This window comes from Helianthus annuus, chromosome 4 (genome assembly GCF_002127325.2).
Source record: "Helianthus annuus cultivar XRQ/B chromosome 4, HanXRQr2.0-SUNRISE, whole genome shotgun sequence".
NCBI classification, from domain to species: domain Eukaryota; kingdom Viridiplantae; phylum Streptophyta; class Magnoliopsida; order Asterales; family Asteraceae; genus Helianthus; species Helianthus annuus.
Genome location: NC_035436.2, coordinates 94759694 through 94831782, shown reverse-complemented (window position 1 = coordinate 94831782; position 72089 = coordinate 94759694). Strand labels below are relative to the sequence as shown.

General features: G+C 41.3%; 1 protein-coding gene across 1 annotated transcript; it reads left to right on the top strand.

The window, feature by feature from the left end:
* The first annotated feature begins 32693 nt into the window (after nt 1-32693).
* On the top strand, nt 32694-63726 carry LOC110876811 (calphotin-like). Its single transcript, XM_035989378.1, has 3 exons — nt 32694-33372; nt 62574-63267; nt 63720-63726. Exons 1-3 carry the CDS (start codon nt 32694-32696, stop codon nt 63724-63726), a joined length of 1380 nt encoding a protein of 459 aa, XP_035845271.1.
* The last annotated feature ends 8363 nt before the right edge of the window (nt 63727-72089 follow it).

Sequence of the window (72089 nt, the reverse complement as noted above, 5' to 3'; positions counted from 1 at the left end):
ATGCTAATGGTGTGGGAATGGTTGGTCAGTTTTACGAAATGAATGAAATTCCATTGCTAATCAAAGAGGTTTTAAGGGTGATTAAATGCGAAAATTAAATGAATTAATTATAGCGTTACATCGAACGATTAGGTGTTTCATACCTTAAATCTCCACAAAAACGAGTCGTTTGGGGTCAAGCAAAAGCCATGAGGTCTTGTTGTTCCAGTTCGGGTGTCGGGTCGGATCTCAAGTGGGCTAGAACGTGGCTAAGTAAAGATGTGAAGGAAGGAGATGAACTTCGGTTTTAGATAGAATATATATACAAGGTAACACGATTTCATTCACATAAAACATTTAGACCAGTTGGTTTGGTGGGTGGTTTGCAGTCACCAGTGGCTGCGTTCGAGTCCCGTTGTCACCCGTTTTTTTTAGTCATTATTCACCTTTTTCATATAGTATTCCAAAATTACACCTTGGCCCCTCATGTTTAACTAATCGCAAAATCTGATCTTCTTATAGAAGGTAGATAAGTTAATTCATTTCTTTCATAACACTAGGTAACCAACCTAGTTAGCCCACGTTATATAATTAGCGCTAACCCACTTAACCATGTTAACTAACCTAGTTAGTTAACTTTTTTCTATTTTATAGTTTTCATTAATAACAAAAACAACCCTATAACTCGCAGATTTATTTAACTAACCAACCTAACTTCGTTAAGACTTCCCTTATAAGAATCCAACCAAACTAACAGAGTTGTTTTATAAAATTAGCGTTATAGTTCGGTTTTAATCTAACGTGATACATTACCTTTAATTGAAAAGTAAAATATTAAAATTATATAATCATTAAAATTTCGTTTTTTTATTTGATAAAAAAGTCAAATTTTACAATCCGGGTCGGATTTCGGAGATCCGTTTTTTACGGATGTTACATTGCATCTGTGCTATTTGATACTAGTGCCGACTATAGCTTCGTATCTCTAGAGTTTAAGAACAAACTTGGTTTAGTTGCAAGTCAGTTAGATATCCCTTACTCGATAGAACTAGCTAATGGGAAGCTAGTAGAAGCTAATGAGGTGATTAGAGGCTGTGTGATCGAGCTTGGAGAGCGTGAGTTTACGCTTGATCTGCTGCCAGTTGAGTTGGGAAGCTTCGACGTAGTGGTTGGAATGGATTGGTTGTCGAACAATCGAGCTGAGATAGTATGCCATGAGAAGATTATCCGCATCCCGTTGGTGAATGAAGAGACGATCGTGATTCATGGAGACAAGCAGGATACGCCTCTTTGGATCATCAGTTGTTTGAAGGCACGGAAGTCTATGCAAAAAGGATGTGTTGCCTTCTTAGCTCACGTTTTTGATAAAGAAGCCGAAGAACCAAAGATCGAAGATATCCCGGTGGTAAGAGAATAACCTGAAGTCTTCCCCAAAGACTTGCCAGGATTACCGCCCCAACAACAAGTTGAATTCCATATTGACTTGGTTCCAGGCGCCGCGCCTGTAGCCAAAGCACCTTATCGACTTGCGCCCTCAGAGATGCAAGAGTTGTCGACGCAGCTTCAGGAGTTGTTAGACAAGGGATTCATAAGACCAAGCTTCTCGCCTTGAGGAGCTCCGGTACTATTCGTCAAGAAGAAGGACGGTAGTTTTCGTATGTGCATCGACTACCGAGAGCTGAACAAGTTAACCATCAAGAATCGGTATCCTTTACCGGGGATTGATGATTTATTTGATAAACTTCAGGGTTCAAGTTACTACTCCAAGATCGATCTTCAATCAGGTTATCACCAGCTGCGGATTCAAGAAGAGAGTATACCGAAGACTGCCTTCAGAACTCGTTATGGACATTACGAGTTTTTAGTGATGCCGTTTGGTTTGACAAACGCGCTGGAAGTATTTATGGACTTGATGAACCGAGTTTGCAAGCCATATCTCGATAAATTTGTGATTGTATTTATCGATGATATTTTGATCTATTCACGGACAAAGGAAGAGCATGAACAACACCTTAGAGCCATCTTAGAGCTTCTAAAGAAGGAGAAACTTTACGCTAAGTTCTTGAAGTGCGAATTTTGGTTACAAGAAGTATAGTTCCTTGGTCACGTAGTAAACAAGGATGGAATTCATGTGGATCCCACCAAGATCGAGGCGATTAAGAATCGGGAAACTCCGAAGACGCCAACCGAGATTCGACAGTTTTTGGGCTTGGCAGGGTATTATCGCAGATTCATTGAGGATTTTTCAAAAATCGCTCAACCACTGACCTCCCTTACTCAAAAGGATAAGAAGTACGAATGGGGAGACAAACAAGAAGAAGCTTTTCAGCTGCTTAAGAATAAGCTTTGCGATGCACCTATCTTATCCCTACCCGAAGGCACCGACGACTTCGTGGTATACTGTGACGCCTCGCGTCAGGGATTGAGCTGTGTGCTAATGAAGCGACAAAAAGTTATCACTTATGCTTCGCGCCAATTAAAGGTTCATGAGAAAAATTACACCACACATGATCTGGAGTTAGGCGCAGTGGTGTTTGCTTTGAAGATTTTGCGGCATTATCTGTATGGTACTCGCTGTACAATATTTACAGATCACAAGAGCCTTCAGCAAATATTCGATCAGAAAGAGCTTAATATGAGACAGAGGCGATGGGTAGAGTTGTTAAATGATTATATTGCGAAATCAAATATCATCCAGGAAAGGCGAATGTGGTGACAGACGCCTTGAGTCGCAAAGAGAGGATTAAGCCCATAAGGGTTAAGGCTTTAGAGATGATTATCCAGACAGATCTCTCGCTGCGTATTCGTGCTGCACAGAGAGAAGCTCTTAAGAAAGAAAATTTAAAGGCTGAATATCTCCGTGGGATGGAGAAAAAGTTGGTACCCAACGAGTGAAGGAACATTGTATTTTATGGGACGAATTTGGGTTCCGCTTTTTGGTGGTCTTAGAGATGTTATTTTTGATGAAGCTCATAAATCGAGGTACTCGATCCATCCAGGATCGGACAAGATGTACCAAGATATGAAGGATTATTATTGGTGGCCAAGACTTAAGAGCGATGTGGCTACCTATGTTGGGAAGTGTTTGACCTGCGCCAAAGTGAATGCCGAGTATTAGAAGCCTTCAGGACTTCTGCAGCAACCTGAGATACCCATGTGGAAATGGGAGCAGATCTCAATGGATTTCAAAACGAAGTTGCCAAAGACTCCCAGAGATCATGACACGATTTGGGTAATCGTGGACCGTTTGACAAAGTCTGCGCACTTTATGCCGATTAGTGAGAAGGATAACACAGGTAAGCTAGCTGAGCTGTACCTAAGAGAGATAGTTGCACGTCATGGAGTGCCTATCTCGATTATATTAGACAGAGATGGAAGACTTGTGTCAAGGATTTGGCAATCCTTTCAAGAAGCATTTGGTTCTCAGTTGAATCTGAGTACAGCTTTTCATCCACAGATGGACGGTCAAAGTGAGAGAACGATTCAGACTCTAGAAGACATGCTACGTGCTTGCGTAATGGACATGGGTGGCAGTTGGGACACTCACCTACCTTTGGTTGAGTTCTCCTATAACAACAGCTACCATACAAGTATCCAAGCTGCACCGTCCGAGGCCCTCTACGGACACAAGTGTCGATCACCGTTATGCTGGGCAGATGCAGGTGATAGACAGCTGGTTGGTCCCGAACTGGTCCAAGAGACGACTGATAAAATCATGCAGATCCGAGAGCGCATCAAGGCGGCTCGTGATCGTCAGAAGAGCTATACGGACCAAAGACAAAAACCCTTGGAATTCGAAGTGGGTGATATGGTCTTGTTGAAAGTTTCAACTTGGAAAGGTGTGGCATGCTTTGGGAAGCGTGGTAAGTTGAACCCACGATTTATCGGACCGTTCAAATTTTGTAAAGGGTTGGTTCTGTAGCATACAAGTTGGAGCTACCAGCAGAACTAAATGGTGTTCATGATACATTCCATGTATCTAATCTAAAGAAAAGTGCAACTCAAGAAACAGTGGTTATCCCTGCTGATGAAGTTCACATTGACGACACACTCCACTTTACCGAAGAACTCGTTGAGGTTACTGATTGGAAGGTTAACAAGACTCAGAAGAGTAGTGTTAAACTCGTCAAGGTTCAATGGAACGCGCGTCACGGCCCAAAGTTTACTTGGGAGCGTGAAGATCGCAAGAAAACTAAATACCCGCACCTTTTCCCCAACACCCCTGTAGCTAGTAGTAAAGCTTAAAATTTCAGGACAAAATTTTCTTAACAGGGGGAGAATGTGACAACTGTCAAAATTTCAGGTATCCGTACAACTATTAAACCATGATTAATGCTTAATAACTGTGCTGAATTACAATTAATGACCTGAATTGCCTTCTGATTATTGCTATGATACATACATGTGCATCACATATTGCTTAATGTCATATCATTATTGCATGAGAACTTTATTGATTCAAAAAATGCACGAAACACAGTTAGCACAGTTATCAGATAAATTAGAAATATGCTGATGGAGTTCAACACATAGAAAGATGTTGTATTGAGACATAGAATAAGCTAGAAACCAGGTATTACACTAGTATAGTGTTTAGGAAAGTAAGGATCACAAAACTGCCTTCCTAGAGATAGTTTAAGTGCCGGAAAGTGCCTAAAACTCACATAAACTGCAGAATTCTGCAGAAAATCAGCAAAATTAACATTTGAACACTCTAAAATCATGCAGAAATATGGTTAAATGGTCCTAAATGCTTTCCTAAGTGTCGGGAATCAAAACTGTCACAAAAGGTGACATAAAGCACACTAAACTGCATAGTTTATCACCTTAACGAACCGGTAACCGACCAAACAACCGGACACTACCCGAACCACCAAATTTTCACTAGAAGCATTGTTTTAACATTACCAAGCTAGTTATGGTTTCCGAACATCATAACACATCACATAACAACTAGTAACTAAATACCTAACTAGAATACTTGAATTCTAACCTTAATCTAACTAACTTGTTATAACCTAAACTTATACCCCCCACCTAGTTCACGGCTCCAAGTGGCCCCCACTTGTGATTTTATCAGAATTTTATAATAGATCTTGTTTGTTCTTTAAGTACATAAAATCTAATGGAAAATGGTGTGTTAGGAAGTTTATAAGATTAACTTTGAGACATAACCTATCATTCTCTAAACAACACTTCAACACACTCTTCTTCTTCCTCTCTTTCTTGTTCACGGCCGAGAATAACAACCACAACACCACCATCATTCAATCATCTTCATCCAATTCTACATACATACAAGGGTGTTAGAAGGTGCACAAGGAAGCTTGGAGCTTTTAGAAGCTAAAGGACCTTCACCATTTGCTTTTATTGTTAGGATCTGAGTTTGGATTGATTGTGTTTTATGTTTGATTTAAGATGAAAGATGAACAAATAAAAGCAGCGGAATTAAGATGGAAATAAACTTTGCACACAATCAAACACGAGAATTGCTTTTCACACACATTTTCACATAGAACCGAATAATTGAATTTATTTCAACTACAATTACAATACATGCATGTAACAAACTCCCCCTCAGCCTGAGCTCACAATGTTTGTTCGTACAGGAAGAAAAGTGATGGAGAGCTAATAGAATAGTATAGGGTACTGTTCTATTTATAGGCACTCCCAAACCACTGTGGCATCTTTGCTGATGTCACCATGAAAATGACATCTAACCTCCTAACAAACTCTAGCAACTGATCTAATACAAACACTGCTATGCTATCTACTGTTTACAATACATTACATAAGAAAAGACTAAACTACTGCTTTATCCTTCCACTGTTGTGACTCCAACAGTACTTGATAACTTCAGCAGTGCTTGACTCATAGCAGTAGATTGATCAACAGGGCTTTAGTCTTCATCAGCCTTTAACTTGGTCAGCAGTTGTAAATCAGCAGTTGTTGTAAAGGATCAGTGGATGGAGGTCATCAGATGCTGAAACCACTTTCAAGGGGAGAGAATGTAAACATAACTTCTACTTATTTTGGATCCACTGCTCTGATCCAGTTTTGGCTTTAATTATCTGTTCCTCTGATAGGGTTCAATCCCAACAATCTCCCCCTGGAACAGATAATGCCAAAACCCTTCATTATTGTTGAACTTTATTGCCTCATCAACAGTTCCCTTATTTGCCCTTTGAGTTGTAACTCAAAGTCTAAGGCATCTGTGTCATCTTCATCCCTGCACAGTGGAAGATCAAGGAGATCCTGCAGATCTTCAACACTCAGGCCAATTGCTTGTTCCCTTGATATTTTCTTCACTTCTCCACTAGACTTGATCACAGTCAGTACATGGGTCTGTTTATCAGTTTTCCACTTTAGTACTTTTGAGTCTGGTGGGTTTCTGTCACACCCTGACTTTTTAGAAGTGTGATTATGGTGTGACTTTCTTAATATCATTACATTCAATCATAACAACCACTATATGATAAAAACCATAGATTTGTCATCCATTAAATAAGTTTGAAAACTTCACAACATCATTGTTTAAACATAAAAGTCAAATTTAAGTTACAACCCATACGAATTGTTTAGGAGTTCACTACGGACTCATCAAAAGATATTAAATAAAACCAAGGTTTGAAAGACGTGTCTCATCCAGGAATAAGACACCCAACCCAAACCTCAAAACCATGGATGCCATCTTTATTCACAACGCAGCATGAAAACTTCCAACGCCCGCCAGATCCACTAACTAATTCCCTGAAATACATGTATTTTGAAAACATCAACAAAAGTTGAGCGAGTTCGTGTGTTTGTTTGTGTGTATATATAAACCTTTGAAACCACTGTAAGTATGTATGTATGTTTATAAATCCAGGTATGAAAGCAACAAGGAAAAACAGATCACCAATGGTTTGCAAGGCCATTGATATGTGTGACGTGATGTAGGGAGCTCAAACCTAGCTGATTTGCACTGGGCTTCCGGCTGTAAGACATAGTCTACCCATGGGCCAAACCCTGGTCCAACATGGGCGGGGCTCGCTACACCCAAATAGATCTATCACTCATGTCCCTCGGTCCTACTACGAGGATTGATGGCCTTAAGTGTTATGCCCACCACTCACATGATCTAAGTGTACCCTTCCTTAGCTAACCATACCAAATAATAATGTTTGTAAACAATTGTAACATGTACTTCACCCCTGAAGTTATAAAACTGAAAACAGTTAAAGAAAAGGGGGAACACGAAACTCACAGTCTTGCGTCTTCAACAATCGTAACTCAAACTTCTCCGGTGAACACGACTACCTACAACGTACTAATGTCTATTAGACGAACGGGCCATGCCTTGACTTGGTGTTAACGTTTCTGAGTTACGTTTCTTTTACGCTTCTGATATTATTCCAAGTTATATAATTATTGTCAAAATAATTAATATTTTAACTTAAATTATATTTATTAAATTTTGGAATAATTGTTAAGCAATAAATATTAACATAATACTTCCCAAGTATTAATACTTGTATTTCCTTCCCAAGGATGGGGGTATCTTATACATGTGTATTTTTGGCCATATTTTGAGGTCGTATTCCGGTGAGTATTTATACGTGTGAGAATACGTATTTTATTGTATTCATTAAGTATTCATATACTTAAATTTATATTATACTTTCCGGAATATTATTTCTAATAAAAGTCCACCAATATATGTATTTCCAAAATATATATGTATTTAAGAAATATTACTTAGAAAAATTATTTATAATTTTTATTTTGGCAAAAATATTTGTGGTTCCAAAATAATATATTTTCAAGTCTAACTTAGAAAATATATGTAAACTTATTTTTATCCAAAACCAATGTATTTTAAGTTTACTCAAGAAAATATATATTTTTCCCAAAAATAGTATATCTTCTAATAATTCCAAGGAAAAAATATATATATTTTTATTCACCAAAAATTATATATTTCCTTCTTGTCAAAATATGATATACTCTTGTGATAATCATAAAAATCATACTTTCGTTTCCTTGTGTCTAACATATTATTTACCAAAATATACTTGCTAATTAAGTTCCGGAATATTTTGTAAGTTACATTTCTTGTTCGGTTTCGCCAATATTTTGTGTGTAACTTATATATTTATTCCTTGAAAATTTGGTAATATTTTGGATTGTATTTCTTGGTGTTTTGATGTGTTACATTATTTCATGCCCTAAAATAATATAACTATTACACAAAGTATACAAATAATCACACATATTTTGTCTTTCTTGTATATATATATATATATATTCTAAATATATATTTAGCCACTTTTATTTATAAAAACCAACCTCCAATACTTATATTTTTGTAACAAAAATTATGGCAAGATTTATATGGAAAACTCATGGTTAAAAAATACACTTATAAATATTTGTTTAAAAATATTTTTCTAAGTGTTAATATTTTCAAAAAATTTTGCCATGGTTTCCCCTAAAAATGGAGGTTTCTATGCTTTCAAGCATATCATTTTCTTTTGTAAAATCATTACAATCAATTTACAATCAACTCTAAATAACTTATACTTACCAATTTTGCCAAAATCATGCTTAATCTACCACTTCATGATCTTGAAAGTTTATGAAAATTTGTTGTAACTTGGTAGTGTGTTTAGTGAGTTTAGTTACCCTTTAAAGTGGGGTTGTTTATTTAAAAACATCATTCTTGAAAGACTTAGATGTTTACAACTTGTCATCATGTTTTACAAAATGTTTCTTTATGAAATTTTCTTGTTACACAAGTGTTTATCCACCAAAAATAGTGTTTGTTTATGTAAGAACCATGTTTATCTGAAACTCATGTTTTTAACATGGTTTCTTTGATATATCATTTACAAATATTTAGATCCATATGATCAACAACTCACTTTAATCATGGTTTTTCAAGAAAACGTAACTTCTTTCAAGTTCATGCTTTAAGTGTGGATGATCCATCATCCTACAATCATTTATACTTTCACATCTTGCTAAACTATGTTTTTAATCATGATTTAGCAAGACCTTATGATGATTAACATCACTTCTACAAACAATCAAAGATCAACAAGCATAACAACTTATATTCATGAAGATATCTTTACTAAACAAGCTTATATTCATGTTTACTTCATATGATTCTTTTGTGTTCTTGATAATTTTGATCATGATTCATCATTAACCACAAAAATGTAAGCAAAGTAACAAGATTAAGATTCTTACCACTAGCACAAGGCTAGGGATGATCAAGAGTAGAAATCAAGAGGATAAATGCAAATAGAGAAGGTCCTTCAAGATCCAAAGCCACCAAGCTTCCTTATATGGACTCTAACACACTTGTATGATCTTGGAATGGATGAAGAAAGTTGGATGATGATGGTGGTGGTTGTGCTAGTGTTCGACCGAGAGTGGGAGCAAGAGAGGGAGAGAGATCAAGTGTGAAGTGTGTGAAGTAATATGATCATGAACCTTTCATGTCTTTAAATAAACCATGTTCTCCATTTATCTTATGTGTAATATGTTCTAAAAAGCACAACAAGATCTAGTATAATATAGAAATAAAATCTTGAAGGCATGGGGCCAAGCATGGCCATCCATAGGTGGGGGGGGGGGTGTCTAGGTGTAGGTTTAACCCTTTAGTTGCAAATTAGTTCAAATCCAACTGTTCGTTACGTGTTTCGGTTATTAGATATTTTTAGGAGGTGTTATGATGTTCGGGGATCATAACTAGCTTAGAAACATTAAAACAGTGCTTCTAGTATAAATTTGGTGTTTCGGGTAGTGTCCGGTTGTTCGGTTGGATACTGATTCGTTAAAGTGCTAAATTTACAGTTTAGTGTTCTTTATGTACCCTTTTGTGACACTTTTAATTCCCGACACTTAGGAAAGCATTCAGGACTATTTTATCATGTTTTTGCATAATATTAATGTGTTAAAATGCTGATTTATGCTGAATTTTGCTGAATTCAGCACTTTGGGTGAGTTTTAGGCACTTTCCGGCACTTAAACTATCACCTAGAAAAGCAGTTTTGTGGTCCTTACGTCCCTACACTCTATACTAGTGTAGTACTTGGTTTCTGGCTCATTCTGTGTCTCAACACACTGTCTGTCTATGTACTGAACTCTGTCAGCATATTCCTGATTTATCAGATACGTGTGCTAACTGTGCTTTGTGCATCATTCAAAGCAGTATAGCTTTCATGTAATATTGATATGACATTAAATACTGTATGATGCACATATATGTGTATGGCAGTAATCAGAAAGCAGTTAATTTGTAATTCAGAACAGTCATTAATCATTAATCAAGATTAATTAATTGTACGGATACCTGGATTTTTGACAGTTGTCACATTCTCCCCTTGTTAAGAAAATTTCGTCCCGAAATTTTAAGCTCTACTACTAGCTGCAGGGGTGTTAGGGAATAAGTGCGGGTATTTAGCTTTCATGCGGTCCTCACGCTCCCAAGTAAACTCTGGGCCCTGACGTGCGTTCCATCGAACCTTAACAAGTTTAACACTACTCCTCCGAGTTTTGTTAACTTTCCAATCCGTAACCTCAACGGGTTCTTCTGTGAAGTGGAGTGTGTCGTCAATGTGAACTTCGTCAGCAGGAATAACCACCGTTTCCTGTGTTGGACTCTTCTTCATATTAGACACATGGAATGTATCATGAACACCATTCAGTTCCGCAGGTAGGTCCAACTTATAAGCTACAAGCCCAATCCTTTTCAGGATTTTGAACGGTCCAATGAATCGTGGGTTTAACTTTCCACGCTTTCCAAAGCGTGCCACACCCTTCCACGGTGAGACTTTCAACAAAACCATATCTCCCACTTCAAATTCCAAAGGTTTTCTTCTTTGGTCCGCATAGCTCTTTTGTCGATCACGAGCCGCCTTAATGCGCTCTCGGATGTGTATGATCTTATCTGTTGTTTCTTGAACCAACTCGGGACCAACTAGCTGTCTATCGCCCGCATCTGCCCAGCATATCGGCGATCGATACTTACGTCCGTAAAGAGCTTCAAATGGTGCAGCTTGAATGCTTGTATGGTAGCTATTGTTATAGGATAACTCAACCAAAGGTAGGTGAGTGTCCCAACTGCCACCCAAGTCTATTACGCAAGCTCGTAACATATCTTCAAGCGTTTGAATCATTCTCTTGCTTTGACCATCCGTCTTGCAGATGAAAGGCAGTGCTCAAATTCAATTGAGAACCAAACGCTTCCTGGAAAGATTGCCAAATCCTTGACACAAATCTTCCGTCTCTGTCAGAAATAATCGAGATAGGCTCTCCATGACGTGCTACTATCTCCCTTAGCAACAGCTCAGCTAGCTTATCAGTGTTATCCTTTTCCCTGATCGGTAGAAAGTGCGCAGATTTTGTCAGACGGTCTACGATTACCCAAATCGTGTCATGACCTCTGGGTGTCTTTGGTAACTTCGTTATAAAATCCATTGAGATTTGCTCCCACTTCCACATGGGTATCTCGGGTTGCTGCAGAAGACCTGAAGGCTTCTGATATTCGACCTTTACTTTGGCACATGTTAAGCACTTTCCAACATAAGTTGTAACATCACCTTTCTATCTCGGCCACCAGTAGAAATCCTTCAAATCTTGGTACATCTTATCCGATCCTGGGTGGATCGAGTACCTTGATTTATGTGCTTCATCAAAAAGTCATGTCTCTAAGTCCACCAAAGAGGGGAACCCAAATTCGTCCCATAAAACACAATGTTCCTTCCTCATTGGGCACCAATGGTTTCTCCATTCCACGGAGATATTCATCCACAAGATTCTCCTTCTTAAGAGCTTCTCTCTGCGCAGCACGAATGCGCAACGAGAGGTCTGTCTGTATAATCATCTCCAAAGCCCTAACCTTTATGGGCTTAATCCTCTCTTTCCGACTCAAGGCGTCTGCTACGACATTCGCCTTTCCTGGATGATATTTGATTTCGCAACCATAATCGTTTAACAGCTCCACCCATCGGTGCTGTCTCATATTAAGCTCTTTCTGATCAAATATGTGCTGTAAGCTCTTGTGATCTGTAAAGATCGTACAACGCGTACCATACAGATAATGTCGCCAAATCTTCAAGGCAAACACCACAACGCCTAATTCCAAGTCGTGCGTGGTGTAGTTCTTCTCGTGAACTTTCAACTGGCGCAAAGCATAAGTGATAACCTTCTGTCGCTGCATTAGCACACATCCCAATCCCTGACGCAAGGCGTCACAATATACCACAAAGTCATCAATGCCTTCGGGTAGGGATAAGATAGGTGCATCGCAAAGCTTGTTCTTCAGCAACTGAAACGCTTCTTCTTGTTTATCTCCCCATTCGTACTTCTTATCCTTTTGAGTGAGGTAGGTGACATGGTATTGTTGAAGGTATCACCCTGGAAGGGTGTGGCACGCTTCGGGAAACGTGGAAAGTTGAATCCGCGATATATTGGTCCATTCAAGATTCTGGAAAGAATTGGTTTAGTAGCATACAAGTTGGACTTACCTGCCGAACTGTATGGTGTTCACGATACATTTCATGTATCAAATATGAAAAAGAGTCCAACGCAAGATACTGTTGTCATTCCCACAGACGAGATTCATATTGACGACACGCTCCATTTTGTCGAAGAACCGGTTGAGGTTACAGATTGGAAGATCAACAAAACCCGCAGGAGCAGTGTCAAACTCGTCAAAGTTCGTTGGAATGCAAGACATGGTCCAGAATACACCTGGGAACGTGAGGACCGAATGAAAGAGAAATACCCCCACTTATTTCCTAAGACCCCTGCAACTAGAAGCAGAACCTAAAATTTCGGGACGAAATTTTCTTAACGGGGGGAGAATGTGACAACACTCACCAAATCAGGTATCCGTACGAATTAATTAATATTTAATTTTATGCTTAATTATTGTGCTTGCTTACAATTGTGGTTAAACTGCTACATGATTTCTGATACATACATATACATGCATCATATTTTATTACTATCACTCCATTTACTACACACAAAACTATAGTGACAAACTTGATGCACAAAAGCACAGTTAGCACAATGAACGGATAACCCAGCAAACATGCTGACATAGCCAGCACTAGACAGCCGCTGTCTCTAAGGCCAGTATGAGCCGGGAATAGATTACTACACTAGTAGGGAGTGTAGGGAGGTGAGGATTGTCAAACTGCGTCACTAGGAGATAGTTATAGTGACCGAATGTGCCTAAAACATGCTCTAAATACAAAATTCTGCACTCTATTACAAAATTCAGCATTTAACTTAACTAGTAAAGTGCAAAAACATAGGAAAATAATACTAGACACTTTCCAAAGTGTCGGGAACTTCTTGTGTCACAAAAAACATTATAAAAAGCCCTTTAAAGCTTTACTTGACACTTTAACGGATCAATATTCAACCGAACAACCGGACTTTACCCGAAACATAAAAATATTGTCAATGACATTGTTTACACTTTTCTGAGCTAGTTAGGGTCCCCGAACACCCTAACACCCTTTGTATTACACTACACACATAATACTCTAATTAACACCATTGGAACTTAACTAGTTACTAACCATTCGATTGAAATCCAACTATAACCCCCCCCTTCAACCGATCGGTTCCCCAAGGGGACACACTCTACAAGTTATGATTATTTTATTTGAGGTTGTCTAATATCTTGATGACACTTTATATATTGGTTAATAGAGTTGAATGGTTTATAAATATAACCATAAGATCACCCTTTCATTCACATAAACACTTCAACAAAATTTTGCTCTCTCTCTCCCTCTCCTTTGTAATCGGCTGAAACCATAACCCACCATCTCACCATCTTCAAGTTTTGATCAAGACATTCCACATACATCCCAAGGTGCAAGGTGTCATACAGGAGACCCGGTGCTTTCGGAATCTCAAGAACCTCTCTACATTGCTTTTATCCACCTTGTTTACGCTTTGATTCTTCCCTAGCTACGGGCTAGTAGTAAGTGCTTCTAAACACCCTCTTGTTCTTGTTTAAAGTGGTTAATAAGAGATTTGACGGTTAAAACTCAAGAACATACAAGATCAAAACTAAAAGTCTTGAAAGAATGATGAACTAGATGGATAAAGAGTAACTAATGGTGTAAATCTTGTAAATCTTTACTAATTGTGATTATTTTATGTTCTTAGTGGCTAGTAGTGGAACGGATCGTCATCTAACCATACTAGATCATGTTCATGGAACATGAACTAGTGATATGTTAAGTATAAAAGTTGTAAGATGATGAAATCTTCCACACATAAACATGAACTTGTGTAAAGGTAATTTTTCTTGTAAAATAGAGTTCTAAACTAGTAGGTCTAAAGATCTACAAGTGGTTTTTCGGAAGAACCAAGTGAAAGATACAAGACTTGTTTTAAACCCGGATCTTACATAAACTACAAGCTTTTTAGTGAAAAAGCAAGTATGTAAGCACTTGTGTAACAAAAGATTTTACAAAGAAATATTTTCGTAAATACTGACTAGAAGTTGTGAGATTACATATTCTTTAAAAATAAGGTTCTCAAGAAACTGATTTTATTTTTAAAGGAAACAAGATCTACTAAATATGTTAGGAGGTTACTACATATTTTTACACAACTTACAAGTTCATGAGTTTGCGATTTATATCTATTTTGACTAGTTTGATGCATATATGTTGTATATTGATGGTTGGAAAATTGTTTGATTGAATTTTTAAAAGAAAATGATATGCTAGTAAGTGTGGCCACCTCCAGTTACAGAGGAAACTTTGGCGAAATTTTTCTAGAAAAATAACAGTTAGAAATATTTTTTGACAAGTGTTATAAATATATTTTTAACTTGTTTTTCCAAACAAAAATTCGCCATGATTTTTATTACAAAATTTCCAAGTGTCGGAGGTGGATTTTCGTAAATAAAACTTGTTAAATATATATTTAGAATATATATTTCATAGTAAAACGCTTGTGTGATTTTATGATTATTTTGTTAACTATATATATATTATTTTTAGAGCAAAAATAATATAACTTGAAAAATATCATGAAGTTACGACCTCCAAAATAATACCAACGCCTTAAAAATAAACATTTAAGTTACACCGGTGTTATTATTACCACACGAACTTTAAAATGTAACTTACGTATATTTTCGGAAAATACCCTTAAATGCGTATTTTGATGAAGTACTATTATTTTGGAAATTGTATGGAATAAAATATAATATTTTTGGGAAAAATATATATATTTTGGAAATGGTATGAAGTAAAATATAATATTTTTGGGAAAAATATGTATATTTTGGAGATAGAATATTTTAGACAAATGAATTAAAATATATTTTATTAAGTGAGACTTAAAAATATATTTTTGGAATTATAAAAACGACCATGTATTAATACCCCCATCCTTGGGAAGGAATATAATTACCAAATAATTAAGAAGTGTAAATACGAAATAGTTGTCTAACTATTTCCCAAAAACGTTAAACCTTAAGCCAAGGCACGGCCGTCCGTCTAATAGAAGTTAGTACGTGTAGGTCGTCACGCAGTAGGTTGATTGGGATTTACTATTTCGAGACGCACTTCTGTGAGTTCATGTCCCCCTTTTCTCTTAACTGTTCTCAGTTTTTATACTTCGGGGGTGAAATACATGTTACTATGATTACGAATACTTTTTACATGGTATGGTTAGCATAAGGAGGGTTACTACTTAGATCATGTGAGTGAGTAGGCGGAAACTGGAGGCCATTAATCCTCATTGTAGGACCGAGGGTCATTAGCGGTAGATCTATCTTGGTGTAGCGAGCCCAACTCCAGGCCCAACAGAACGGACCTCGGGGTGACTTTGAGCCCGACGCAAAAATCTGCTAGGTTTGATTCTTCCTACTGCACTTCACATATATCATTGGCTTTGCAACCCAATAGTGATATCTTTATTTCCTTATTTGATACATACAAGGGATTTTCATATATACAAACGTATTACAAAGGTTTTACATACTCACTTTCACATGAACTCGCTCAACTTTTGTTGATTTTTCAACTTACATGTATTTCAGGGAATTAGGGATCTGGAGAGGTATGCTATGTTTTCAAGCTGCGTAAGAAGGGTGATGTCATCCAAGTTTAGGGGTTGTGACTTTTACCTGGACGAGTCTCAAGTCTTAAGCTGTGTTTATTTCATGTTTGTGGGTGTGTCTTTAGAACACGTTTTTATTTTGTTATGTTGTAAAATCATTGCATGTGTCGACGTTTGAAAACAATGTTGTGGTATTTTGTTTTTAAAACTTAAAGTAATAGATGATTATCACGGTTTTACTTTCATATAGCTTTGTTGTGATTAAGCTATGGTATTAAGAAGTCACACCAAATAAACCCACGCTTCCGCAAAGCCAGGGTGTGACAGCTTGGTATCAGAGCTTTGATCATAGCGAACTAGGATTCCTTCTCGAGTCTAGACTATGATCACTAGGGCTCTCACGAAAACATTTTTACATTGCATACATTACTTCTAGATCCCGGATACAAAACATTTTTACAAACAAAAAGTATGAGCACATTTTTCAAAAATTTATGGTTCAGTCATGTAGACTGAGGGGGCCAATCTGAGAGATTGGGGAGGTTCTGGTCTGAGAGGCTAGGGAGTCAGTCTGAGAGACTGGGAGGGTAGTCTGGGAGACTAGGAAGTTCAGTCTGAGAGACTGGGAGTTAGTCTGAGAGACTAGGAAGTTCAGTCTGAGAGACTGGGAGGGTAGTCTGGGAGACTAGGATGTTCAGTCTGAGAGGCTGGGAAGGTAGTCTGGGAGACTAGGAGGTTCAGTCTGAGAGGCTGGGAGGTTAGTCTAGTGGGACTAGGAGAACTATTTGATTGCTTATTGGTGACTAACGTGTTTATTTGATTATATGATTGATTGTTTGTGAATATGTGTGTTTGTGTTACAGACATCATGCCTTCATCAAATACTGGAGAGTCAGACACTACAAATCCCATGGTTATAGTATCAGACGACATAGTTTCATCGGAGCACGAGATTTACACTTCCGATACTACCAGCATAGACGATGACGACTTTCAGCCCTTTGCGCTGCTTGATGTCGTAGCAGAGCCTGCTGATGTCACACCCCCAAAATCCACCTACGGAGTATCACCGCTTGGGAGCGTGACTGACCGGGATCAAGCCACCAATCATATTGAACATGCATTTAATATTAAGTAAAATAAATGAAAACCATCCATTCAATACAAAAGGTGATCAAACAAATCATCGTTTCAAAATGTAGCGGAAGCATAGTAAATAAACCAGTAGTAGCTAACAGTTTCAAGTGTCATAATAGTTTAACAGAAAAGTCACGATCCTTGTCCACAACGACCCGCTTCTCCAGTGCAAGCTCCAGGTACCTAACGATCTGCAAGGCATGTAACAGAATGATCAACAAACTAGTTGAGCGAGTTCACAGAAAGTAAATGCGTAATAGTAAGTTCGTTTGTAACAGGTGGCTCTACCGGGCCGATTGTATGTTCTATTGGTGGTGGTGTTCCACGTTACTGTGTGGTGGTGTTCCACGTTACTGTGTGGTGGTGTTCCACGTTACTGTGTGGTGGTGTTCCACGTTACTGTGTGGTGGTGTTCCACGTTACTGTGTGGTGGTGTTCCACGTTACTGTGTGGTGGTGTTCCACGTTACTGTGTGGTGGTGTTCCACGTTACTGTGTGGTGGTGTTCCACGTTACTGTGTGGTGGTGTTCCACGTTACTGTGTGGTGGTGTTCCACGTTACTGTGTGGTGGTGTTCCACGTTGTATAACCACTAGACTACTCGTAACTATAGGTATCCTTCACAACCGAGGATAGTAAAGTGGTAGTCTAGGCATAGTGTCAATAATGTATCTAATCAACCTTTCAATCCCATTCCCAACACCCCGGGAACCCCATGCCTTGGTAAGAGTGTGAACTCACCTTGGTTTGCTCGGTATGCTAGATTATGCACTCACAAGTAATTAGTCACGTCCTATTGTATGCACGTATAACAAATCAGTTCATGTTCGCAATGATACGCATGCAATTTAATGTTCACATAACAGTCAGTTTGCATAACGGCACAACACGTATTACTTCACGTATACAAATGTTAACGTTCATCAAGCATGGCATGCCAAATAAATCAAACATATAATTCCATCTTTCAAAGTACATTCATAACCAAGCATCTTTCGATCCACCCTTATCTTTCGACACATTAGTTATCTCAGTTATCTTTCGGACCGAAGGTTATGTTTCGAACCTATTGTCATCTTTCGATCACACACATATCTTTCGGTCAACATGTATCTTTCGGTCAACAGATATCTTTCGGTCACAACTATGTTTCGACTACAAGCATCTTTCGACAATAACTATGTTTCGAGTAGACAAGTATCTTTCGACATAAGCAGTTACGTTTTCATAATCAGTTACGCTTATTCAAAGTTTCTAAGTTTTATCCGTGATTATCAATTAACACATTTTCCAGAAATCGGTTATCCAAAATCGATCAAACAGGGACTTTCATAATAAACCTCATGAACCCTAATTTAACCAAAAGAACAAGATTGACACTTTATCCTATACGATCCGATTTCAAGAACAACGAACAATAACAAATCCGAATTGCATAATATCACAACCAATCCATAAAACCTTATCATCATACAATATCACAACGGATCCGATTTGCTAGCCGATTAATCAACAGAATCTTAACAATCATGGCAGTTCACTTTAATTATCCTTGCTAAACCATTATAACATTCATACCGTACGTATCCGATCATATAAACACATATTGCAAGACAATTAGACAATTATAACATTCATACCGTACATTTAGTGACAAATCATATACACTAGACACTAACCGGGATAGAAAGCAACAAGAGTTGATCAGCAAGTAGTCTCCGCAAATTCGTGGTTGCCGTCACACACAATGGAGCTAGGGTTTGAACAATAACAGCCAACATACATGTTTTCACGTTTTTAAATCGTATCACAGGAATGGGCCAAGCCCATCTGAAAGACTGGGCCGAAAGATGTCGAAGGATTATGTTTCGAACCTAAAGTTATCTTTCGTGATCCTTCGATCTATCTATCATGTTTCGTGGACATCCTTCGAAGGTTGGACATCCTTCGAAGGTTGGACATCCTTCGAAGGTTGTTTGTGTGATGAAATGTGTTTCATACTAACAAGTTTACACATTTTACAAGTTTCACAATGTAACAAACAAACAGCTATGTACAATCAAACAAACAAAACGTATAAAATTTCATGGCAACCATATGTGCAAATAAGTGACTAGTCAATACATGATCGTGTAATACATATGAAATCGAATCTTGGAAATTCGAGTTGTCACATTATCCCCAACTTGAAAGAAATTTCGTCCCGAAATTTGGTACGCACTCACTGAGGAAGCTAGGTAAGTTACATCGTTCACTGGTTTTCCTGGGGTGTCACATCATCCCCCCGTTGATTTGGAATTTCGTCCCGAAATTCAGTAGTAGTAGCTTCAGCCTCAGAAGTGGATGCATTGGTTTCGAATAACTGGGGATACTTTTCTTTCATCTGATCTTCGCGTTCCCAGGTATACTCGGGGCCACGCTGGGAGTTCCAACGAACTCGAACAAGAGGGATTCTCTTGTGTTTGAGGACCTTAACATCCCGGTCCATGATTTCAACTGGTTCCTCGACGAACTGCAACCGCTCGTCGATAGTGAGTTCCTTAAAAGGAACTATAAGGGTCTCATCTGATAGGCATTTCTTCAGATTCGACACGTGAAATACATTGTGAACTGCACCGAGTTCAGCTGGTAGTTTTAATCTGTAGGCTACTTTACCAATCTTTTCTAAGATTTCGAATGGTCCGACGTACCGCGGATTCAGTTTGCCTCGTTTACCAAATCGAACCACACCCTTCCAGGGTGAAACTTTCAATAAAACCCGGTCCCCGACCTCAAATTCCAATGGTTTTCTACGCTTGCCCGCGTAGGCTTTCTGACGGTCGCGTGCTGCCGCCATGCGTTGTCGTATCTCTGAAATCTTTTCTGTGGCGTCCACTACAATCTCTGGACCCGTGATTTGACTATCCCCCACCTCTGCCCAACAGAGAGGTGACTGGCGTTTACGCCCGTACCATGCCTCGAATGGAGCGGCTTGAATGCTGGTGTGATAACTATTATTGTACGAGAACTCCACCAAAGGGAGGTGCTTTTCCCAGCCGTTGCCGAAATCGATAACATACGCTCGAAGCATGTCTTCTAGAGTTTGAATAGTTCGCTCAGACTGCCCATCCGTCTGAGGTTGATATACTGTGCTCATGTCTAATCGTGAGCCGAAGGATTTGTGCATCGCTTGCCAAAGCTCTGACGTGAATCGTGCATCGCGATCCGAAATAATAGAGGTGGGCACTCCGTGCCTCGAAACAACTTCTTTGAGATATACGTCTGCGAGAGTGGAGAACTTATCCGTTTCCTTTATAAGTAGGAAGTGTGCAGACTTAGTGAGTCGATCCACGATCACCCATATCGTATCGTTCCCACGCTGGGATCTAGGTAGGCCTGTAACGAAATCCATGGAAATTTCTTCCCATTTCCACTGTGGTATCTTGGGTTGTTGAAGTAAATCTGAGGGTTTCTGGTATTCAACCTTGACTCTCGCACAGGTTAAGCATTTTCCAACATAGGTGGCGATGTGGGCTTTCATACTAGGCCACCAATAAGTAGTGCTGATGTCGTGGTACATTTTATCCGACCCTGGATGTACCGAATAGCGAGACTTGTGAGCTTCATCCATTACAAGCTCGCGTAAACCGCCATAAAGTGGGACCCAAATACGCCCCGTTACATAGTAGGCGCCGTCTTCCCTTTGTTCCATGCATTGCCTTGAGCCGCGTAAGGCTTCAGCTTTGACATTTTCGGGTTTCAGTGCTTCTAACTGAGCAGCTCGTATCTGTGCAGGAAGACTGGACTGAATAGTAAGCTGCAGCGCTCGCACGCGCTTAGGTAGAGTGTCTTTCCGGCTGAGGGCATCAGCCACAACATTGGCCTTGCCTGGATGATACTTGATGGCGCATTCGTAGTCGTTCAGTAACTCGACCCATCGTCTTTGACGCATATTCAAATCCTTCTGCTTAAGGATATGCTCGAGACTCCTGTGATCGGTGTAAATCGTGCACCTGGTACCGTACAGGTAGTGTCGCCATATCTTAAGCGCGAAAACAACAGCTCCCAGCTCTAAATCGTGCGTCGTATTATTCCGTTCATGAACCTTGAGTTGCCGAGAGGCGTATGCAATAACTTTATCCCGCTGCATCAATACGCCACCAAGCCCCTGTATCGATGCGTCACAATAAACCACGAAGTCATCCGTGCCCTCTGGCAATGAGAGAATTGGTGCGCTGCAAAGCCTATCCTTTAAGTACTGAAAAGCGGTCTCTTGCGTATTACCCCATCTGTAAACGACACCTTTCTGTGTTAGCATAGTAAGTGGCTGCGCGATCTTGGAGAAGTCTTTAATAAATCGCCTGTAGTACCCCGCCAAACCCAATATTTGGCGTATTTCTGTCGGTGTGCGCGGTGCAGGCCAGTTCCTGATCGAATCTACCTTGGATGGATCAACATGAATCCCATCCCTGTTCACCACATGGCCTAAGAAGTGGACTTCATGAAGCCAGAAGTCGCATTTTGAAAACTTGGCGTACAATTGTTCCTTTCGAAGAAGTTCCAAGATAAGACGTAAGTGCTGCTCGTGTTTCTCCTGACTCTTGGAGTAGATCAGAATGGCGTCGATGAAGGCAATGACGAACTTGTCTAGATAGGGTTTACACACCCTGTTCATAAGATCCATGAAGACTGCAGGCGCGTTCGTAAGCCCGAATGGCATGACAAGAAACTCGTAGTGACCGTAACGAGTTCTGAAAGCGGTTTTGGAGACGTCCTCATCCCGGACTCTCAGCTGATGATAACCTGACCTTAAATCAATCTTGGAATAGTAACACGACCCTTGCAGCTGGTCGAATAAGTCATCCATACGCGGAAGAGGATAACGGTTCTTCACCGTCACCTTGTTGAGTTCACGGTAGTCGATGCACATTCTGAACGTACCGTCTTTCTTCTTCACAAATAACACTGGAGCTCCCCAAGGCGAAGAGCTAGATCGGATAAATCCCTTATCCAAGATTCCTGGTAGCTGCGTCGATAGTTCTTCCGATTCTGGTGGAGTTAAGCGATACGGTGCTCGAGCTATGGGTGCTGCTCCTGGAGCGAGCTCGATTTGAAATTCGTCCTGATGATGCGGCGGTAGACCAGGTAAATCTTTAGGAAACACCTGAGTAAAGTCGCATACAACTGGATGATCTTCCAACTTCTTTTCTTTCGCTGCTGCTGTGCTTGAGACCGAACGGTAGTTGAACTCTTGCTGAAATACCCATCCCTTTCCCGCTTGTTGTCATTAGGAGTAGCGGGAGTAGCAGAAGTGATAGCGGTAGTAATAGTGCTGATACAACTAGGCAGCCTGTTCTGTTCCACTGCCTGATCCGTGAATGTCTGGGGCATTATCGAGGTTAGCCGATGTAGCATGGCTCTGAACTTCTGAGGCTAGACCCTTGAGGTACAATTCGATACGCTTGTTTGGAGGGTCCACCATGGTTGGACACAAGATGGCCAGTTCGTCCGACCGTTTCGTATATGCATCAACTTCTGACCCCGTCATTTTCAAATGGTAAGGCTCCACTTCCAACTAGTATCTGTACTTGCGCGTTCCACCTGGTTAGCGCGATTCCTACCAAAGTACCAGTGGCGTACTTGACCCTGCGAGCCTCAGGGCGTTCACACATGAAGTTCTTGAATGTGCCACTGAATGTGCTTGGACGACAGTCCATGATGTTCTGGAATGTGTGCGTTCTGACCCGTTGCGCGAGAAAGATAGATCAAGGTTAAGCGCGAAAGTTGGGTCACGAGAGTAGGATCTAACATCCTAGAATAGGTCTGGGATAGCAGGTTATACCTCCTGCTTGTGCGGCTGCAAGTGCCGCAGCAATTTGTTCGTTAATGAGAGCCGTCAACTGGGCTTGAGTCATGTCAACACGTCCAGACATGATCGAACAGTAAAGGTAGCATAAGTAAGAATGGTTCACGAATAGTGCGATGACAGAAGAGTGTAAGCACGTATGTATTCTCATGCAATGACAAGTAGTGAGCAAAGTAATGTAAGCATACTACGAGCAAAGTTCTATGCAAATTCTAGCATGTAGGCAATAAACATAAACCTTATTACCTAGGATGTCGAGTCTTGCACGTGGAGCGAAGCGTCGCTGTGGATCGTTGAGAGCACTGTTCTGGTTATAGTCTGGTTTTAATAAAAACGTTTTCCCATATTAAAACCAAGTTCTCTATAACCAATGGCTCTGATACCAATCTGTCACACCCCCAAAATCCACCTGCGGAGTATCACCGCTTGGGAGCGTGACTGACCGGGATCAAGCCACCAATCATATTGAACATGCATTTAATATTAAGTAAAATAAATGAAAACCATCCATTCAATACAAAAGGTGATCAAACAAATCATCGTTTCAAAATGTAGCGGAAGCATAGTAAATAAACCAGTAGTAGCTAACAGTTTCAAGTGTCATAATAGTTTAACAGAAAAGTCACGATCCTTGTCCACAACGACCCGCTTCTCCAGTGCAAGCTCCAGGTACCTAACGATCTGCAAGGCATGTAACAGAATGATCAACAAACTAGTTGAGCGAGTTCACAGAAAGTAAATGCGTAATAGTAAGTTCGTTTGTAACAGGTGGCTCTACCGGGCCGATTGTATGTTCTATTGGTGGTGGTGTTCCACGTTACTGTGTGGTGGTGTTCCACGTTACTGTGTGGTGGTGTTCCACGTTACTGTGTGGTGGTGTTCCACGTTACTGTGTGGTGGTGTTCCACGTTACTGTGTGGTGGTGTTCCACGTTACTGTGTGGTGGTGTTCCACGTTACTGTGTGGTGGTGTTCCACGTTACTGTGTGGTGGTGTTCCACGTTACTGTGTGGTGGTGTTCCACGTTACTGTGTGGTGGTGTTCCACGTTACTGTGTGGTGGTGTTCCACGTTGTATAACCACTAGACTACTCGTAACTATAGGTATCCTTCACAACCGAGGATAGTAAAGTGGTAGTCTAGGCATAGTGTCAATAATGTATCTAATCAACCTTTCAATCCCATTCCCAACACCCCGGGAACCCCATGCCTTGGTAAGAGTGTGAACTCACCTTGGTTTGCTCGGTATGCTAGATTATGCACTCACAAGTAATTAGTCACGTCCTATTGTATGCACGTATAACAAATCAGTTCATGTTCGCAATGATACGCATGCAATTTAATGTTCACATAACAGTCAGTTTGCATAACGGCACAACACGTATTACTTCACGTATACAAATGTTAACGTTCATCAAGCATGGCATGCCAAATAAATCAAACATATAATTCCATCTTTCAAAGTACATTCATAACCAAGCATCTTTCGATCCACCCTTATCTTTCGACACATTAGTTATCTCAGTTATCTTTCGGACCGAAGGTTATGTTTCGAACCTATTGTCATCTTTCGATCACACACATATCTTTCGGTCAACATGTATCTTTCGGTCAACAGATATCTTTCGGTCACAACTATGTTTCGACTACAAGCATCTTTCGACAATAACTATGTTTCGAGTAGACAAGTATCTTTCGACATAAGCAGTTACGTTTTCATAATCAGTTACGCTTATTCAAAGTTTCTAAGTTTTATCCGTGATTATCAATTAACACATTTTCCAGAAATCGGTTATCCAAAATCGATCAAACAGGGACTTTCATAATAAACCTCATGAACCCTAATTTAACCAAAAGAACAAGATTGACACTTTATCCTATACGATCCGATTTCAAGAACAACGAACAATAACAAATCCGAATTGCATAATATCACAACCAATCCATAAAACCTTATCATCATACAATATCACAACGGATCCGATTTGCTAGCCGATTAATCAACAGAATCTTAACAATCATGGCAGTTCACTTTAATTATCCTTGCTAAACCATTATAACATTCATACCGTACGTATCCGATCATATAAACACATATTGCAAGACAATTAGACAATTATAACATTCATACCGTACATTTAGTGACAAATCATATACACTAGACACTAACCGGGATAGAAAGCAACAAGAGTTGATCAGCAAGTAGTCTCCGCAAATTCGTGGTTGCCGTCACACACAATGGAGCTAGGGTTTGAACAATAACAGCCAACATACATGTTTTCACGTTTTTAAATCGTATCACAGGAATGGGCCAAGCCCATCTGAAAGACTGGGCCGAAAGATGTCGAAGGATTATGTTTCGAACCTAAAGTTATCTTTCGTGATCCTTCGATCTATCTATCATGTTTCGTGGACATCCTTCGAAGGTTGGACATCCTTCGAAGGTTGGACATCCTTCGAAGGTTGTTTGTGTGATGAAATGTGTTTCATACTAACAAGTTTACACATTTTACAAGTTTCACAATGTAACAAACAAACAGCTATGTACAATCAAACAAACAAAACGTATAAAATTTCATGGCAACCATATGTGCAAATAAGTGACTAGTCAATACATGATCGTGTAATACATATGAAATCGAATCTTGGAAATTCGAGTTGTCACAGCTGATGGCCATCTCGTTGGGGACTTGCCACCCGCGGTGATCCCTGCTCCTGTGCCCCTTGCTGCTTACCCCGTTGTTGATATGCCCCTCGACGTTATCTCTGACGACGATGTCGATCTATTCGAGGAGGACCCACTTGAGGGCGAGGCCCATATTGCTGCTGGTGATATCCTACTTCTTGCTGATGCTCCTACAGAGGAGGCACCCATTCATTCACCTGTTCCAGACTCCTTTGAGTCTGTGGCATCCGCACCTTCGCACACTCAGGGAGTGAAGCACCATTCACAAGACGCCGACCCAGACATGGCGTCATCAGCTGCACCGGTTCCTGCGCACAACTTTGAGTTTGATCATGATGTTGATGATGATTCAGATCCTGTTTTTCCACCTGGCTTTGATCCTAACCATGACATTGAGTTTATTCATTTAGACCAGCCCCTGGAGGATCCTGTAGCCCCTGTCGATCCTGTGTTTGCTGATCCAGCTGACTTTGATATGGATTTTGTTGATCCAGAGCCTGTTGTGGCCCCTGAGCCAGTAGTTGCTCCTGACCCCGCATTAGAGCATGACCCTGCTCATGCCGATGCACCTGTTGTTGCTCCTTTCATTGATGATATACCTATTGATGATCATCCTGTTGTTGCTCCACCATTTGTGACAACCCTTACCAAATCAGGTATCCGTACGACTTAATTAATACTTAATTACTGCTTAATTACTGTGCTTGATTGGAATTATGGATGAACTGCTACCTCAATACTGATACATGTACAAACTTGCATCATACTTTATTTACTGTCACTCCATTATTTACATACAGAACTCTTGTGATAACCTTGATGCACAAAAGCACAGTAGCACTATGAACGGATAACCCATCTAACATGCTGTTATAGCCAGCATCAGGCAGACACTGCCTCTAAGGCCTGTATGAGCCCGAGATAGTTTACTACACTAGTAGAGAGTGTAGGGATATGAGGGTTGTAGAACTGCGTCACTAGGAATAAGTTATAGTGACCGGATGTGCTTAAAACGTACTTCAAGTACAAAATTCAGCACTTTAACTCAAAATTCAGCATTTAGCTACCTAATAAAGTGCCAAAACATGAGAAAAATATTACTAGACACTTTCCAAAGTGTCGGGAATAAGTTGTGTCACCAAAAATAGTATTTATGACACTTAAAAGCTTTGTTAAGAACTTCAACGAATCACTATCCAACCAAACAACCGGACTATACCCGGAACATAAAAATATTGCCATTAACACTGTTTTCCTTTTTCTGAGCCAGTTAGGGTCCCCGAATACCCTAACACCCATCACAACTTACTACACGCTAGTAACCGGATTAACCTCGAACTTAACATAACTATAACCTAACTATATAGTTGGAAACTAACCGGATACCCCCCCCCCTAACCAAACTCGTCCCCAAGGGGACACCTTTTGTCCTTTCAAGATTATTATAATCTTGTTGTCTAATATCTTGACAACATAGGAACCATTGGATAATGAACATGAGATTTGTCTATAAGATCAACCATTAACCCCCCATATCATTTCACCACTTAACAAAACAACACATCACTCTCTCCCTCTCTTTGGATTCTCGGCCGAGACCCCAAGCACACACACACAACATTTTCGATCTTGATCAAGACATTCCAAGCATCTACAAGTGTTAAGGATTGCGTATAAGGAGGCTCGGTGCACTCGGATTGTGAAGGACCTCGTTACATTGCTTTTATCCACCCGATCTTCGACTAGTTTCTTCCCTAGCCTCGAGCTAGTAGTAAGTGACTCTAAACGACTTCTTGATCTACTCTAAAGTGGTTAATAAGAACTTTGTCGGTTAAAATTCATGAACATACAAGATAACATACAAAAAGTTCACTAAAATGATGAATATGTTGGATAAAAGCTATGATGTTGTGTAAAACTTGTGGGACTTGTTTTATTGTGATTATTTAGTGTTGATCTATACTAGTAGTAGCTCGGATCGTCATTTAACCCGGTTAGGTCATGTCCATGAAACATGACATAGAATATGTTAATGTGTGAAAGTGGTTAAAAGACGAACACTACTACTTACGAAGCATGAACTTGTGTAAAATTAACTTTTCCTATGAAATAGTGTTCTAAACTAGTAGATCTATGAATCTACAAGTGGTATTTTCAAAGGACCAATCGTCAAGTGATATCATATTTTCTAAACCGGATCTTTACATGAACAAAGGTGATTTTGTGAACACACAAGTGTGTAGACACTTGTGTAACACTAAGTTTCGACAAAGAACTATTTTTCTAAATTTTTACAAGAAGATGTGAAAATATATTTTCTTTAAAAACGGGACTTTCAAGAAACCGGATTAAGTTACACGAAGATCCACTAAAAATAATGGAAAGATACTACATATTTTGGATAAACCACAAGTTCATGAATTTTTGCGATTTATATATATATATTGACTGGTTTAATGTTGAAATATTGTTGGTTAATGTTGGGAACATTGTTGATTTGAATTTTAAAAGAAAATGATACGCTTGAAAGCGTGGTCACCTCCAGTTACAGGGGAAACTCTGGCGAAATTTTTCCAAAAACCTAACACTTGGAAACATTTTCATCACAAGTGTTATATATTTCTAACTTGTTTTCGAAGATGTAAATTTCGCCACGATTTTATTTACAAAATTTCTAAGTGTCGGAGGTGGGATTTTCACAAAATAAAACTTGATAAATATATATTTAGTATATATTTTTCATAACAACACTTGTGTAAATTTTTGTGATTATTTTGTGAACTACGTAAATATTATTTTTAGGGTAAAAATAATGTTACCGAATGTTAACAATACCAAAATAATACCAAAGTGTCGGGAATAAGTTGTGTCACTAAAATATTAATAACGACACTTTAAAGCTTTGTTAAGCACTTTAACGGACCACTATCCAACCGAACAACCGGACTTTACCCGGAACATAAAAATATTGCCGTTAACATTGTTTATCTTTTTCTGAGCCAGTTAGGGTCCCTGAATACCCTAACACCCGCTATAACGCATAACACACTAGTAACCGAGTTAACCTCCACTTAACTTAACTAATACTTAACTTTTAGTTGGAAACTAACCGGATTACCCCCCCCCCCCCCCAACCGAGTTCGGTCACTTTGTAACCACCCCTTGTCCTATTTTGATTAAACTAATCAAATGTGCCTAACATCTTGAAGACATTTAATCCAATGGATAATGATCATAATTTTGCCTATAAGATCCTAGCTAAACACATCATATTCATTCCATCACACAACTCACCAACAAAACTCTCTCTCCCTCTCCCCAAGCTCTCGGCCGAACACCCCCTTCACCATCCATCCATCTTTCGATTTCCATCTTCTCATTTCAAGTGCATTCAAGTGTCAAGGATCACATACGAGGAAGCTTGGTGCATTCGGAACGCGAAGGACCTCTTCTCATTGCTTTTATCCACTCATTCTTCGCCTAGATTCTTCCCTAGCCTCGAGCTAGTAGTAAGTTCCTATAAACGCCCTCTCGATCTATTTCAAAGTGGTTAAAATGAAATATGACAGTTAAAACTCATAAACTTATAAGATGATATGTTAAAAGTGTACTAAAATGCTAAAGATGTTGGTTAAAAGCTATGATGTTGTGTAAATCTTGTAAGACTTGTTTTGCGTAACTATTTAGTGCCGATCTATGTTGTGGTAGCTCGGATCATCATCTAACCCGGATTAGTCATGATCATGGGTCATGACATAGAGTATGTCTAGAATGGAAAAGGTTAAATGATGAAACTCTACCACACACTAAACATGAACTTGTGTAAAATCGATTTTACTTATGAAATAGTGTTCAAAACTAGTAGATCTACGGATCTACAAACGGTATTTTCAAAGGACCAAGTGTCAAAGAAATCATATTTTCTAAAACCGGATCTTACATGAACAAGAATGATTTTTAAACACACAAGTGTGTAAACACTTGTGTAACACTAAGTTTCGACAAAGAACTAGTTTTGTCAAATTTTACAAGAAGTTGTAAAGATGGAATTTCTTTAAAAACGAGGCTTTTACGAAACCGGATTGATTTATACAAAGATCCACTAAAAGTAATGGGATTTACTTCATATTCCGGACAAACCACGAGTTCATGTAATTTTTGCGATTTACATATATATTGACTAGTTTGATGCTTGGGAAAATTGTTTTGGTTGAATGAGAAAATTGTTGATTTGAATCTTAAAAGAAAATGATACGCTTGAGAGCGTGACCACCTCCAGTTACAGGGGAAACCCTGGCGAAATTTTTCTAAAAACCTAACACTTAAAAGTATTTTCATCACAAGTATTACAAATGTATTTTTGACTTGTTTTCTAAATGTAAATTTCGCCACGACTTTATTTACAAAATATCGGAGGTGGGATTTCACAAAATAAAACTTGATAAATATATATTTAGTATATATTTTCATAACAACACTTGTGTGAATTTTCATGATTATTTTGTGAACTATACCAATATTATTTTTAGGGTAAAAATAATATTACCGAATGCTAACGATTCCAAAATAATACGAACGCCTCTACGATAAATATTTAAGTTACAACGGTATAGTTAATACCACCCGACCTTTAAAACGTAACTTACGCATTTTAAGAAAATATTTATGAACGCGTATTTTGTCAAGGTATTATTTTGGGAAAATTATATGTATTAAAATATAATATTTTTGGGAAAAATATTTATATTTTGGAGTTAGAAATAAAATATATTTTAAGTGAGACTTAATAATATATTCCGAAGATACAGGAACGTACATGTATTAAAACCCCCATCTTTGGGAAGGAAAATATTTACCAAATGATCACTAAGCGTAAACACGAAATAGTTGTCTAACTATTTCCCAAAAACTTAAACCATAAAGCTAAGGCACGACCGTCCGTCTAATAGAGTTAGTACGTGTAGGTCGTCGCACAGCTGCTTGATCAGGAGATATACTTGGTAGAGACGCACCACTGTGAGTTCATGTCCCCCTTTTCTCTTAACTGTTTTCAGTTTTCTAAACTGCGGGGGTGAAATACATGTTACTTTGATTACAAGTACTTTTACATGGTATGGTTAGCGTAAGGAGGGTTATTACTAGATCATGTGAGTGGGTAGGCGGAAACTTGAGGCCATTAATCCTCAGGGTAGGACCGAGGGACAGGAGCGGTAGATCTATCTGGGTGTAGCGAGCCCAGCCCCAGGCCCAGCATAACGGACCTCGGGGTAACTTTGTGCCCAACGCATAAATCCGCTAGGTTTGAGTCTTCCTACTTGCACTTCACACATATCAATGGCCTTGCAAACTATTGGTGATCTCTATATTTCCTTATTTGCTACATACCAGGATTTTATACTTACAAAGGTTTTACTTACTCACTACACATGAACTCGCTCAACATTATTGTTGATTTTTCCAACTTACATGTATTTCAGGGAACTAAAGGATCTGGCGTGGTATGATACGTTTTCCCGCTGCACTAGTTTCGAGGTCATCCGAGTTTAAGGGATGTGACTTTTTCCTGGACGAGTCACAATTCTTAAGCTGTGTTTATTTCTTATTGGTGTTGTGTCGTTTGAACACTGTTTATGTTGTTAGGATGTAATTCCCATTAAGACAATGTTGTGGTTCTTTACTTTTCAAACTTAATTTAATGGATGATCTTGCATGGTGTTATTTCATATAGCTTTGTTATGGTTAAGCTATGGTATTAAGAAGTCACACCAAAATAACCACGCTTCCGCAAAGCCAGGGTGTGACAGCTTGGTATCAGAGCTCTGATCATAGCGAACTAGGATTCCTTCTCGAGTCTAGACTATGATCACTAGGGCTCTCACGAAAACATTTTTACTGCATACCACTTAAGTCCAGATCCAAAACGTTTTTACAACAAATGTTGAGCACATTTTCTTTATTATTTATAGGCTCAGTCTGGGAGGCTGAGGCTCGGTCTGAGAGGCCGAGGCTCGATCTAGGAGACCGAGGTAGTTGTCTAGTGGGACTAGGGAGTCAGTCTGAGAGGCTGGGAGAATTGGCTAGTGGGACCAGGAAGAGCAGTCTGAGAGGCTGGGAGAATTGGCTAGTGGGACTAGGAAGAACAGTCTGAGAGGCTGGGAGAATTGGCTAGTGGGACTAGGAAGAGCAGTCTGAGAGGCTGGGAGGCTAGTGGGACTAGGAAGATCAGTCTGGGAGGCTGGGAAGCTAGTGGGACTAGGAGAATTATTTGATTGCTTAACTGGTAACTAATGTGTTTATCTGATTGTATGATTGACTATTTGTGCATATTTGTGTTGTGATACAGACACCATGGACACCTCAGGCACTGGTGATTCAGACACCACGGGCCCTAGGCCCATTGTATCAGACGACCTAGAGTCTTCAGAGCGCGAGGTCCACACATTAGACGTTACCAGCACAGACGAGGATGACTTCCAGCCCTTTGCGTTACCTGATGATGCTGTTGAGCTTGCTGATGGCCCTTTGGCCGGGGACCTACCGCTCGTAGAGATCCCTGCCCCCATACCTTTGGCCGTTTATCCTGCTTACGATATGCTTCTCGACGCCGACGCTGATGGCGACATCGATCTGTTTGATGACGAGCCCCTAGAGGATGATGTTCAGGGCGTGGCCCTTCTAGCTGCTGATGATCTTTTGTTGCTCGCAGATGCTCCCGCTGTGGAGTCACCTGCTCACTAACCCGTCCCGGACTCTTTCTAGTCTGTGGCCTCCGCACCATCACACACTCAGAGTGCGCAGCACTTTTCTCACGGTTCAGATCCTGATAGGGCATCCTCTGTTGCCCCTGCCCCTAGTTTTGCTTTCTATCACGATGTTGAGGAGGATTCCGATCCTGTCTTTCCACCAGGATTCGACCCAGATCAGGAGATCGAGTTTATAACTCTGGATCAGCCTATGGAGGATCCGGTTGACCCAGTAGACCTTGCTGACCCAGCCTTTGCTGACCACGAAGATTTTGAGATGGCATTCGATGACCCCGAGCCTGCCATGGCCCTCGAGCCGGTAGCCGCTCCAGACCCAGTGTTTGAGCATGACCCTGTTCATGCTGACGCACCCATTATTGATCCTGTGATTGCTGACCCACCCATTGATGATCACCCTGTTGATGCGCCACTATTGGAGGGCGATCATATTGTTGCTGCTGATCATGTTGATGCCCCTCTTATCGCTGATGTACCCGTTGACCCTCTTGTTGCACCCCATCTTGACCCTATGCCTGTGCAGTTTGATCATGCACTTTTTGAGGCACATGCTGGCCCACGAGATGAGCACGCCCAGCATGGATGGATTGATGACGATGACGAGTACCCACCTTTCGTGGTGCCGGTTACTCCCGTTCCTGCACCCGTGTCAGTTCCCCCTGAGATCCCTTTGCACCCCGTTCATACTACTGGTGTTCACCATACTGACCTACCTGCGATGTTTCATCAGTTTACAACTCCAGCGCGACCTGGAGAGGGTTCCTCGGCTCATCCCTTTGGACACGTGCCGACATCTATCCCTGTTGTACCACAGTTTTCTACTGCTATTCCCCCTGTTCCTCCATTTCCTGTGTTACCTTTCGATCCGGCCAGTGAGCCATTTCTCTGGACGTCACCAATTGTTATGCCGCCATCCGACCCCTACCATCCCTTTCACATGGGGTATTCTGTTGAGGATGTACTTATGTTGTTTGTTGTCCAGCAGGAGGCGCTCACACGGCTTGTTCAGGAGCTCGAGAGAGCCCAGCCACCGCCGTGCCAGTGTCAGGGTCAGACCCACCCTGCTTCTTCGCAGCACCCTCGACCATTACCGACGGACTATGCTGCACGCCTTTTGGCACTAGAGCAGCAGGTTGCTTCTTGGTTGCGTACCCAGAGAGCCATGAAGGAGGACTGGCTCCATTTGCGTCGTTTGATCTACACCCATTTTCCCCCTCCTCCACCGCCATCAGTGTAGAGCTCTTCAGTACCGTACGGGTGGACGTTGGTGAGAAGGCGGCGATTGCTTTGACCGCACAGCATTTTTGGAGACTACATTCTGATTCTGACTTTTGTTGACATGTATATGGATGTATTGACACTGATTTGATATAGTTTTTGGACCGGGGTGATGTAGCCCTTAGTCATTGATGATGTATGACACTATTATGTACCTGTACACTTTACTATGTGGTCTCGATATATGGCAATCGTAGTATTCTCATCATATATGATGTTTTGATTGATTATTTATGTTTTATGACATGGGATGTTGTGTGATTAATGTATTTATAACATGGGATGTTGTGTGATTGATATAATTGTAACATGGGATGTTATGAGATTGGTCTATTTGTAACATGAGATGTTATGTACTATTACTATCAATATATACGTACGCTTTACTATGACCTGACCAACGTGAACACATCTTTTAGAAGATGCCGCCGAGACGTCAAACGCCGATGGCTACCAACGAGGCAGAACTCCAACAAATCATCGCTGCCGCTATCGCACAATACGCCGCCTCTCAAGGAGGACCCAGCGGAAGCAATTCAAACAATAACGGCAACAACAATCCACCTCATGGTAATACTAAGTAATTAAGACATACCATGACCTAATTGAATATCTCTAGCAAGGATGCTAATGCCATTCATGTTGTAACGTATGTGCAGGGTGCACCTACAAGCAGTTTCTAGACTGCAAGCCTGTCAACTTTGATGGCACCGGAGGTGCTGTCGCTTTTGTTCGTTGGGCCAAGAAAACTGAATCTGTTCTCCGCATGAGCAAATGTGCACCAGACCAGCAAGTCACCTATATTTCTGGGCTATTCTTGGATGGAGCCCTGTCTTGGTGGAATTTGCAAGTGCTGACACTTGGTGAAGCTGCTGCCTACGCACTAACATGGACCGAACTGAAGGAACTAATGCGCAAAAAGTACTGCTCTCACGCTGAAATCCAAAGATTGGAAACTGAGTTCTGGCATTTGAAGATGGAAGGTCCGAAAGTCGCGGAGTATGTTCAGAGGTTTCACGACCTGTCGCATGTGGTACCCTATATGGTGACTCTAGAATTCAAGCGGATTGAACGCTTCATTTGGGGTTTAGCTCCATAAATCATAAGCATGGTGACCTCCTCCAAGCCTGCGACAATCACTAAGGCAATTGATTTGAGCGTGGCTCTCACTGAGGAGGCTATCCGCCTAAACAAGTTCGATGATGTCGAGATAAAGAAGAAAGAGACTCACGTCGAGTCATCCGGAGGTAACAAGCGGAAGTTCTCGAACTTCAAACAAGGCACCAGTGGGGTTGTTAAGAAAGGAGAGTCAAGCGCGCCAGCTCAGGTTACAGCTGGTAGTGGAAAGAAATGAAAGGGATATATGGGCACCCAGCCCAAGTGCAACGCCTGCCAGCGTCACCACTCTGGCCGGTGTGGTTTGAAAGTATGTGAAGCGTGTGGGAAACCTGGCCACTTGAAGGATTCTTGTTGGGCCACTGTTGGCCAGGGAGGCCAAGGAGGATTTGGAAACAGAAACAATAACCGGGGTGGGAATGGAAATCGCCCCTAAGGAAACAATGGAGGAAATGGGAATCGAGGCAACAATGCGAATCAAGCGGGCGCTATGAATCGTAACCAAAGGAATAATCAAGCTGGGAATGGTGGTGGAAACGGGCAAAGACCTGGATGCTTCAACTGTGGTGATGTTGGGCACTACAAGAGGAACTGCCCGGAATTGAACCAAGCCCGTGGAAGAGTGTTCAATATCGAAGCAAGGGAAGCGCGCCAGGATCCCAATGTCGTTACTGGTACGTTCCCTGTAAACCAACGCTATGCATCCGTTTTATTTGATACTGGTGCCGACTATAGCTTCGTATCATTAGAATTTAAGAATATGCTTGGGTTAGCCGCTAGTAAATTAGATATTCCGTACTTAATCGAATTGGCTAATGGAAAGTTAGTAGAAGCCAATGAAGTTGTCAGAGGTTGTGTGATCGAATTGGGAGAGCGTGAGTTTGCTCTGGATCTACTACCAGTTCAGCTGGGGAGCTTCGATGTGGTGGTAGGAATGGATTGGTTATCAGGCAACAAGGCAGAAATTGTTTGTCACGAAAAGGTCGTTCGTATCCCAACCGATGATGGTGAGACCATTGTGGTTCATGGAGAGAAGTGTGATACGCCTTTGAGAATTATCAGCTGCTTGAAAGCGTGAAAGTGTTTACAAAAAGGATGTGCTGCCTTCCTGGCACACATCGTGGATAAGAAAGCTGCAGAGCCGAAGATCGAAGACATCCCTGTCATGAGGGAATATCCAGAAGACTTCCTGGAGGACTTACCTGGACTGCCACCTCAGAGGCAAGTATAGTTTCACATCGATTTAGTCCCAGGCGCCGCGCCTGTGGCTATAGCACCTTATAGACTTGCCCCGTCTGAGATGCAAGAATTGTCGACACAACTTCAAGAGTTGTTAGACAAGGGATTTATCCGACCAAGCTTCTCACCTTGGGGAGCTCCCGTCCTGTTTGTCAAGAAGAAGGACGGTAGTTTCCGTATGTGTATCGACTACCGGGAGTTGAATAAGCTGACGATCAAGAATAGATATCCTCTGCCAAGAATCGATGACCTATTCGACCAACTCCAAGGTTCAAGCTTTTACTCTAAGATCGATTTGCGATCTAGATACCATCAGTTAAGGATAAAAGAGGAGAGTATCCCGAAGACAGCCTTCAGAACTCGTTATGGACACTACGAGTTCCTAGTTATGCCGTTTGGGTTGACAAACGCACCTGCGGTTTTTATGGATTTGATGAATAGAGTTTGCAAGCCGTACTTGGACAAGTTCGTGATTGTGTTTATTAACGATATCTTGATCTATTCAAAGACAAAGGCTGAGCACGAACAGCATCTAAGAGCTATTCTGGAGCTGCTGAAGAAGGAACAGTTGTATGCCAAATTCTCTAACTGCGAGTTTTGGTTACGTGAAGTCCAATTCCTTGGACACGTGGTGAATGGAGATGGGATTCATGTGGACCCCACCAAGATCGAAGCGATCAAGAATTGGGAAAGCCAAAGACGCCAACCGAGATTCGACAATTCTTGGGTTTGGCTGGCTACTATCGGAGGTTCATTGAGGATTTTTCAAAAATCGCTCAACCACTGACGCTCCTCACGCAGAAGATAAGAAGCTTGATTGGGGAATCAAACAGGAAGAAGCATTCTAGATATTGAAGGATAAGCTTTGCAATGCGCCAATCTTAGCACTACTAGAAGGTACTGACGATTTTGTGGTATACTGTGACGCCTCGCGTCAAGGATTGGGTTGTGTGTTGATGCAACGCCAGAAGGTTATAGCTTACGCATCACGTCAACTGAAAGTGCATGAAAAGAACTATACCACACATGATTTGGAACTTGGCGCAGTGGTATTTGCATTAAAGATCTGGAGACACTACCTATATGGTACAAAATGTGCAATTTTTACAGATCATAAGAGCCTACAACACATATTCAACCAGAAGGAGTTGAATATGAGACAAAGACGATGGGTTGAGTTGTTGAATGATTACGACTGCGAGATAAAGTATCACCCAGGGAAGGCGAATGTGGTCGCCGACGCCCTAAGTCGAAAAGAAAGGATCAAGCCCATAAGGGTTAGGGCTTTGGAGATGATTATCCAAACCGATCTTTCCTTGCGCATTCGTGCCGCGCAGAAGGAAGCTCTTAAGGAAAGAAACCTTGAAGAAGAATATCTCCGTGGGATGGAGAAGCAATTGGTGCCAAACGAGGAAGGAACGTTATGTTTTGAGAAAAGGATTTGGGTTCCTCTGTTTGGTGGTTAAAGGAAGGTTATTTTCGATGAAGCTCACAAATCGCGGTACTCTATCCATCCAGGAGCGGATAAGATGTACCAAGACCTTAAACATTACTACTGGTGGCCTAGAATGAAGGGCGACGTTGCTGTTTACGTGAGCAAGTGTTTAACATGTGCTAAGGTTAAAGCTGAATACAAGAAGCCTTCAGGACTTCTGCAACAACCTGAAATCCCCAAGTGGAAGTGGGAACAAATCTCCATGGATTTTATTACGAAGTTGCCCAGAACGCCAAGAGGTCATGACACTATTTGGGTAATAATGGACCGATTAACAAAGTCCGCGCACTTCTTACCTATCAGAGAGAAAGATAACACGAGCAAGTTGGCTGAAATTTACATGAGAGAAATCGTTACACGCCATGGAGTGCCTCTCTCAATCATCTCTGATAGAGACGGAAGGTTCGTATCAAGGATTTGGCAATCCTTCCAAGAAGCTTTTGGCTCACAATTGAATCTGAGCACTGCATTTCACCCGCAGACCGATGGACAAAGCGAACGGACGATTCAGACGTTGGAAGATATGCTGAGAGCATGTGTTATGGACTTGGGCAGTAGCTGGGATAAGCATTTGCCACTGGTCGAATTTTCATACAACCACAGCTACCACACCAGTATTGGTGCCGCGCCATTCGAAGCTCTATATGGACGCAAGTGCAGGTCACCGCTTTGTTGGTCTGACGCAGGTGATAGACAATTGGTTGGTCCTGATGTGGTACAGGAAACCACATATAAGATCGCACAGATCCGAGATCGCATCAAGGCGGCTCGTGATCGTCAGAAAGCCTATGCGGATCGAAAAAGGAAACCTTTAGAGTTTGAGGTAGGTGATATGGTTTTGTTGAAAGTATCACCCTAGAAGGGTGTGGAACGCTTTGGGAAGCGTGGGAAGTTGAATCCGCGGTATATTGGCCCGTTCAGAATCTTGGAAAGAATTGGGTCAGTAGCGTACAAGTTGGATCTACCTGGCGAACTGAATGGTGTTCACAATACATTCCACGTATCAAATTTGAGGAAGAGCCCAACTCAAGATACCGTTGTCATTCTTACCGACGAGATTCATGTCGACGACACGCTCCATTTTGTTGAGGAACCTGTTGAGGTTACGGATTGGAAAGTAAACAAGACCCGCCGGAGCAGTGTCAAGCTCGTCAAGGTTCGCTGGAATGCCAGACATGGTCCTGAATACACCTGGGAGCGTGAGGACCGGATGAAAGAGAAATACCCCCAATTATTTCCCAAGAACCCTGTTTCTAGAAGCAGAATTTAAAATTTCGGGACGAAATTTTTCTAACGGGGGGAGAATGTGACAACCCTCACTAAACCAGGTATCCGTACCACTTAATTAATAATTAATTACTGCTTAATTACTGTGCTTACTTGAAATTATGGATAAACTGCTACTTGAAATACTGATACATGTACATACCTGCATCATACTCTATTTGCTGTCACTCCATTATTTACGCACTGAACTCTAGTGACAATCTTAATGCACAAAAGCACAGTAGCATTATGAACGGATAACCTATCAAACATGCTGATATAGCCAGCATCAGGCAGACACTGCCTCTAAGGCCTGTATGAGCCAGAGATAGTTACTACACTAAGTAGTGAGTGTAAGGATACAAGGGTTGTAGAACTGCATCACTAGGTATAAGTTATAGTGACCATATCTTGAGCGCGAAAACAACAGCTCCCAGCTCTAAATCGTGCGTCGTGTAGTTCCGTTCATGAACTTTGAGTTGACGAGAAGCGTAGGCAATAACTTTATCCCGTTGCATCAATACACAACCAAGCCCCTGTATCGATGCGTCACAATAGACCACAAAATCATCCGTGCCCTCTTGCAATGAAAGAATAGGTGCGCTGCATAGTCTATCCTTCAGGTACTGAAAAGCAGTTTCTTGTGTATTACCCCAACGATAGGTAACACCTTTCTGTGTCAACATGGTAAGCGGCTGCGCGATCTTGGAGAAGTCTTTGATGAATCGTCTGTAATACCCCGCCAAACCCAAGAATTGGCGTATTTCCGTTGGTGTACGCGGTGCAGGCCAGTTCCTGATCGAATCTACCTTGGATGGATCGACATGAATCCCATCCCTGTTCACCACATGGCCTAAGAAGTGGACTTCACGAAGCAAGAAGTCACATTTTGAAAACTTGGCGTACAGTTGTTCTTTCCGAAGGAGTTCCAAGTTAAGACGTAAGTGCTGCTCGTGTTCCTCCTGACTCTTGGAGTAGATCAGAATGTCGTCGATGAAGACAATGACGAACTTGTCAAGATAGGGTTTGCACACCCTGTTCATAAGATCCATGAAGACTGCAGGCTCGTTCGTAAGCCCAAATGGCATGACTAGGAACTCGTAATGGCCGTAGCGAGTTCTAAATGCTGTCTTGGAGACGTCCTCATCCCGGACTCTCAGCTGATGATAACCAGACCTTAGATCAATCTTGGAATAGTAACTCGACCCTTGCAACTGGTCGAATAAGTCGTCAATGCGAGGAAGAGGATAACGGTTCTTCACTGTGACCTTGTTTAGTTCGCGGTAATCAATGCACATTCTGAAAGTGCCATCCTTCTTTTTCACGAATAATACTGGAGCTCCCCAAGGTGAAGAGCTTGGACGAATGAAGCCCTTATCCAAGAGCTCTTGTAGTTGCTTAGACAGTTCTTCCAGTTCAGTTGGAGCCAAACGATACAGTGCGCGAGCTATAGGTGCTGCTCCTGGGGCTAGCTCGACTTGAAACTCGACCTGGCGATGAGGCGGTAGACCAGGTAAATCTTCAGGAAACACTTGAGGAAAGTCGCGTACCACTGGGATGTCCTCAATTCTTTTCTCTTTCGTCGATGCATCAGTAACTAGTGCCAAAATGGCAGTATGACCCTTTCGTAAACATTTCTGAGCCTTCAAGAAAGAGATGATGCCAACCACAGCACCACTCTTGTCGCCTTGAACTTCGAGAGGTTCCTTACCCGAACGAGGAATACGAATGATCTTCTCCTTACAAAGGATCTCTGCCTGCTGCTTGGATAACCAATCCATGCCAATGACGATGTCAAAACTACCCAGAACTATAGGAATGAGGTCGATGGAGAAAGTCTGACCAGCGAGGATAAGATTACAACCTTGAACTATATGTGTTGCTTCTTGACTTTTACCATTAGCTAACTCTACGACATGTTTGGTGTTTAGGGGAGTTGGTGTACGCTTTAACATTTGGCTAACTTTCAAAGACACGTAACTTGTATCCGCACCCGAATCAAACAATACAGTAACATAAAAGTCGTCAAGAAGAAACTTACCCATAACTACGTTGGGATCATTTCTGGCATTACCCTACCCCAACACAAATGCACGACCCCATGCTTCGTTGCCGTTGTTGTTCCCACCGTTGTTGTTGTTGCCATTTCCTTGATTGTTGTTATTGTTGTTGTTGTTCTGGTTTCGATTTAGCTGAGGGCAGTGTCTTTTGAAGTGACCTTCAGCGCCGCAATGAAACCATCCCTTATTGCCCTGTTGCTGATTCTGCTGTGCTTGTGGCTGCTGCTGATTCTGGTTCGCAGGCCGAGGGCTTCTACAATCCTTGGCCTCATGACCCATCTTGAGGCATCTTTGACAGAGACCCTTGTTACACTGGCCACTGTGGTGTCTGTTGCAGTTGTTGCACTTTGGGAGGTTCCCTCGATATCCGCCCTGCCTGTGACTGCCTGAAGAGTGCTGACTGGGACTCTGATAACTGTCAGTCTTCCGCTGCTGAACCTGAGACTGAACTGAAGCTGATCCCTTGCTGGAATCCCCATCCCATTTTCTCTTGTTGTCGCTGGGAGTAGCATGTGTAGCAGAGGTAGTAACGGTAGCAGTAGCGCTGATACGTTTAGGCAGCCTGTTCTGTTCCACTGCCTGATCTGTGAGACGATGCGCAAGGCGTTGGATAGCCTGAATGTTGTCAAGATTAGCCGATGTCACATGGCTTTGAATCTCTGGCGCCAAACCTTTGAGATACAACTCAATGCGCTTGATTGGAGGGTCCACCATAGTTGGGCACAGCACAGCCAACTCGTTTGACCTCTTGGTATAAGCCTCGATCTCTGACCCAGTCATTTTCAGATGGTACAACTCATCTACCAACTTGTGAATGTCTTCCCGTGTGCAGTATTCCCTTTTGATCAGTTCCTTGAAATCATCCCAAGGGGTGGCGTTAACAGCTGCCAACCCTAAAATCTGCACTTGCGCGTTCCACCAAGTTAGCGCAATCCCTTCTAAAGTACCAGTGGCATATTTCACCCTGCGAGCCTCAGGGCATTCACACATTTCAAACACAGACTCTAGCTTCTCGAACCAATGGAGGAGTCCAACCGCTCCCTCCGTGCCACTGAACGTGCTTGGACGACAATCCATGAAGTTCTTGAAAGTACAGACAGGTTGTGTGGCGTGTGGACCTATTGTGTACAAATAGGACAAAGTTAAACACAAGAGTTAATGTAGGATCTAAAGATCCTAGTGTGAATCACATCCGCAGGGTATACTACCTGCTTGTGAAGCTGCAAGTGCCGCAGCTACTTGTTCATTGATAAGAGCCGTCAACTGGGCTTGAGTCATGTTCACACGTCCAGACATGATCTTCATAGTAAAAGTAGAATAAGTGAGTTTGATTCGCGAGTAGTGCGATGACAGAAGAGTGTAAGCACATAGGTGTTCTCAAGCAATAACAAACAGTGAGCAATGTAATCTAAGCAAACCACCAGCAAAGTTCTATGCAATTCTAGCATGTAGGCAATAAACATAAACCTTATTACCTAGGATGTTGAGTCTTGCACGTGGAGCGAAGCGTCATTGTGGATCGTTGAGAGCACTGTTCTGGTTATAGTCTGGTTTTAATAAAAACGTTTTCCCATATTAAAACCAAGTTCTCTATAACCAATGGCTCTGATACCAATCTGTCACACCCCCAAAATCCACCTGCGGAGTATCACCGCTTGGGAGCGTGACTGACCAGGATCAAGCCACCAATCATATAGAACAATATATATAGTAAAAGTAATTGCCATTAAACCAAACCAAATCCATATGAAAGGTGTTCCAAAACATAAGTAAGTTATCACTGTTTAGCGGAAGCGTATAAATAAAACCCATCATAATAAAGTATCAAATATCATAAGTGTTTAACAAGACAATCACGATCCAAGCCCACAACGACCAGCACCTCCCTGTGCAAGCTCCATGTATCTAACGACCTGCAAGGCATGTAACAGAGGATCAACAACTAGTTGAGCGAGTTCACAGAAAGTAAATGCGTAATAGTAAGTTCGTTTGTAACATGTGACTCTACTGGGCCGATAGTACGTTCTATTGGTGGGGGCTTCCCATGTTGTATAACCACTAGACTATTCGTAACCATAAGTGTTCTACATATCCCGAGAACAGTAATACGTACAAGTTTACGTAGGTTTTACGTAAGTATCCTTCACAACCGAGGATAGGGGTACGCGGGGGTTTACGTAGGTTTTACGTAAGTGCCTGACACAACCGAGGCAGTAGTGAGTATAATTTCACGTAGGTTTTACGTGAGTATCCTTCACAACCGAGGATAGCGAGTAGCATAAGTATACGTAGGTTTTACGTATGTGTCCTGCACAACCGAGGACGATGGTATGGTAGTCTAGTAACAGTGTATGTATGAATCTATTCAACCTTATTTCTTCAATCCCATTCCCAAACCCTGGGAATCCCATGCCTTAGTAAGGGTGTGAACCCACCTTGGTTTGCTCGGTATATTATGCTCTAGGGTTTATCAAATGTCTAAGTCCGTTACACACGACCTAGGATATGTTGCACATGATACGATGTAAGTGTTTGCATCAAATTAGGGTTTACAAATCCTTGATATTCGAGTAACTGTGCTTTGTGTGTTTATTGTGTACATGATGATATCACATAGAATGCTCATACATATAGGATCATACAATTGCATTCAGTATCATGCGATTATATATAAATAGAATCATAAATCACGTAAACAGTTAATCGTATTCACATAATTCATACGTCTCGAAATTGATTTCACTGTTTAGTCTAACATGGATATTAGCTTATTTGCCAATGTTAACATACTTAGTACAATTAACGGCGTTAATAAACTTAACAAGTCTACAGAGTTAGTGGCTTAACACAGTAGTATACACACCTTAACAAATTCAACATCAACCAACATGCAACTCAAAGCTTCATATAAACCATACACAAAGTCAGACAGGGCCTTGCCCTTCTTAAAAGTTCGGACAAGAGAAACAAGTCACAAAACTCGGACCCCTTTCAAGCTTAAGGGTCGGACAAGAGGGTGTGGGGTAAAACTCGGACCATATCACTCCTATTGAAACTCGGACAAGGGAAGTGGGGGTTTAAAAGTCGGACAACCCATCCCACTTTGCAAAACTCGGACCATATCACTCCTATTGAAACTCGGACAAGGGAAGTGGGGGTTTAAAAGTCGGACAACCCATCCCACTTTGCAAAACTCGGACCATGAGTCCCATTGCCAAAACTCGGACAACACTATGTGGCAAGAAACTCGGACCCCCTATCTTTCCATAAGGTCGGACATCATTTACACTTCAAGGTCGGACTCATATAAGTTTAATTAAACTCGGAACTCACAATAAAGTCATACAAAAGTCGGACTTCTTGTGCATTACATAAAGGTCGGACCTTGTGGTCCTTGTAAAGGTCGGACCACATGATCATAGGTTAAAAGTCGGACATGCTTGGTTAATTAAAAGCTCGGACAAGTAACATATATATAAAGATCGGACCGCATTAAACATATAGAAACTCAGACAAACATTCCATCATTCGGTATTTGTAATTGAAACAGTTACGTTTCCTGCGATCAATAGTTTCATTCATCATTCTAAAAACCCTAATTTCATTCACCTAGACGGCAGAATCATAATCAATCGATCGATGTTTAACAACAGTAATCATCACAAGGACAATCTATCAAGCATGCAACTAATCATCATCATCATTATCACAATTATCCAGAATCAAATCAAAATCACAGAATATATTATATAAGGAACTAGGGTTTTTCATGAACACATAATCAAGAATCAAGAATTGATAATAATCAAGAAATCAATAAACAATTACCTTGTGTTGATTCTAGAGAAAATGTGGAAATCAAAAGTGATGAATGTCTTGTGCCAATGATGGTGGTGATGATGATTGCCAGAGAAAGTGAATGTACGTGCTTTGGTTTTATGAAAATGATTAGTGAACAAGGGATTAGGGTTAAGTATAGTTTAATTTTCACTAATTACTCTACACACCCTGAATTACTATATCTTACACAAGCACACCATCTCACATCAATTTCACAGTTTCACCACCAAGTTCACATATTTGACAAGTCTATCACAATTAACACATAATCATGCACAAACACACAATACACTTCATTGAATCAAAACGTATTCAATTCCATAGCAATCAATTGTGCAAATAACCAACTAAACAATACATGAACGTGCAATAAATGCGAAATAGAAATCTTGGAAATTCGAATTGTCACATTATCCCCAACTTAAAAGAAATTTCGTCCCGAAATTTAGCATGCGGTTACTGAGGAAGCTAGGTAAGTTGTATCGTTTACTGGTTTTCCTGGGGTGTCACATCATCCCCCCGTTGATTTGGAATTTCGTCCCGAAATTCCGCAGTAGGAGCTTCAGCCTCAGTAGTAGTTGCATTGGTTTCGAATAACTGGGGGTACTTTTCTGTCATCTGGTCTTCGCGTTCCCAGGTGTACTCTGGGCCACGTTTGGAGTTCCAACGAACTCGAACAAGAGGGATTCTCTTGTTTTTGAGGACCTTGACATCCCGGTCCGTGATTTCAACTGGCTCCTCGACGAACTGCAACCGGTCGTCGATAGTGAGTTCCTTAAAAGGAAGTATGAGAGTCTCATCTGACAGGCACTTCTTCAGATTCGACACGTGAAATACATTGTGAACTGCACCGAGTTCAACTGGTAGGTTTAGCTTATAGGCCACTTTGCCTATTTTCTCAATGATCTCGAACGGTCCGACATACCGCGGATTTAGTTTGCCCCGTTTGCCAAAACGAACCACACCCTTCCAGGGTGAGACTTTAATTAAAACCCGGTCCCCGACCTGAAATTCCAAAGGCTTCCTACGCTTGTTCGCGTAGGCTTTCTGACGGTCGCGTGCTGCCGCCATGCGTTGTCGTATCTGTGCAATCTTTTCCGTGGCGTCCACTACAATCTCTGGACCCGTGATCTGACTATCCCCCACCTCTGCCCAACAGAGAGGTGACCGACATTTACGTCCGTACAATGCCTCGAATGGAGCGGCTTGTATGCTGGTGTGATAGCTGTTATTATACGAAAACTCCACCAAAGGGAGATGCTTTTCCCAGCCGTTGCCGAAATCGATAACGCAAGCTCGAAGCATGTCTTCGAGAGTCTGGATCGTGCGCTCAGACTGCCCATCCGTCTGAGGATGATATGCTGTGCTCATGTCTAACCGTGAGCCAAAAGATTTGTGCATCGCTTGCCATAGCTCTGACGTGAATCGTGCATCCCGATCCGAAATGATGGAGGTGGGCACCCCGTGCCTCGAAACAACTTCTTTAAGATAAACGCCTGCGAGGGTGGAGAACTTATCCGTTTCCTTAATAGCCAGGAAGTGTGCAGACTTGGTGACTCGATCCACGATCACCCATATAGTATCATTCCCACGCTGGGATCTGGGTAGGCCTGTAACAAAATCCATGGAAATTTCTTCCCATTTCCATTGCGGTATCTTGGGCTGCTGAAGTAGGCCCGCTGGTTTCTGATACTCCACTCTGACTTTTGCACACGTCAAACATTTGCCGACGTAAGTTGCTATGTGGGCCTTCATGCTAGGCCACCAATATGTAGTTCTGATGTCGTGATACATTTTATCCGAACCTGGATGTACCGAGTAGCGAGACTTATGAGCTTCATCCATCACAAGTTCTCGTAAACCACCATATAGTGGAACCCAAATATGTCCTGTTACATAGTAGGCGCCGTCTCCCTTTTGTTCTAATCGTTGCCTTGAGCCGCGTAAAGCTTCAGCCTTTACGTTTTCTGGTTTCAATGCTTCCACCTGAGCATCTCGTATTTGTGCAGGAAGATCAGACTGAATAGTGAGTTGCAAAGCTCGTACACGCCTAGGTAAAGTATCCTTTCGACTGAGAGCGTCAGCCACAACATTGGCTTTGCCTGGATGGTACCTGATGGCGCATTCGTAATCATTAAGTAACTCGACCCATCGTCGTTGACGCATGTTCAATTCCTTCTGCTTGAAGATATGCTCGAGACTCCTGTGATCGGTGTAAATAGTGCACTTGGTACCGTACAGATAGTGTCGCCATATCTTGAGCGCGAAAACAACAGCTCCCAGCTCTAAATCGTGCGTCGTGTAGTTCCGTTCATGAACTTTGAGTTGACGAGAAGCGTAGGCAATAACTTTATCCCGTTGCATCAATACACAACCAAGCCCCTGTATCGATGCGTCACAATAGACCACAAAATCATCCGTGCCCTCTGACAATGAAAGAATAGGTGCGCTGCATAGTCTATCCTTCAGGTACTGAAAAGCAGTTTCTTGTGTATTACCCCAACGATAGGTAACACCTTTCTGTGTCAACATGGTAAGCGGCTGCGCGATCTTGGGGAAGTCTTTGATGAATCGTCTGTAATACCTCGTCAAACCCAAGAATTGGCGTATTTCCATTGGTGTACGCGGTGCAGGCCAGTTCCTGATCGAATCTACCTTGGATGGATCGACATGAATCCCATCCCTGTTCACCACATGGCCTAAGAAGTGGACTTCACGAAGCAAGAAGTCGCATTTTGAAAACTTGGCGTACAGTTGTTCTTTCCGAAGGAGTTCCAAGATAAGACGTAAGTGCTGCTCGTGTTCCTCCTGACTCTTGGAGTAGATCAGAATGTCGTCGATGAAGACAATGACGAACTTGTCAAGATAGGGTTTGCACACCCTGTTCATAAGATCCATGAAGACTGCAGGCGCGTTCGTAAGCCCAAATGGCATGACTAGGAACTCGTAATGGCCGTAGCGAGTTCTAAATGCTGTCTTGGAGACGTCCTCATCCCGGACTCTCAGCTGATGATAACCAGACCTTAGATCAATCTTGGAATAGTAACTCGACCCTTGCAACTGGTCGAATAAGTCGTCAATGCGAGGAAGAGGATAACGGTTCTTCACTGTGACCTTGTTTAGTTCGCGGTAATCAATGCACATTCTGAAAGTGCCATCCTTCTTTTTCACGAATAATACTGGAGCTCCCCAAGGCGAAGAGCTTGGACGAATGAAGCCCTTATCCAAGAGCTCTTGTAGTTGCTTAGACAGTTCTTCCAGTTCAGTTGGAGCCAAACGATACGGTGTGCGAGCTATAGGTGCTGCTCCTGGGGCTAGCTCGACTTGAAACTCGACCTGGCGATGAGGCGGTAGACCAGGTAAATCTTCAGGAAACACTTGAGGAAAGTCGCGTACCACTGGGATGTCCTCAATTCTTTTCTCTTTCGTCGATGCATCAGTAACTAGTGCCAAAATGGCAGTATGACCCTGTCGTAAACATTTCTGAGCCTTCAAGAAAGAGATGATGCCAACCACAGCACCACTCTTGTCGCCTTGAACTTCGAGAGGTTCCTTACCCGAACGAGGAATACGAATGATCTTCTCCTTACAAAGGATCTCTGCCTGCTGCTTGGATAACCAATCCATGCCAATGACGATGTCAAAACTACCAAGAACTATAGGAATGAGGTCGATGGAGAAAGTCTGACCAGCGAGGATAAGATTACAACCTTGAACTATATGTGTTGCTTCTTGACTTTTACCATTAGCTAACTCTATGACATGTTTGGTGTTTAGGGGAGTTGGTGTACGCTTTAACATTTGGCTAACTTTCAAAGACACGTAACTTGTATCCGCACCCGAATCAAACAATACAGTAACATAAAAGTCGTCAAGAAGAAACTTACCCATAACTACGTTGGGATCATTTCTGGCATTACCCTGCCCCAACACAAATGCACGACCCCTTGCTTCGTTGTCGTTGTTGTTCCCACCGTTGTTGTTGTTGCCATTTCCTTGATTGTTGTTATTGTTGTTGTTGTTCTGGTTTCGATTTAGCTGAGGGCAGTGTCTTTTGAAGTGACCTTCAGCGCCGCAATGAAAACATCCCTTGTCGCCCTGTTGCTGATTCTGCTGTGCTTGTGGCTGCTGCTGATTCTGGTTCGCAGGCCGAGGGCTTCTACAATCCTTGGCCTCATGACCCATCTTGAGGCATCTTTGATAGCGACCCTTGTTACACTGGCCACTGTGGTGTCTGTTGCAGTTGTTGCACTTTGGGAGGTTCCCTCGATATCCGCCCTGCCTGTGACTGCCTGAAGAGTGCTGACTGGGACTCTAATAACTGTCAGTCTTCCGCTGCTGAACCTGAGACTGAACTGAAGCTGATCCCTTGCTGGAATCCCCATCCCATTTTCTCTTGTTGTCGCTGGGAGTAGCATGTGTAGCAGAGGTAGTAACGGTAGCAGTAGCGCTGATACGTTTAGGCAGCCTGTTCTGTTCCACTGCCTGATCTGTGAGACGATGCGCAAGGCGTTGGATAGCCTGAATGTTGTCAAGATTAGCCGATGTCACATGGCTTTGAATCTCTGGCGCCAAACCTTTGAGATACAACTAAATGCGCTTGATTGGAGGGTCCACCATAGTTGGGCACAGCACAGCCAACTCGTTTGACCTCTTGGTATAAGCCTCAATCTCCGACCCAGTCATTTTCAGATGGTACAACTCATCTACCAACTTGTGAATGTCTTCCCGTGTGTAGTATTCCCTTTTGATCAGTTCCTTGAAATCATCCCAAGGGGTGGTGTTAACAGCTGCCAACCCTAAAATCTGCACTTGCGCGTTCCACCAAGTTAGCGCAATCCCTTCTAAAGTACCAGTGGCATATTTCACCCTGCAAGCCTCAGGGCATTCACACATTTCAAACACAGACTCTAGCTTCTCGAACCTATGGAGGAGTCCAACCGCTCCCTCCGTGCCACTGAACGTGCTTGGACGACAATCCATGAAGTTCTTGAAAGTACAGACAGGTTGTGTGGCGTGTTGACCTATTGTGTACAAATAGGACAAAGTTAAACACAAGAGTTAATGTAGGATCTAAAGATCCTAGTGTGAATCACATCCGTAGGGTATACTACCTGCTTGTGCAGCTGCAAGTGCCGCAGCTACTTGTTCATTGATAAGAGCCGTCAACTGGGCTTGAGTCATGTTCACACGTCCAGACATGATCTTCATAGTAAAAGTAGAATAAGTGAGTTTGATTCGCGAGTAGTGCGATGACAGAAGAGTGTAAGCACATAGGTGTTCTCAAGCAATAACAAACAGTGAGCAATGTAATCTAAGCATACCACGAGCAAAGTTCTATGCAATTCTAGCATGTAGGCAATAAACATAAACCTTATTACCTAGGATGTTGAGTCTTGCACGTGGAGCGAAGCGTCATTGTGGATCGTTGAGAGCACTGTTCTGGTTATAGTCTGGTTTTAATAAAAACGTTTTCCCATATTAAAAGCAAGTTCTCTATAACCAATGGCTCTGATACCAATCTGTCACACCCCCCAAAATCCACCTGCGGAGTATCACCGCTTGGGAGCGTGACTGACCAGGATCAAGCCACCAATCATATAGAACAATATATATAGTAAAAGTAATTGCCATTAAACCAAACCAAATCCATATGAAAGGTGTTCCAAAACATAAGTAAGTTATCACTGTTTAGCGGAAGCGTATAAATAAAACCCATCATAATAAAGTATCAAATATCATAAGTGTTTAACAAGACAATCACGATCCAAGCCCACAACGACCAGCTCCTCCCTGTGCAAGCTCCATGTATCTAACGACCTGCAAGGCATGTAACAGAGGATCAACAACTAGTTGAGCGAGTTCACAGAAAGTAAATGCGTAATAGTAAGTTCGTTTGTAACATGTGACTCTACTGGGCCGATAGTACGTTCTATTGGTGGGGGCTTCCCATGTTGTATAACCACTAGACTATTCGTAACCATAAGTGTTCTACATATCCCGAGAACAGTAATACGTACAAGTTTACGTAGGTTTTATGTAAGTATCCTTCACAACCGAGGATAGGGGTACGCGGGGGTTTACGTAGGTTTTACGTAAGTGCCTGACACAACCGAGGCAGTAGTGAGTATAATTTCATGTAGGTTTTACGTGAGTATCCTTCACAACCGAGGATAGCGAGTAGCATAAGTATACGTAGGTTTTACGTATGTGTCCTGCACAACCGAGGACGATGGTATGGTAGTCTAGTAACAGTGTATGTATGAATCTATTCAACTTATTTCTTCAATCCCATTCCTAAACCCTGGGAATCCCATGCCTTAGTAAGGGTGTGAACCCACCTTGGTTTGCTCGGTATGTTATGCTCTAGGGTTTATCAAATGTCTAAGTCCGTTACACACGACCTAGGATATGTTGCACATGATACGATGTAAGTGTTTGCATCAAATTAGGGTTTACAAATCCTTGATATTCGAGTAACTGTGCTTTGTGTGTTTATTGTGTACATGATGATATCACATAAAATGCTCATACATACAGGATCATACAGTTGCATTCAGTATCATGCGATTATATATAAATAGAATCATAAATCACGTAAACAGTTAATCGTATTCACATAATTCATACGTCTCGAAATTGATTTCACTGTTTAGTCTAACATGGATATTAGCTTATTTGCCAATGTTAACATACTTAGTACAATTAACGGCGTTAATAAACTTAACAAGTCTACAGAGTTAGTGGCTTAACACAGTAGTATACACACCTTAACAAATTCAACATCAACCAACATGCAACTCAAAGCTTCATATAAACCATACACAAAGTCAGACAGGGCCTTGCCCTTCTTAAAAGTTCGGACAAGAGAAACAAGTCACAAAACTCGGACCCCTTTCAAGCTTAAGGGTCGGACAAGAGGGTGTGGGGTAAAACTCGGACCATATCACTCCTATTGAAAGTCGGACAAGGGAAGTGGGGGTTTAAAAGTCGGACAACCCATCCCACTTTGCAAAACTCGGACCATATCACTCCTATTGAAACTCGGACAAGGGAAGTGGGGGTTTAAAAGTCGGACAACCCATCCCACTTTGCAAAACTCGGACCATGAGTCCCATTGCCAAAACTCGGACAACACTATGTGGCAAGAAACTCGGACCCCCTATCTTTCCATAAGGTCGGACATCATTTACACTTCAAGGTCGGACTCATATAAGTTTAATTAAACTCGGAACTCACAATAAAGTCATACAAAAGTCGGACTTCTTGTGCATTACATAAAGGTCGGACCTTGTGGTCCTTGTAAAGGTCAGACCACATGATCATAGGTTAAAAGTCGGACATGCTTGGTTAATTAAAAGCTCGGACAAGTAACATATATATAAAGATCGGACCGCATTAAACATATAGAAACTCAGACAAACATTCCATCATTCGGTATTTGTAATTGAAACAGTTACGTTTCCTGCGATCAATAGTTTCATTCATCATTCTAAAAACCCTAATTTCATTCACCTAGACGGCAGAATCATAATCAATCGATCGATGTTTAACAACAGTAATCATCACAAGGACAATCTATCAAGCATGCAACCAATCATCATCATCATTATCACAATTATCCAGAATCAAATCACTCACAGAATATATTATATAAGGAACTAGGGTTTTTCATGAACACATAATCAAGAATCAAGAATTGATAATAATCAAGAAATCAATAAACAATTACCTTGTGTTGATTCTAGAGAAAATGTGGAAATCAAAAGTGATGAATGTCTTGTGCCAATGATGGTGGTGATGATGATTGCCAGAGAAAGTGAATGTACGTGCTTTGGTTTTGTGAAAATGATTAGTGAACAAGGGATTAGGGTTAAGTATAGTTTAATTTTCACTAATTACTCTACACACCCTGAATTACTATATCTTACACAAGCACACCATCTCACATCAATTTCACAGTTTCACCACCAAGTTCACATATTTGACAAGTCTATCACAATTAACACATAATCATGCACAAACACACAATAGACTTCATTGAATCAAAACGTATACAATTCCATAGCAATCAATTGTGCAAATAACCAACTAAACAATACATGAACGTGCAATAAATGCGAAATAGAAATCTTGGAAATTCGAATTGTCACAGTAGCTCGGATCATCATCTAACCCGGATTAGTCATGATCATGGGTCATGACATAGAGTATGTCTAGAATGAAAAAGGTTAAATGATGAAACTCTACCACACACTAAACATGAACTTGTGTAAAATCGATTTTACTTATGAAATAGTGTTCAAAACTAGTAGATCTACGGATCTACAAACGGTATTTTCAAAGGACCAAGTGTCAAAGAAATCATATTTTCTAAAACCGGATCTTACATGAACAAGAATGATTTTTAAACACACAAGTGTGTAAACACTTGTGTAACACTAAGTTTCGACAAAGAACTAGTTTTGTCAAATTTTACAAGAAGTTGTAAAGATGGAATTTCTATAAAAACGAGGCTTTTACGAAACCGGATTGATTTATACAAAGATCCACTAAAAGTAATGGGATTTACTTCATATTCCGGACAAACCCACGAGTTCATGTAATTTTTGCGATTTACATATATATTGACTAGTTTGATGCTTGGGAAAATTGTTTTGGTTGAATGAGAAAATTGTTGATTTGAATCTTAAAAGAAAATGATACGCTTGAAAGCGTGGCCACCTCCAGTTACAGGGGAAACTCTGGCGAAATTTTTCTAAAAACCTAACACTTAAAAGTATTTTCATCACAAGTGTTACAAATGTATTTTTGACTTGTTTTCAAAATGTAAATTTCGCCACAACTTTATTTACAAAATATCGGAGGTGGGATTTCACAAAAAAAACTTGATAAATATATATTTAGTATATATTTTTCATAACAACACTTGTGTGAATTTTCATGATTATTTGTGAACTATACCAATATTATTTTTAGGGTAAAAATAATATTACCGAATGCTAACGATTCCAAAATAATACGAACGCCTCTACGATAAATATTTAAGTTACAACGGTATAGTTAATACCACCCGACCTTTAAAGCTTAACTTACACATTTTAAGAAAATATTTATGAACGCGTATTTTGTCAAGGTATTATTTTGGGAAAATTATATGTATTAAAATATAATATTTTTGGGAAAAATATTTATATTTTGGAGTTAGAAATAAAATATATTTTAAGTGAGACTTAATAATATATTCCGAAGATACAGGAACGTACATGTATTAAAACCCCCATCCTTCGAAAGGAAAATATTTACCAAATGATCACTAAGCGTAAACACGAAATAGTTGTCTAACTATTTCCCAAAAACCTAAACCATAAAGCTAAGGCACGGCCGTCCGTCTAATAGAGTTAGTACGTGTAGGTCGTCGCACAGCTGCTTGATCAGGAGATATACTTGGTAGAGACGCACCACTGTGAGTTTATGTCCCCCTTTTCTCTTAACTGTTTTCAGTTTTCTAAACTGCGGGGGTGAAATACATGTTACTTTGATTACAAGTACTTTTACATGGTGTGGTTAGCGTAAGGAGGGTTACTACTAGATCATGTGAGTGGGTAGGCGGAAACTTGAGGCGATTAATCCTCAGGGTAGGACCGAGGGACAGGAGCGGTAGATCTATCTGGGTGTAGCGAGCCCAGCCCCAGGCCCAGCATAATGGACCTAGGGGTGACTTTGTGCCCAACGCATAAATCCGCTAGGTTTGAGTCTTCCTACTTGCACTTCACACATATCAATGGCCTTGCAAACCATTGGTGATCTCTTTATTTCCTTATTTGCTACATACCAGGATTTTATACTTACAAAGGTTTTACTTACTCACTACACATGAACTCGCTCAACATTATTGTTGATTTTTCCAACTTACATGTATTTCAGGGAACTAAAGGATCTGGCGAAGTATGATACGTTTTCCCGCTGCACTAGTTTTGAGGTCATCCGAGTTTAAGGGATGTGACTTTTTCCTGGACGAGTCACAGTTCTTAAACTGTGTTTATTTCTTATTGGTGTTGTGTCGTTTGAACACTGTTTATGTTGTTAGGATGTAATTCCCGTTAAGACAATGTTGTGGTTCTTTACTTTTCAAACTTAATTTAATGGATGATCTTGCATGGTTTTATTTCATATAGCTTTTGTTGGTGCACTACATCTGCTGATTACGTCTTGTATCGAGTCATTATCTTAGAAACTTAGATCTAGGCACGTAATACGAGAAATTATGAGATTGTATAGGTTTATAGGGTTTGGATCGCTCATAGGTACATGGTGATAGTGGACCGCTCGTATGACACTATCTTGGGCCGCTTATGTGTCAAGTATGTGGACCGCTTATGTGACAACATGTTGGGTCGCGTTTATGTCATGTCTGGGCCGCTTATTGGGCCTGTCCAATAAGCGGTCCCAATGTCCAATAAATACCTTATGAGCGGATTCATTTGTAACGGTTCCTGATTTTCGTACCGAAGTGCTGCCGGATCGAAAACAGGTTGTATTCATCGTCAAATCAATAGAAAAGGAGTTTAAAGTGTTATACAAGCTATTCCTACGTCATTTACTTGTTTTCCGCACCTGTACTTGACGAAAACACCTCTGAACGACTTGTTCGGGTCGCCAAACGATCCTACAAGTGGTATCAGAGCTTCAGGAGGAGGAGTTCTACAGGAAATAGCTGAAAATTGTCGAAAATTCTGTCTTCTACTCATTCTTTTTCAGTTTCAGATATTTTTCACGGTCGAAACTTGCTCAAAATCTCAAGGATTGTGCGCGATGGTATAAAGACAAACCCTTGAAAGTTTGGGGTTGAAATTCGAAGAAATAGTGGGTTAAATTGTTGTCCGAAGTTGGATCGCTTTTCTGGAACAATTCTGGATCGCTTATTGGACCTAGCTTGAACCGCTCATTCGATCGATCTGACTTGAACCGCTCGAAATTAATTTCTGTGAATCGCTCATCTATACGAGTTTAGGACCGCTTATACAGTCGGATGACTTGAACCGCTCGAACAGCACACTGTTGAACTGCTTATCCTACATATCTTGAACCGCTCGAATAGCATTTTATTTGGACCGCGTTTGTGATCAAATTTCACTTGGATCGCTTATTCGACATATTCTTTGGATCGCTTTTCTGTCAGTTGCTTTGAAAAACGTGTTAAGTCATCATGAATTCTGAGTTTTACAACGCCTTTGCTACATCGACTACTCCAGCCGCGATTGCTCAAGCTATGAACCTGGAAAATGAGACTGGAACCACTCAGAAACCCCCGAAACTGATGAGTATTAAAGAATACTATGGGTGGAAAGATCGCTTTGAAAACTGGGTTCAGGCAAATCATCTCAGATCGTGGGAATGCATATTGGAAAAGTACACATTGCCTCGAACAGAATTGCAAGTCATTAAACAGATATCTGAATTCTCAGAACAAGAACGTGCAATGTACAGAGCAGAGAAAATGATGATAAGTTTGTTACAGCAGGCAATTAAAGAAGATATATTCATTCTGCTACAACACGACAAAACTGCAAAGTCAATTTGGGATGCTCTTAAAGTGAAATTCGAGGGTAGTGAAAGTATGATCAAAAGCAAGAAGGCATTGCTTAAAAAGGAATTTGATTTGTTTAGCAGTTTGCCGGGAGAGGATACTAAAAAGCTGATTGAGAGATACTGCCACTTAGTGCGTTCGTTATCGATGTTGGGAGTTGAAAAAGGTCGTGAGGAATGGGTTGATAAATTGGCTGACGCGTTACCTCAGAAAGAGTGGGGAACGTATTTGATGATACTGAAAAACACGGGTGTTTATGACAAACTTACAATTGGTCAGTTTATTGAGAAAATTGAGAGTCAGGATCTTGAACAGCAAAAGATCGTGAGGATGAATAATCCTAGTGGTCAACAAGATGTTAAAATGTACTATAAAGGTAGTATTCCAGTTTCTGAAACTGAAAGAAGTCCGAAAATTCAAACCGCTTTCAGTGCTGGTGATTCATCTGAGAAAGCTGATCAGGGTTCGAACAAGAGTAGCAGCGGGTTTTCATCATTTCCGAGTGTAAATCCGAAAGAGACTAACACAAGCTTTCAGTCTCAGAGTACAAAACCAGAAATGGATACATAATTCAGTGCAACATAGCTCTCAATCTTCCAGAAGGTCAAAGCTTCTCTGAAGACACTGCTAAAGATCACATGGCACTTCTGGGTTCAGTTCTGTTATCTTATGAAGGTCTTGTTGCTGGTCGGATCGGAAATCCTATGCTCACCAAAGAGGATTACGATCAAATAGATGCTGAGGAAATGGAACTTATGGATATCAAATGGTGTCTTGCTAGTGTTCTTCGTCAGGCTGAGAAATTCAAAACCATTACCGGGAGAAATGACTTTCTTGATGCACATGTTTCTACTTTAGGTTTTGATAAATCTAAAGTTACTTGTTTTCGATGCAGGGAGAAGGGCCATTTCAAGCGAGAGTGCAAAGGAAGAGAAGCTAGCGGAGCACAAAATCCATTCGGGAAAGATGATTACTACCGCAAAGCAATCTATCAACAAGTTGGTCAATCCCAAGAACCACAAACAGCTCATGGGAGAAAGATTGAAGATTCCAAAAGAGCATGTGTTGTAGATTTCAGCTGGAGTGATTACATATCATCTGAAGCTATAGCAGAACGAGTTATCGATCAAGATGATGAGAAACTACCAGAAGGTTTCAGTTGGGATATGTTTGTAGATGAAAAGGGAGGTTTTAAAGCTTTCATTGCAAAGATCGTCCGAGAGCCAAATTTGTTTGCTACTTGGATGAGATCTATTGGAGAGAATGTATCAAGTGGAGATGAAAAATCTGTGTCATCTGATGAAAGTTCAGATAGTACTGATAGACTCTCAGAACACTCTGGGGATGTTTCAGATAATTCAGATGAAACTGTTCAAGAACAGGATGTTGTATTTGATAAAACACCATCTGATTCTAGTATATCTGATGATGATTCTGAAAAATCTGTACATTTTGATCAATCACCAGATCATAGTAGCAGTGATGATGAGGAAGAGAAACATATAAATACTGCAAAATCTCATATGTCTCCTGAAAGTTTTCATTTTTATTTTGCAGAAAAAATGGAGAAACTAAAAGAGAAACAAGCTGCTAAAGAACAACAATCTGAATCTGAAGGTGATGTTCAGAATGCTGAAAATGTTGCTGAGAAAATTGGTGAGTTTGTGAAAGAAGTAGAAAAGGTGATTGAAGTAGAAAAAGTGGTTGAAGTTATTAAAACAATCGAAGTTGAGAAGATTATTGAAGTCGTCAAGACATGTGAGAAGTGTTTAGAAGCCTGCAAATAGTGTGCAGCAAAAGACGACATCATAGCTGAGTACCAGAAAAAGAAAGAGCAGTTATTGTTCAATCTTAATTATGTGAAGGAATCGTATGATGTGTTGAACAAAACAGTAACTGGTCTCCAAAAGACAAACACAGAAAGAGAACAGGCGCTGACGATGATGAATGCTACTTTAATGTCGAAGCAAAAAGCTATAAATTTCTACATTGAAGAAAGTGCAAAATGGAAGCAAGAGTTGGAAACTGAAAAGATTGAAAATGAGAGGATTAGGAGGTTATTGTTGAGCTATTCTACCTCTGATTATGTTATTGATCGTGTTTACCCAACTGTTGCAGGTATGGAAGCTTTTCAAGCTGAGAAGCCGAAAGAAAAGAAAGATTGTGGTAAGAAACCGACCGTTAGCTATAACAAGTGCCCGCCTCCAATTTGGGATGGATATTCACCTAGGAAACCAAATGAGGAACAACTTGCAAAAGCAGTCAATATACAGCTTAAAACAGATACAACTGATGTCTTACCAGAAAACATTGATATGACGTTTACCTCATCCGATACTGATCATGAGTCTGAAATAATCAAAAAGATGGTAGATCAAGTGTTGGATACTGATGAGGAGACAGAGTCAAAATCGGAGTCTGAAAAGCCAAATTCGTCTGTCAAAAGTCAAAATTCGTCATTTAAACGGTCTTATAGTAAAGAATTTTTGTTATCAAAGGCAGATTTGGATGATGAAACATTCGAAGTTGTTTATACTTAGAATGGTTCTGAAAAATTATATTACAACAAAGAGTTTCCGATAATGAGTATCAAAACAGAATTAATCAACAAAACTTTTAAACTAATAAAGGTTAATATTCCTGAATTAAAAGTTTTGAAAAATTTTGATAAACCTAAAAAATATACTTCCACAGTTCAACAACGTCTAAACAAGAAAAAAGGTTATAATTCTGGTCCTGGTTTTCAAAAGAAACCTAACCAAAATCGTAGCTACAAAAAGAAAGGTTTAGGTTTTGTTCCACAAGAAAATCATAAAAATGAAAAAAATTCTAATTCGAACACTGAATTTGTGACAGGTGGAAGCTCGGAAGATGAACAGCAGAAACCATTTTGGAAACAAACTAACAAAGAGTTTCTTGCTGAAAAGAGAAAGAATGGAACTGGAGTATTTCATCCAAGAAATACTCAAACCTGTTTGAAATGCAATGAAGCTGATCACATTGCATCGGATTGTTCGAAAGATATCAAAGCAAAACAGGGAGCTTCTCAGAAGATGAAAGACAAAGTTGTGGAAAAATCTGAAAAATCCAAAATTTTTAAAAATTCGAAAAATGAAGTTGGAGAATGTTCAAAGAAAAAGACAAGGAAATGACAACCAAGTGTGGGTTGCTAAAAAGGTAGAAGAAAAAGTCGGCGATGAATCTGGTTCCACAAAGCCAGATGAGCCACAAGTTGTGAAGAAAATTCCAGTGAATGAGGATGTTTTTCCATCACTGAAGTTTGAAGAGATTAAAAAGAAAATTGGAAAAATTGAAATTTCAAATCAATTTTATGATGATGAAAAAGAATTTGATGTTGAGAAAACATTCAACGGGAATGTTAAAAAGATATTTGGGAAAATGTTGGATGGGAAAGCTAAAGGGGTAAAAGATTTTTACGCAACTAAAAAGGCGACATACAACCCTACAGCTGAAGAGTTGAAAGTCCTCAAGTCTGAGAAGACTTGGAGGGAAGTCTGTTTCCCAGAATAGTCAAAAGGACTACGCCGGAGATCCCAAGTTTATATCGTGGATCAGGAATCGGCATCATTCTAGTTTATGATATGTTTGTTTGAATGATTGTGATTCATGTTTGGATGTTTTTGCAGGTGAAAGGACTATGCCGGAGCTTCCAGGTGGTTAATTGCGAAGCAGGAATCGGCATTCTGATTGATATAATGGTGATGTAGACGTTATATTCCTACATGTGGTAGTTGTTTGGGTATCTACAAGTGGTAATCTTGATCCCACAAGTGGTATTTGTGGTTAAATTTTGAGATGTTTGTATACTTTGAAGAGGTCACATTTACGAGTGATACAGAAGGTTCTTAGATGCAAATGGTAAATCAGGGACATTAATTTGTACTTGATTTACTATTCATGACATAAGACAGACAAGATGATGAACCACATCCCCGTACTTAAAATTGATACTCCTACAAGTGGTTGTTATCAACACAAATTCATTTTCCGGAAAAATCATTTTTGATTAAAACAAACTTAAGTGTTTTGAAATCTAAATGAGAAAATGATTTGTGAAAGGGGGAGTTCAGATTGTTTATGCCTAGTGGATGGCGATTTGATGTGTTTCAGTGTCAGTTGTCAAGTTTCTGTACAGTTTGTTTTTGTATTTTATGTTTCTAGTAGGTCAAGAGTATAGAAGTTTTCAAATTTTCTTTAAAATGTGTTTGCATTTTAGGGGGAGTAGGGAAATTTCAGAAAATCCAAAAACATTTGAAAATTTGAAAAAATCAAAAACATGATAAAATCAAAAATGAGTTTTGTTGCGAAAAAAGAGGAAATGATAGTACATCAGTGGACTATCACGGCACGCTAAAGAAATGTAAAGTTAAAAAGTGTTAAATAATCTTACTGCTGATGTGTCAGTAGATTTTCGCACATTTAGTAAATTGAAACGAGATATAAACCTAAATTCAAACTTGCTTAATTCGTGGGTAACTATTCTTGAATATATGGGTAACCCCCGAAATCTTGTTTGAAAGGTCCCATATTCTGAGATACTAGGTCTTTATACTCAGTGATATCTGGGGTATTATCCCGGGACTTCTGCTGTATGGAAATACTGACCTAGTCCTTGGATAATACTTTCTGCAAATGCTTGAAAAAGCGCCGCCCTCAGCATGCTGATGAAACAATAAAATTGATAGTCGCTGCTGTTGAAATGCAAAAAGATCCTCTAAAGGGGACCCACCAAAAGTCGAGCTGTCATCTCTCTGCTGAACGGAAGTTCTGACCTGAGCTCTCACGGTTTCGCAACTAACCCCTTTACAGATATCAGTTGTGGTATACTCACCTGTAAGACTGAATATTTGGGATCTGGATACGGGAGTATATTCAAGTGGAGTGATACACATTTAAGTTTAAGTCTCTAAAACATTAATATTGTATCTCGAATCGATTGAAATTTGTGTTGAGAATTTAAGAGGACAAACATACTGACAATCTAGGTAAATTGTTTAAAGCTTAAAATGAAATCAAGCTTAACGGTGTTGGTGATTTGTCTCATAAACTGATATGATCCTCTTGCACGAGCTCACAAAAAATATTGTTTGTAAATATTTCATTGTGTGCATTTCATTTCTTTACATTGAAAAATCCAAAAAGATTTTGTGTGTGTTTTAGCATAATTTTTGAAAAAGTTAAAAAGATTTTCGACAACTGATATTGGAAAACTGATTTTCAAAATTCCGAGTGCTAAACATGATGAGCAGAATGTGAGGGGGAGTGTTTGCGCAAATCTAATTGTTTTCGTTAAATCTAGCCTTCTTCAAGTAGTTCATCATAGATTGTTCTTGAGGGGAGTAAAATGCTGGTGCTTAGATGTTGAAATCAATTTGTAAAAGAAATTTATTTTGAGGTAGAGTCTATGCAGGAAAGCCAGGCGTTGATCCTGAAGATGTTACTGAAGATGTGAATACCTGTAAATCGAGAGGGGGAGTCTGTAGATAGAGAAAGAAAAGCTCAAAGACTGATCAAGACTGAAGATGTGAAGATATAGCATGGTGTGACTCGATAGTCGACTCCATCAACATCTGAGGGGGAGTCTGTTGGTGCACTACATCTGCTGATTACGTCTTGTATCGAGTCATTATCTTAGAAAGTTAGATCTAGGCACGTAATACGAGAAATTATGAGATTGTATAGGTTTATAGGGTTTGGATCGCTCATAGGTACATGGTGATAGTGGACCGCTCGTATGACACTATCTTGGGCCGCTTATGTGTCAAGTATGTGGATCGCTTATGTGACAACATGTTGGGTCGCTTTTATGTCATGTCTGGGCCGCTTATTGGGCCTGTCCAATAAGCGGTCCCAATGTCCTATAAATACCTTATGAGCGGATTCATTTGTAACGGTTCCTGATTTTCGTACCGAAGTGCTGCCGGATCGAAAACAGGTTGTATTCATCGTCAAATCAATAGAAAAGGAGTTTAAAGTGTTATACAAGCTATTCCTACGTCATTTACTTGTTTTCCGCACCTGTACTTGACGAAAACACCTCTGAACGACTCGTTCGGGTCGCCAAACGATCCTACAGCTTTGTTATGGTTAAGCTATGGTATTAAGAAGTCACACCAAAATAACCACGCTTCCTCAAAGCTAGGGTGTGACAGTTTGCTGATCACGCAGATTTTGAGATGGAGTTCGATGCCCCCGAGCCTGCCGTGGCCCCCGAGCCGGTAGCCGCTCTTGACCCTGTGTTTGAGCATGACCCTATTCATGCAGACGTACCCATTGCTGACCCTGTGATTGCTGATCTACCCATTGATGATCACCCTGTTGTTGCCCCACCTTTGGAGGGTGATCATGCTGTTGTTGATGCTCAGGCTGATGCCCCTCTCATCGTTGATATGCCTGCTGAGCCTGTTGTAGTCGCTCCTTTTCCTGATCCCGTTCCTTTAGAGCCCGACCATGCACTATTTGGGACACATATTGATTCCCGTTATGCACACACCCGGAATGGGTGCATTGATGATGATGATGAGTACCCGCCTTTCGTGGTACCAGTTACACCCGTTCCAGCCCCTGTGTCAGTTCCTCCTGAGATTCCTTTGCATCCCGTTCATACTACCGGTGTTCACCACACTGACCTACCTGTTATGTTTCATCAGTTCACACCTCCAGCACGACCTGGAGAGGGTTCCTCGACTCATCCCTTTGGACATGTGCCGACATCTATCCCAGTTGTACCACAGTTTTCTACTGTTCTTCCCCCTGTTCCACCATTTTCTGTGCCACCTTTTGCCCCAGCGAGTGAGCCATTACTTTGGACGTCACCACCTATTATGCCGCCATCCGACCCCTACCATCCTTTCCATATGGGGTATTCTGTTGAGGACGTTCTTATGTCGTTTGTTGTCCAGCAGGAGGCACTCACACGGCGTATACAGGAGCTCGAGAGAGCTCAGCCACCGCCGTGCTAGTGCCAGGGTCAGACCCACCCTGCTTCTTCGCAGCCCCCTCGACCGTTGCCACCGGACTCTACTGCACGCCTTTTGGCACTAGAGCAGCAGATGGCTTCCTGGTTGCGTTCCCAGAGAGCCATGGAGGAGGACTGGCTCCATTTGCGTCGTTTGTTCTACTCCCATTTTCCCCCTCCTCCACCGCCATCAGTGTAGAGCTCTTTAGTACAGCACGGGTGGACGTTGGTGAGAAGACGACGATTGCTCTGACTGCACAGCTTTTTGGAGACTGCATTCTGATCCTGACTTTTGCTGACATGTATATGGATGTATTCACACTGATTTGATATATTTTTGGACTGGGTTGATGTAGCCCTTAGTCGTGGATGTTGTATGTTACAGTTATGTACTTGTACACTGTGACAACCCAAACTTTAGACATACTTTGATGTAACGTTACGTGTCTAGGTGATACCTTGATTAATGAATGTTATGACGAATGTGCACGATATGTGTAATATGAACTTGAACGATTTATTGAAAGTATGATTTCTATGCTTGTCTATGTAATGTATTTATGTATGGTTATGACCCGATCGCACAAGACCCACTCGACCACACAAGCCCACTTGGACTGTACATTTGGACGCGGCCCCTTATGGGCGGCCTAAGTGGGTTTCGGCCCACCTACTTTATAAGATTAACACAAAGGGGTGTTGGTAATTTGCACGCACTTTTGGCAAAAACATATACACACACAAAACCCTAGGGCCTTTCTCCGAGTGACGGCAACTGCAAACCTTTCCTTCCAATCGACCTGTTAGTTTCTCTATTCCGATTAGTGTTCAATCTTTACATGATTGCTTGCTAAGTGTATAGTTGGAATCAATGTTAGATGATAGCTACTTGCATGATAAATGGTATAAACATGAAATTATTGTGCATGATTTGTGGCTACTGTAATTGATTGATAATATGATCGGTCCAATCATGTGAGAGGTAACAAAAGATGTGGGCGGCCATTATTGTCTTTTTGTGCATGTGCAACGTCCGAACCATATGTGTATGTGTTGTGATTCTCATAAAAATATACATATAATAAAATGTCGGCCATGGTTGGGTGTTTGATAGGGTATTTATTTGAATATTATATAGATAGGGGCGGCATTTCTTGTCTGCATATGTATTAGTGGTGGGTATCATTCTAATGCATGATTTAAAAATATTGATAAAGTCATGATCATGATCAAGAAAGTGGGGCGGTGGATAGGGTTTGCTGATTGTAATTGTTTCTATAATATTCTCTCTATTCATCACCTCTTGTTATTAGTGTGCAAAGTGCCATCATATGAATGGAAATAATTGTGCATTGAGAGCAACAATTCAACTATGACGATGCATGTGACTTTGATGATTAAATCTGGTCCAATAGTGTTAGGGTTAGAGATGCACTTGTCGGCCATAAGGTTCTGAATTGTATTCCACTCGAAAGGTAGTTTGACGCTGCTTGTTACTCGAAGGATAATTGTTAGCGAAGGATAATCTTGAACCGAAAGATAGATATGGTCGAATGATGACTTAGAGTTCGAAACATAATACGTGGTCAGAATGATAATTAGGAAAACTGTTGGTCGAAAGATCATATATGAGTTGAAGGATAACTGTGATAAATAATATGTCGAAAGATCACTAATATGTCGAAAGATAACAGTTGGAATCGAAAGATGTTAGGGATTTTGAACATACTTTGAATGATGGAATGTATGCTTGATTTATTTGGCACGCCATGCTCGGTGATGAATGTTAGCATTTGTTTTCGTGTACACTAGCTGATGATTCAATGTGAAATGATACGTGTTGTGCCGATACACAAACTGACTGCTATGTGAACATTAATTTGCATGCGTGTAATTGCGAGCATGAACTGATTTGTTATACGTGCATACAATAGGTCGTGATTAATTACTTGTGAGTGCATAACTTAGCATACCGAGCAAACCAAGGTGAGTTCACACTCTTACCAAGGCATGGGGTTCCCGGGGTGTTGGGAATGGGATTGAAAGGTTGATTAGATACTCTATTGACACTATGACTAGACTACCACATCACTATCCTCGGTTGTGAAGAATACCTATAGTTACGAGTAGTCTAGTGGTTAGGAAACGTGGAACACCACCACAGGAAACGTGGAACACCACCACAGGAAACGTGGAACACCACCACAAGTAACGTGGAACACCACCACAGGAAACGTGGAACACCACCACAGGAAACGTGGAACACCACCACAGGAAACGTGGAACACCACCACAAGTAACGTGGAACACCACCACTAGTAAAACATACAAACGGCCCAGTAGAGCCACCTGTTACAAACGAACTTACTATTACGTATTTACTTTCTGTGAACTCGCTCAACTAGTTTGTTGATCATTCTGTTACATGCCTTGCAGATCGCTAGGTACTTGGAGCTTGCACTGGAGAAGCGGGTCGTTGTGGACAAGGATCGTGACGTCTCTTTTAAACTATTATGACGTTTAAAACTGTTAATTACTACTGGTTCATTTGCTATGCTTCCGCTACATTTTGAAACGATGTATTGTTTTGAACACCTTTTGTATCGAATGGATGGTTTTCATTTATCATACTTAATATTAAATGCATGTTCAATATGATTGGTGGCTTGATCCTGGTCAGTCACGCTCCCAAGCGGTGCTACTCCGCAGGTGGATTTTGGGGGTGTGACAGATTGGTATCAGAGCCATTGGTTATAGAGAACTTGGTTTTAATATGGGAAAACGTTTTTATTAAAACCAGACTATAACCAGAACAGTGCTCTCAACGATCCACAACGACGCTTCGCTCCACGTGCAAGACTCGACATTCTAGGTAATAAGGTCTAAGTTTATTGCCTACATGCTAGAATTGCATAGAACTTTGCTCGTAGTATGCTTACGTTACTTGCTCACAACTTGTTATTGCCTGAGAATACTTATGTGCTTACACTCTTCTGTCATCGCACTATTCGCGAACTTTTCTCACTTATGTTGCCTTTGATGTGAAGATCAATGGCCGCACGAATCACCATGACACAAGCCCAGCTAGAGGCTCTCGTTGCTGCGGCGGTTGCAGCCGCACAAGCAGGTAGTATACCCTGCAGTATAGACACTAGGATCTTTAGATCCTACATTAATTCTTGTACTTAACTTTGCCCTATTCGTACACAATAGGTCAACCCGCTCAGCAACAACCTGGGTGCACTTTCAAGAATTTCATGGACTGTCGTCCTAGCTCGTTCAGTGGCACGGAAGGAGCAGTTGGACTCCTCCACTGGTTTGAAAAGCTCGAGTCGGTTTTCGAAATGTGTGAATGCCCTGAGGCTCGCAGGGTGAAGTTCGCCACCGGCACACTTGAAGGGATTGCGCTCACCTGGTGGAATGCGCAAGTACAGATCTTAGGGTTGGCAGCTGCTAACGCCACACCCTGGAATGAGTTCAAAGAACTGATTAAGAGGGAATATTGCACAAGAGAAGACATCCACAAGTTGGAGGATGAGTTGTACAATTTGAAGATGGTGGGTTCAGAAATTGAAGCTTACACCAAGAGGTCGAATGAGTTGGCTGTGCTGTGTCCAACCATGGTAGACCCACCATACAAGCGCATTGAGTTGTATCTCAAGGGTTTGGCGCCAGAAATCCAGAGCCACGTGACGTCGGCTAACCTCAACAACATCCAGGAAATTCAGCGCCTTGCACACCGCATCACAGATCAGGCAGTAGACCAGGGCAAACTGCCAAAGCGTATCAGTGCTACCACTACCGCTACTGCTTCTACTACACTTGCTACTCCCAGTGAAAGTAAAAGAAAATGGGAGGGGGATTCTAGCAAGGGGTCAGCTTCAGTGCAGTCGCAGTCTCAGCAGCGAAAGACAGACAGCTACCAGAGTCCAAGTCAGCACTCCTCTAGCAGCCATAAACAGGGAGGGTATCGAGGAAACCTTCCGAAGTGTAACACCTGCAACAAACATCACAGTGGCCAGTGTAATAAGGTTCGTTGTCAAAGATGCCTCAAGATGGGTCATGAGGCTAAAGACTGTAGGAGTCCACGGCCTGCAAATCAGAACCAGCAACTCCCACCGCCAGCTCCACAGAACCAGCAGCAGCAACCACAGCGTGGAAACCGGGGATGTTTCCAGTGTGGGGCAGAAGGACACTACAAACGCGATTGTCCTCAGTTGAACCAGAATCAGAACCACAACAATAACCAGGGCAACGGGAACAACGACAACAACGGGGGAAACAACAATAACAATGGCAACGAGGCAAGAGGTCGAGTTTTCATGTTAGGAGGAGGAGACGCAATGAACGCTAATTGAACTTATAACTTCTTTTTGGGTTTTTCATTATTATGTTTCCGCTATTCGAACAAAGTTTGGTTTGAACATCAAACGTCTTGGGTTTTATGAATTATTTTAACTACTATATTTTATGTTTGATGTGATGGATGGTTTGATATTATTGAACACACCTGCCGTATTTACGGACTTTACGAACAGGGTGCGCAAACCTTATCTTGACAAGTTCGTCATTGTCTTCATCGACGACATTCTGATCTACTCCAAGAGTCAGGAGGAACACGAGCAGCACTTGCGTCTTATCTTGGAACTTCTTCGAAAGGAGCAACTGTACGCAAAGTTTTCCAAATGCGACTTCTGGCTTCGTGAAGTCCACTTCTTAGGCCATGTGGTGAACAAGGATGGGATCCATGTCGATCCATCCAAGGTGGACTCGATCAGAAATTGGCCAGCACCGCGTACACCGACAGAGATACGCCAATTTTTGGGATTTGCGGGTTACTACAGGCGATTTATTAAAGACTTCTCCAAGATCGCGCAACCACTTACTATGTTAACACAGAAAGGTGTCGTTTACAGATGGGGTAATACGCAGGAAACTGCTTTTCAGTACTTGAAGGATAGGTTATGCAGCGCACCTATTCTCTCATTGCCCGAGGGCACGGATGATTTCGTGGTTTAGTGTGACGCATCGATACAGGGGCTTGGTTGTGTATTGATGCAACGGGATAAAGTTATCGCATACGCCTCTCGGCAACTCAAGATTCATGGACGGAACTACACGACGCACGATTTAGAGCTGGGAGCTGTTGTTTTCACGCTTAAGATATGGCGACACTACCTGTACGGTACCAGGTGCACGATTTACACCGATCACAGGAGTCTCGAGCATATTCTTAAGCAGAAGGATCTGAACATGCGTCAACGACGATGGGTCGAGTTACTAAACGATTACGAATGCGCCATCAAGTACCATCCAGGCAAAGCCAATGTTGTGGCTGACGCTCTCAGTCGGAAAGACACTTTACCTCGGCGCGTGCGAGCGCTACAGCTCACGACCCAGTCTAGCCTTCCTGCACAGATACGAAATGCTCAGATAGAAGCATTGAAGCCCGAAAACGTCAAGGCTGAAGCCTTACGCAGCTCACGACAACAAATGGAACAAAAGGAAGACGGCGCCAACTATGTAACGGGCCGGATTTGGGTCCCTCTCTATGGCGATCTACGCGAACTTGTGACGGATGAGGCACACAAGTCTCGCTATTCGGTACATACAGGGTCGGATGAAATGTACCACGACATTAGAACTATATATACTGGTGGCCTAGCATGAAGGCCCACATTACGAGTGTTTGACCTGTGCGAGGGTCAAGGTCGAATATCAGAAGCCCGCTGGTCTACTTCAGCGGCCTACGATACCACAGTGGAAATGGGAAGAAATTTCCATGGACTTTGTTACAGGCCTACCGAGATCTCAGCGTGGGAACGACACAATATGGGTGATCGTGGATCGACTCACCAAGTCTGCACACTTCCTGGCTATTAAGGAAACGGATAAGTTCTCCACTCTCGCAGATATCTACCTCAAGGAAGTTGTTTCGAGGCACGGGGTGCCCATTTCTATTATTTCGGATCGGGATGCACGATTCACGTCAGAACTTCGGCATGCGATGCACAAAGCGTTTGGCTCACGTTTAGACATGAGCACAGCATATCACCCTCAGACGGATGGGCAGTCTGAGCGAACTATTCAAGACATGCTTCGAGCGTGTGTTATTGATTTCGGCAACGGCTGGGAAAAGCACCTCCCTTTAGTGGAGTTTTCGTACAATAACAGTTATCACACCAGCATTCAAGCCGCTCCATTCGAGGCATTCTACGGACGTAAATGCCGGTCACCTCTCTGTTGGGCAGAGGTGGGGGATAGTCGAATTACGGGTCCAGAGATTGTAGTGGACGCTATAGAAAAGATTGCACAGATACGACAACGCATGACGGCAGCACGCGACCGTCAGAAAGCCTACGCGGGCAAGCGTAGCAAGCCTTGGAATTTCAGGTCGGGGACCGGGTTTTATTGAAAGTCTCACCCTGGAAGGGTGTGGTTCGATTTAGTAAACGAGGCAAACTCAATCCACGGTATGTTGGACCATTTGAAATCACTGAAAGAATAGGCCCAGTAGCCTACAGACTGAACCTACCAACTGAACTCGGTGCAGTTCACTATGTATTTCACGTGTCGAATCTGAAGAAGTGTCTGTCAGATAAGACCCTCATAGTTCCTTTAAGGAACTCACTATCGACGAGCGGTTGCAGTTCGTCGAGGAACCAGTTGAAATCACGGACCGGGATGCTAAGGTCCTCAAACACGAGAGAATCCCTCTTGTTCGAGTTCGTTGGAACTCCCAGCGTGGTCCAGAGTATACCTGGGAACGCGAAGATCAGATGAAAGAAAAGTACCCCCAGCTATTCGAAACCAATGCATCCACTTCTGAGACTGAAGCTACTACTACTGAATTTCGGGACGAAATTCCAAATCAACGGGGGAATGATGTGACACCCCAGGAAAACCAGTGAACGATACCTAGCTTCCTCAGTGAGTGCGTACCAAATTTCGGGACGAAATTTCCAATTAGTTGGGGATAATGTGACAACCCAAACTTTAGACATACTTTGATGTAACGTTACGTGTCTAGGTGATACCTTGATTAATGAATGTTATGACGAATGTGCACGATATGTGTAATATGAACTTGAACGATTTATTGAAAGTATGATTTCTATGCTTGTCTATGTAATGTATTTATGTATGGTTATGACCCGATCGCACAAGACCCACTCGACCACACAAGCCCACTTGGACTGTACATTTGGACGCGGCCCCTTATGGGCGGCCTAAGTGGGTTTCGGCCCACCTACTTTATAAGATTAACACAAAGGGGTGTTGGTAATTTGCACGCACTTTTGGCAAAAACATATACACACACAAAACCCTAGGGCCTTTCTCCGAGTGACGGCAACTGCAAACCTTTCCTTCCAATCGACCTGTTAGTTTCTCTATTCCGATTAGTGTTCAATCTTTACATGATTGCTTGCTAAGTGTATAGTTGGAATCAATGTTAGATGATAGCTACTTGCATGATAAATGGTATAAACATGAAATTATTGTGCATGATTTGTGGCTACTGTAATTGATTGATAATATGATCGGTCCAATCATGTGAGAGGTAACAAAAGATGTGGGCGGCCATTATTGTCTTTTTGTGCATGTGCAACGTCCGAACCATATGTGTATGTGTTGTGATTCTCATAAAAATATACATATAATAAAATGTCGGCCATGGTTGGGTGTTTGATAGGGTATTTATTTGAATATTATATAGATAGGGGCGGCATTTCTTGTCTGCATATGTATTAGTGGTGGGTATCATTCTAATGCATGATTTAAAAATATTGATAAAGTCATGATCATGATCAAGAAAGTGGGGCGGTGGATAGGGTTTGCTGATTGTAATTGTTTCTATAATATTCTCTCTATTCATCACCTCTTGTTATTAGTGTGCAAAGTGCCATCATATGAATGGAAATAATTGTGCATTGAGAGCAACAATTCAACTATGACGATGCATGTGACTTTGATGATTAAATCTGGTCCAATAGTGTTAGGGTTAGAGATGCACTTGTCGGCCATAAGGTTCTGAATTGTATTCCACTCGAAAGGTAGTTTGACGCTGCTTGTTACTCGAAGGATAATTGTTAGCGAAGGATAATCTTGAACCGAAAGATAGATATGGTCGAATGATGACTTAGAGTTCGAAACATAATACGTGGTCCGAATGATAATTAGGAAAACTGTTGGTCGAAAGATCATATATGAGTTGAAGGATAACTGTGATAAATAATATGTCGAAAGATCACTAATATGTCGAAAGATAACAGTTGGAATCGAAAGATGTTAGGGATTTTGAACATACTTTGAATGATGGAATGTATGCTTGATTTATTTGGCACGCCATGCTCGGTGATGAATGTTAGCATTTGTTTTCGTGTACACTAGCTGATGATTCAATGTGAAATGATACGTGTTGTGCCGATACACAAACTGACTGCTATGTGAACATTAATTTGCATGCGTGTAATTGCGAGCATGAACTGATTTGTTATACGTGCATACAATAGGTCGTGATTAATTACTTGTGAGTGCATAACTTAGCATACCGAGCAAACCAAGGTGAGTTCACACTCTTACCAAGGCATGGGGTTCCCGGGGTGTTGGGAATGGGATTGAAAGGTTGATTACATACTCTATTGACACTATGACTAGACTACCACATCACTATCCTCGGTTGTGAAGAATACCTATAGTTACGAGTAGTCTAGTGGTTAGGAAAC

Excerpts from the sequence above, each read along its gene's own strand:
- LOC110876811 (XM_035989378.1), top strand. The coding sequence starts at position 32,694 with ATGGAGGATCCGGTTGACCCAGTAGACCTTGCTGACCCAGCCTTTGCT. Across the intron at positions 33,373-62,573 it reads GTTACCTTTCGATCCGGCCA|ATTTTGAGATGGAGTTCGAT; the intron begins GTGAGCCATTTC and ends CTGATCACGCAG.